General features: G+C 34.2%; 5 protein-coding genes across 10 annotated transcripts; 1 reads left to right on the plus strand and 4 right to left on the minus strand.

Moving 5' to 3' along the window:
- Nucleotides 1–6,195: 6,195 nt before the first annotated feature.
- On the minus strand, nucleotides 6,196–16,876 carry LOC102627732 (short integuments 2, mitochondrial). The gene is made up of 8 exons (XM_025093316.2): nucleotides 16,543–16,876; nucleotides 16,329–16,433; nucleotides 16,139–16,216; nucleotides 15,629–15,770; nucleotides 15,405–15,475; nucleotides 14,230–14,326; nucleotides 7,554–7,768; nucleotides 6,196–6,766 (listed from the first exon to the last, which is right to left on the minus strand). The coding sequence occupies exons 1-8, from the start codon at nucleotides 16,708–16,710 to the stop codon at nucleotides 6,515–6,517; spliced, it is 1,128 nt and encodes a 375-aa protein (XP_024949084.2). The 5' UTR covers nucleotides 16,711–16,876; the 3' UTR covers nucleotides 6,196–6,514.
- A 14,000-nt stretch (nucleotides 16,877–30,876) lies between these two features.
- On the minus strand, nucleotides 30,877–33,978 carry LOC102628022 (probable UMP-CMP kinase 2). Of its 3 annotated transcripts, none has more exons than XR_008051914.1 (3): nucleotides 33,739–33,978; nucleotides 31,786–32,148; nucleotides 30,877–31,381 (listed from the first exon to the last, which is right to left on the minus strand). XR_008051914.1 is itself a non-coding variant. In XM_052434260.1 (3 exons), the coding sequence occupies exons 1-3, from the start codon at nucleotides 33,805–33,807 to the stop codon at nucleotides 32,024–32,026; spliced, it is 249 nt and encodes an 82-aa protein (XP_052290220.1). In that variant the 5' UTR covers nucleotides 33,808–33,978; the 3' UTR covers nucleotides 31,630–32,023. The 3 variants fall into 3 exon arrangements, 1 of the variants encoding a protein (XP_052290220.1); XR_008051913.1 differs by having other exon boundaries at nucleotides 30,877–31,391; XM_052434260.1 differs by lacking the exon at nucleotides 30,877–31,381 and adding an exon at nucleotides 32,532–32,586 and having other exon boundaries at nucleotides 31,630–32,148.
- Nucleotides 33,979–39,929: 5,951 nt separating this feature from the next.
- On the plus strand, nucleotides 39,930–55,455 carry LOC102628206 (uncharacterized). 4 transcript variants are annotated; one of them, XR_008051548.1, is made up of 2 exons: nucleotides 39,930–40,254; nucleotides 55,064–55,455. XR_008051548.1 is itself a non-coding variant. In XM_052433139.1 (2 exons), the coding sequence occupies exon 1, from the start codon at nucleotides 53,710–53,712 to the stop codon at nucleotides 54,637–54,639; it is 930 nt and encodes a 309-aa protein (XP_052289099.1). In that variant the 5' UTR covers nucleotides 53,278–53,709; the 3' UTR covers nucleotides 54,640–54,797; nucleotides 55,064–55,455. The 4 variants fall into 4 exon arrangements, 1 of the variants encoding a protein (XP_052289099.1); XR_008051549.1 differs by lacking the exon at nucleotides 55,064–55,455 and adding an exon at nucleotides 40,786–40,811; XR_008051547.1 differs by lacking the exon at nucleotides 39,930–40,254 and adding an exon at nucleotides 53,231–53,268 and having other exon boundaries at nucleotides 55,064–55,342.
- Nucleotides 55,456–60,649: 5,194 nt separating this feature from the next.
- Nucleotides 60,650–61,955, minus strand: LOC102628311 (protein MIZU-KUSSEI 1). Its single transcript, XM_006492876.4, has one exon. The coding sequence runs from the start codon at nucleotides 61,750–61,752 to the stop codon at nucleotides 60,919–60,921; it is 834 nt and encodes a 277-aa protein (XP_006492939.2). The 5' UTR covers nucleotides 61,753–61,955; the 3' UTR covers nucleotides 60,650–60,918.
- Nucleotides 61,956–65,623: 3,668 nt separating this feature from the next.
- Nucleotides 65,624–68,723, minus strand: LOC102612844 (agamous-like MADS-box protein AGL18). Its single transcript, XM_025093304.2, has 8 exons — nucleotides 68,406–68,723; nucleotides 67,428–67,512; nucleotides 67,065–67,132; nucleotides 66,877–66,976; nucleotides 66,741–66,782; nucleotides 66,415–66,456; nucleotides 66,140–66,294; nucleotides 65,624–65,841 (listed from the first exon to the last, which is right to left on the minus strand). The coding sequence occupies exons 1-8, from the start codon at nucleotides 68,585–68,587 to the stop codon at nucleotides 65,754–65,756; spliced, it is 762 nt and encodes a 253-aa protein (XP_024949072.2). The 5' UTR covers nucleotides 68,588–68,723; the 3' UTR covers nucleotides 65,624–65,753.
- Nucleotides 68,724–71,668: the final 2,945 nt, after the last annotated feature.

Here is a 71,668-nt window from a genome sequence, read left to right on the forward strand (position 1 = left end):
AACTGCAGTCGAGTAAAGAATTCTTTACATAATTACTGTCGAGTAAAGAATTCATTACACAACTATAGTCGGGTAAAGAACTCTTTACACGACTACATTGGAGTCTAGAATTCATTACACAACCATAATCGAGTATACACAAAGTAAATGATTCTTTACCTTAGGAGAAAATGCAAAGTAATGAATTCTAGTTAAATTGTCACCATAACGAAAGCCATATCTTTCAAAAAAGTTCCAAGAGCTAGCACATAGTCTAAACTTATAATGTGTATCTAGATCATCAATTTCAGTTTGTAATAAAATAATACTTCAAATTTATTATCATTGCTATAATTTATTATCAATTGTCGAGATGATCACACAATATAGAAGCAACAGATATGAGAACTTTTTTGCAGCTTAAAAATGTTCTATATACAAGACAACATGGCTTTCTCATAACTAGCATCTATTGGATCAGCGTGATTCAAAATATTATTTAACAACAAAAACCAAACTAATAATACCAACTATCCATTACACGACAACAATCCAGTAAAGTATCCTTTACACAACTACAACCCAGTAAAGTATCCTTTACACAACTACAGTCCAGTAAAGTATCCTTTACACAACTACAGCCCAGTAAAGTATACATTACATGACTACAATCTAGTAAAGTATCTATCACACCACTACAGTCTAGTAGCGTATCCATTACAAGATTACAGTCGAGTAAAGTATCTATTACACGACTGTAATCGTGTACATTCATGTAAAATATCAATTACACGATCATAGTCGAGTATATGAACCATAAATGATTCGTGTAACTATACTAATTGTCTACCAATGTACAATTTGCTTTTCCATAGAACAATTATACTCATTCAAATTATTATAGTGAGCCAAGGAGTACTGCATAGAATAAAACTCTCATTATTACTCACCTCAGAATGAGTGAATTCAAAGTTGCATTGTGCTCAGTGATGATTGAATGCAGATCAAGGTGTAGGTATTCAAAGACAAAAAACACATCTGTCTACTATTCTGTCCAGCAATGTACATCCAAATTATCACAAAAATTCAGTTGCCAAAATAAAAACTGAAGAAAAAAATAATAGTTATAATGATAATAATAAAAACAAATCCACAGGTGGGCGGCAGTACAAACAAGTACAACAACATTGCTAGACTAAAAGGTTTTAGTATGTATAATGGTTCACTGGTTCAGTCAAAATGCATTTACTGCATACACGAGTTTGAGTAACTCATAGTGACATGAAGCCGCATACTAGATAATAATTTACAATTCTAGTTCCAAACAATAAACCACAGATTTCGACATTATTGCAGTTAAAACTGCTAGCCATTTTGTAACCAATCATTACTTTATTCAATTGACTCAATTATATAGCACTAAATCACATGTATTGAAAATTAAAAACAACAAAAACTTGTGTCAAATCAAAGTGCTGAATAAGAAAATCATAAAGACAAGAAATTTAAAATGCTTGCAGCAATCAAATGGCCTCACAATTCTACACAAACTCTCCATCTATCACTAATCCCCTTGCTTCTTGAGCAATTATTACTGCCATCCACTATTTCCACTTCTAAGTAAATATAATGTCGATAGTCCAAAACCAAATTATCTTGTACAAGTTTCCTAAATGACATCTTTTGGTCGTTGAAAATAAAAAAGGAAATATATGTACTGCATTTTTCATTAAAACTGTAACTCATATCCCCACATAAGCACAACTCCAATACTTGAGCTTTTGTACCAAATTTTCCAGGTCATTCAAGATAGATTCTAATGTTACTTGTTAGAATCACACAAATTATCAAAACACATATTCTGATAGTATCGTACTCAACAAGGTGTAGCAGTCAAGGTTTGAGTGGTAAATCACCTTTCATTCGGCCAATTTCAATTCAAGGCAGTAAATTTATGGTGCTGAAACAAACAGCAACAAAGGCGTGATGCAACAGCAGCACAGCATCATTGGCATTAGCCTCAAGAGCGCACCAGAGGGACTGCAATCAAGCCTGGTAAACAACTCTTCACTCTTTTTTGCTTGCTTTGAATGGTTCAATCTTGAGGAAGGTTTGTATTAAGCAAAAATATGGGTTGTGTACGCTAGTCGTGAGAGAAAATTGGGGGTTGTGTTACGCGATTGGTTGTGAGTGGTTTGGACGATTTAAGTTTTTAATTAGGGCAATTTCATAACTACACATTACAAAAGGCATATATGAGGAATTTTAGAGTATGGGAGTGTATTTAGATAAATAGTGTATTTTTGGGGTATGCCATGGACAAATCCCTGGATGAGTCATATCAAACATGCGACTATACAAGACTGACATTGGTGGAGAAGATTGGACATGGAACTTACTATCAAGTTAATCTTAAAAGCTTTTGCAAAATTTCCCGAGGCAAATTCAACAGTACCGTATACGGGAACAGTACCGTATACGTGAACAGTACCGCATCCCCCCAAGTATGAACCGTCAGCTCTAATACCACTTGATGTGCGCAGAATGCGGAATCAAGCGCACCAAATAATTACAGAAAAATAAAGGACACAAGGATTTAACGTGGTTCGGTAATTAAACTCACATCCACGGAGGCAAGAAAGAATAATTGTTTATTTAACAATTAATAGAGTATAAATATTTGAGTAACGAATCTCACTTCCCAGAAACCCAAATATACCAAGTATTCTCACACTTTGGAGGAAAAATAAATTTCCCAGGCACACTTCTCTCTCTTCTCTCAAAAGCTTAGAAACTTATAAGTTTAACAAATTTTTGGGATACTTAGAATGAAAGAAGTGCCATCTATTTATAGGGAAAACAATGGCACTATTACACCAACCCCTCTACTATTCCACCTAACCTAAGCAAATTGTCAATGGTGTCCATTTGGCAAATTTGTCAAATTTGCCAACTTTTCATTTTTTTCTTCAATTGTTTGGTAGCTCTTTAAAAATTTGCATGCTTTCTTGAATTTGAATTTGAATGACACGTGCATGATTTTTCAACAATAACTTGACTGGAAAACCGTATGACGTAGTCCATAAATGTAGAGATCAATACGATCTGAAAATTAATTGTGAAATTTTCGTCGTAGCAATCAAAATTCGATTGTGATGATGAAACTTCGATTCTTGCTATTCACGTGTGTGTATAAACCAATTTTTTTTTCGTGGGGTCTCTTTTGATTCTGCTATTGAGATATAGCCAATGATAATTCCTGAGAGCGATAAACCAATTATAAAGCTTCAAAATCTACTACAGCCGGAAGCAATGCAACAATTAAGTTTCAAAAGCAATTCAATCTTTCATCGTTTTCGGCGGGAAAATAGATGTTGAAACTTCAATAGAACAAAAGGATCCAACAAGCTTACGATTTTTACGTTAAGTTTCTAATTACTCAAAGTTATATAATAGCTTGATTTGTAAAAGGGCAATAGCAAGTTGTAGATTTAATTTCAATAAGTTGCTAAAGTAAAATCACAGATTGCTAGCATTTGCTTAACTAGATGGACAGCCGTCTTCTGCTTCTTTTTTCTTTTGTTGTTTTTTAAGAGGTAGCAGGTTGGCTAAACCTCATGATTCTTTTCTTTAATCGAAATTAAATGAGATCTAAAGCTTCCATAATAGTACAATACTAGTCCAGAGTCCAAGGACTTGGTTGAATGGTTTTTGATCATATGTCATATAAGTTCAAATCTTAAAGAATAAAATATTGAAATGCAACTCAAATTAGCTTTAAATATATGAGTTCTGTCTGAAAGACCAAACAAACTCTCATTTATAAAGTAATTCTCATCTTGGATTAGTCTCTGGAATTATGGTTAATTGGGTTTAAATTATTACTTCACCAGAGCTTGTTATTGGATTCCATTTGGTGATTTTGACGGGTCTAACTATTTTATCCCTTTGTTTGACGATTGCCAAAGTTTTCCAGTAGTGCTTTTGAAGAATATTTGAAACTTAGGGGTGCTTTTTGTTTGAAATTCAATTCTCAAAGAAAGAACCAAGATAGCTTTGTCATATGGGTCATGGATGAAATTGGTATTAATGTAAAATGGAAGAACTAGAGACCATTGAACCCAATTCAAGTCTTGAAAGGCAATTTTAGTGTTTTATCATGAAGTACAGCCTTTATCAAAGTTTAAATTGTTCCGTACTTTGCTCATCCCCCGTTTGTTCGTGCAAGGTTACTTATCTCATGCACTTCTCGAAAGTAAATGTATTTATCACTTACATATTTGTTCACGTCATGTGGGAAGAAGTTAAATGTCTTAAAATTGTATTATCCATCTCTTTGTCGACCGAGTATTGATATTAGGCTTATATTGTATTTACTAATTAGTAATCGGAATGAATTGGAATTAAAATAAAAAATGAGAATTAAAATAAATTATTTGCTTTCATTGTAGGAATCGGAATTAGAATAAACTGTATTATCACTGATATGTTTACTTTATATTGAAATCGAATTTGATAGTTGCAAGTTACTAAACTAACCTTAGTTTATTATTGTCAGTGTAATAATAATAATATTTGTTTATAATCATTATATTGATAATAGTAATTATTATTCTTATTATTACTATAATAAGGGAAATTATTATTGTACCACTTTTTTTTTGTCTTATATTCATCCAACCACCACAAATTTCTAACATGTTTTTCGCACCACCTTTCTATTTAAATTTGTATCAATCAGCCACTTTTTCACTAACACTGTTAAATAATTTAAACGAAATGATAATTTTACTCCTAAATAAATTTTAAAAAAATTCTTTTATAAAAACTTTAAAAATAAAAAATTATAATTATAGATATACCCCTCAATTTAATAAAGAAATAAATCTCAAAATTAGAATTTTTATTTTTAATAAAAATTTATAATTATAAAAGTAATTACAAAATTTTGGGATTTAATAAAAATCTCTAAATTATTAAAATTTTGGGATTTTTTAATAAATAAATTCAATTATTTTAATAAAATTTTGAAAAATTATAATTTTTTAATACATAAATTCAATTATTTTTATTAAAATTTTGCAAAATTATAAATTATTAATAAAAATAATTATTAAAATTGTACAAAATCCAAATTTAATAAAAATCAGCTGAGCACCTCTATTTCGAATTTATTTTTTATTAAATTTAGGGATATTTTATTAATTATAATTTTTTAATTTTCAAAACTTTTATAAGACAAAATGGTCTTTTTTAAGGATAAAATTATCATTTCGTTTAAATTATTTAACAACGTTAGTGCAAAAGTAGCTAACTGATACAAATTTAAAAAGAAAAGTAGTGCAGAGAACATGTTAGAAATTTGTAGTGATTGGATGAATATAAGGCAAAAGAAAAGTGATGCAATGATAATTCTCCTTCCTAATAATAATAATAAGTATTAATTATAATGATTAATAACTATAATTAATACTAACAATAACAATTTACTACTACTATTATTATTATGAAAAAATTATTGTTGATAATAATAATAATATGAATAATAATAAGAAATGATAAAATCAAAATTTCAAAATTTAAATGAGAGTAATATATAAGAGAATGTGATTCTCATTCTCACCTTCCTCATGGAAATGAAAACTTTAGTAATCATTTTTTATTTTAGATGGAACCCGCCACTTTATTCTCGTTCCACCTCTCATTTAAACAAATAAACATTATCATTTATTCTTATTCTTTAATTTCTATGTTCATTCCCAATAAGTAAACACACGATCAGAGTTTTTTGACACTTGAAACCTAATATGTATGACTTGAGACATACCAAGTAGATTGGAAGCCTTTCATATTAGACTAACTAAAGTTTGCAATGCTCCACCTTAAAGTGATTGATAAATACTAATTACTGTAATTTAAAAGTTAAGTTGATTTAATCTCATAATAATTTAATAAAAACTAATAATATCTTTATCATTTTTATCAAAATTATTATTTGAAATTATATTTACCATACGTGGTCAACTTTCATTTCATATATAATTATTGTTGTTTTTTCTCAACTATTGTTACTTGAAAACTACGTCACTTTGGTACCAAACAGAGCCTAACCTTTGTAAAGGATAAGAACATTCATGTATATTATGATTTTGATTGGTGCGAAGTACATTCGATAAAGCAAATGGGTTTCCGTACAATCATGCATATTAAAAGATGTTGGAGGATAATTAAGGTAATCAATTGTGTTAAGCTATCTACCTGAAGTATAGGTTGTAGAGATTCTTGCATATTTGCATGTAGACTCAGTTATGTGATCTAAATGCATACAAAAATCATAGTTTTGAATGAAGGGAAAACCCTAAATTGATAAATGCTAACCTAAATAAATAAATGTGAATGTGCTGCCTATATGCCTATGTTATGGGACATGACTAGTATACAAGGCTGGCATTTGATAGAGATTACGGAAGATTGGACTTGGAACCTAGCTATCAGGTTGATCTTAAAATCTTTAGCAAAGGTCCCCAAGACAAATTCAAAAGCCAGAGTTGGCATCAGGGACATCATCAAGAATGAAAGGACCGAGTTTACCAGTCCTAAATAAAGTAAGAAACTTTTTTGATACCATTAACCGAGCCTCTGATGCTTTGTGAGGTATCTTCAAGGCCCTCTGCAGCACTTCAAACTGCTGTTCAATTAAGCTTTCCAAGTCATTCTCATCTTCCACATTACCATCGAATTCGGACAGAGATACATGTAGTGCACGTTGGACTCCTGTCACAAGATCCTGGAAGTGAACAGGTGGTGGAAGGTCAGGAATAACCAAGGATATAAAAATAATTACAAAACAAAAAGAGTGCTCAGGACTACCACACAGCTAAAATTTACATTGTTCACAAATACCAATTCGAAACACAACCCTTCACACAAAATTCTTGAGGGTTCTCTTCATGGTAAATTTTACAATCTCTTTATTGAAGTTAGAGAGGTCTACTCTTCGAAATTAACACTAATCAATACATAAAAAAGAAATATTCAGAAATTGAAAGAAACATATTCTTTGAATTTTCATTCATTAAACATAATTGATAATAATTTTCTAAAATTTCTAAACTTGATTGATGACAGAGAAAGTTAAGATGAATTACAAACAATCTCCAATTTGATGAGTTTTGTTGAGTTTCATGCATTTTCTCTACGGTCATGATCACATATAACAGACCCGCCTGAAGCCTTACAATGGCTTCGCACGACTCTGCGGTGCTGGATTCCTAGCACAGTCCAATCTACAATCTCCAATGGATAAAATGGGACAATTTTATAAGGGTGATTTCTACAAACCTCGTGGTCTATAGTACCACGTTTCTCTTTATTAGATGGTGAAATACCTTGAGGATCACCTTTTTTATAGTAAAAGACTAATACAGATAATGGAAAAGTGAACAAAAATGACTTTTAGGAAATAAAGGCACAATTCTTACGGACCAAGAAAACATTAGGGAGGATAATTTTCAGCAAAAAACAGTTTGTGATGGCTTTGATCATCCCACATTATAGGAGCAGACCTTCATTACCTCAATGTACGTCACATCAGATGCATTAGGTGGTTTCCTCCTCTTTGGGCGAAGATCTTTAAGATTATACTCATGCTTGATCTCAGTTTCACTCTGACTCACTTCTGTTCTGTTATTCAGGTGCCTCCAGTGAAGGGGAGTGCCTCGGGTATTTAGAACTGCGAGCAAGTATTGAGCAATGCGCTCCTCACCCACAACTGAATCTTTAATAGAACCTGCAAATCCATTATAGTACACAAATTATTTTACAGGAAAAGCAAGATACAGACAACTAATATGATGTGGCTTGATGTGCGAGATTGTGCATGTGTGTGGTGACAAGATTCTCAGATGCCACCACACCAAATCATAACTAGAAACATAGTACGCAAATAAACTAATTTCCAAGAAAAGTTTTAGCAAAAATATGGTGGGTGTGTTTGGTATCGTTCTCAAAATAGTACTTTAAAAAAAAAATCACATAGGTTTGAATTTGGTTTATCTGAGATTGGAGAGCTTGTTTGATATGCTCTATAAAAATAGTTTTCTAAAACTAAAAACAATAGAAATATGTTTCAGTATTTTTATTAAAATGAGTACAACAGCTGTTCTCATGGAAAAGCTAAGTTTGTTTCCCAAAATATAAGTTATAATCCCAACTTTAACGTAAACTTGGAGTTCCCCCCCCCCCCCCCCCCCGCCCTTCCCCCAACAAGACGCATTTTTTGAAGTACATACCAAAATTGTTTTCTAAAGCCTTTATGATTTCAAAATATAAAAATAAAATTATGAAAATGAAGCCCAACAGCCACTAGACAGTTTATTCCAAGTTTAAGGAGACATCCACATGCTATTTTCACAATAGAAACACAACTCTATTCACAATCCATATAAATTGGTGAAAGTATGAGGGACAAATGCCTCAAGTTTTCATAAGATACTTATACAGAGATCATGAAGGTAGCACTTGCTTATGAGTACAAAACATTGGTAGGATAAGAGACCCCAATTGGTCAATCCTATAGATTAAGATATTTAATTATAACAAAATACACCTCGTTAACAGAATCCCAGCAAAAGAAAGTCATGGATCTGTTAGGCCACAAGTGCGTTTCACATATGCAAGGCGCAAGGGTAATTCTGGAAATACCCATCGTGGCTGACGTGGCATTAAGTAGTATAGAGAGAGGAGTTTGTTATGCATTTCTGTTAGTAATAAGTTGATGGTTTTCGGTTTTGATAATTTGTTAGAGTTTTTCTGTTATTCTATTTTGGCGTAGAAGTGAGGAGGTTATATGGGAGGAGCTAGTTTTTTGGGGGGGGGATCCAGAGAATTATTTTGTAGTGAGCTTGCTCATTTTGGGAGAGATACCAAGCCTCTCGAATGCTTGGGTGTTTTGGGTTTATTTCTGTTGATAAATACAAGTTTTCCTACTTCCAACAACACTCTGCTCTCTACTGGGTTGTTTATTTAACCATTTCAATTCTGGGCTTATCAAATTGGTATCAGAGCATTCACGTACCTTGAAAATGACTGGCAAAAATGTTGCTCAACGAATGGATTCCATGGAGGAGGCAATGGTTGCTGCGCAGGAGGAGTTTCAACGGGAAATGGGATCGTTGAAGGATGAAATACAGACGATGAACAAACGATTCGAACAGTTCATCAAACTTCAGGAGGATACGGGAGGTTCGAACTCGTATAAAGGGGAAAAGATGCTCAGTCCCAACTTCGGCGGTGGGTCGAGCTCAGGCGGAACTCGCCATGATTTCCGATTCCGGAAACTTGAAATGCCACTGTTCGATGGCTCAAATCCGGATGGCTGGATTCTGAAGGCTGAACGATATTTTTCCGTAAATCGATTATCCAATGAAGAAAAAACTTGAGGCGGCAATAATAGCTTTCGAGGGAGATGCTCTGTTGTGGTATCAATGGGAGAATAGGAAGAGATCCATAGCGGTTTGGGAAGAGATGAGGGTCCTAATCTTGAAACAATTCCGAGTAATCCAAGCGGGTTCCCTCTATGAACAATGGCTAGCCCTTACTCAAGGTAGCAGTGTGCGAGAATACCGCCGAAAATTCATCGAACTGTCGGCGCCGTTGGAGAACATTACAGACGAACTAGCTCTGGGAAATTTTATCAACGGATTGAAGCCTGAAATCCGGGTCGAGGTTCGGATCATGGAACCCAGTAATTTGGGCCGGGCCATGGACTTAGCCCAAAAGATTGAGGAGAAACTATGGGTGACCAAGACCCACAAAGCAGACAGTGGGTTTCATCGAGTAGGAGGGTCAACACAAGGTGTGAACCTCCATTCTGAAGCTTCGCGACCTTCGATTGGGGCAACTCACAACACGGCTCAATTTTCGGGAGAGATTAGGCGGTTGTCCGATTCAGAATTACAGAAGAAAAGAGAGAAGGGACTCTGTTATCGATGTGATGAAAAGTGGGCACCTGGGCATCGCTGCAAGAAGAAAGAATTGACTGTCCTTCTCACCTACGACATGGACGAAGCAGAGCAGGAAGAGGAAGAAGGTTCGGGTGAAGTCGATCCCGAACTGGAAACGGCCGAAATTAATCAAGTGGTAGAGGTCTCCCTTAACTCGGTGGTTGGTCTGACTACACCAAAGACGATGAAGCTTAAAGGGACTATCGGGGAGCAAGAGGTGGTGGTACTGATTGATTCAGGTGCAACCCACAATTTTATTTCTCTAGATTTGGTTAGTAAGATGCAGATACCCATTGTTAAAACTGGGGCTTATGGGGTGACCATGGGTACTGAAGCGGCTGTAAAGGGAGAAGGTTTATGTCGGGGAGTGACTATTCATCTACAGGGAATAGATATTGTAGAGGAATTCTTGCCGCTTGGGTTGGGGAGCTCGGATGTTATATTAGGAGTACAGTGGCTTGAAACTTTGGGGATGACACACACAAATTGGAAGACACAGGTGATGAAGTTCATGGTCGGAAATGAATCTGTTACTCTACGAGGGGATCTTTCCCTTGGCAAAAATTTGGTTTCATTGAAGGCAATGATGCGCACCATTAAACACGAGGGAGCTGGAATTCTGGTGGAATGTAATCAATTTGAAGGTTTGTGCGAAGTGAGCCCTGAGGTGCCAACGGATCTAAACCAAGTCCTAGCAGAATACGAATTGGTTTTTAACATGCTCATGGGCTTACCACCTACCAGGGGACATGAGCATTCCATTTTGCTCAAAGATGGCAGTCAACCTGTTAGTGTCCGACCATACCGCTATCCTCATGCCCAGAAAGATGAGATTGAAAGACTGATTCAGGAGATGTTAGATGCGGGAATAATCCAAGTCAGCAATAGTCCATTCTCGAGCCCAGTTTTGTTGGTTAAGAAGAAAGACGGATCGTGGCGTTTTTGTGTGGATTACAGGGCTCTCAACAAAGCGACGGTACCAGATAAGTATCCCATCCCTGTCATTGACGAACTCCTAGATGAGTTACATGGTGCCAGAATTTTTTCCAAGCTAGATTTAAAGTCGGGCTACCATCAAATCAGAGTCAGTAGTCAAGATGTCCATAAGACTGCTTTTCGAACGCATGATGGCCACTACGAGTTCCTCGTCATGCCTTTCGGACTAACGAATGCCCCGGCGACTTTCCAATCCTTGATGAATGATGTCTTCCGGCCTTATCTTCAGAAGTTTGTGCTAGTGTTCTTCGATGACATTCTAATTTACAGCCCTTCAATGGAATCCCATCAGCAGCACTTGGCTCTCGTCTTGGGAATATTGCAGGCCAACAGCCTTTATGCCAACCGAAAAAAATGTGAGTTTGGAAGGACTCAAGTGGCATACTTAGGCCATATCATCTCTGGACAAGGGGTGGCAGCGGATCCAAGTAAGATCCAGGCCATGAACTCGTGGCCGACGCCCACTAATCTGAAAGCATTAAGGGGATTTCTGGGATTGACGGGGTATTATAGAAAGTTTGTGGCTGGGTATGCTAGAATCGCATCGCCTTTGACTGATCAGCTCAAGAAAGATAGGTTTGGGTGGAGTTCAGAAGCTGCAGCGGCATTTGAAGAACTCAAACAAGCGATGTCTTCAATCCCTGTGTTGGCAATGCCTGATTTCACAAAGCCATTTATTGTTGAGACTGATGCATCTGGTTTTGGGTTAGGGGCTGTTCTACTACAGGGGCAACAACCAGTAGCTTACTACAGCCAAGTTTTGGGGCCCCGGGCTCGCCTTAAGTCCATATATGAGAAAGAACTAATGGCCATAGTGTTTGCAATCCTGAAATGGCAGCCGTACTTGCTGGGAAGGCGATTCATTGTGCGAACAGACCAACAAAGCTTAAAATTCCTTTTGGAGCAGAGGATTGTTGGAGTTGAATATCAAAAATGGATCACCAAAATCATGGGATATGATTTCGATATTCAATATTGTAGTGGGGCAAGTAATCGAGTAGCGGATGCACTCTCACGCTTAACAGAACCAGCAGAGTGTTCAGCCTTGGCGATTCCTCAGTGGCAACATTGGGATTCCTTAAAGGTTGAGTTGGCAGAGGATACATTTCTGAAGAAACTAAGGGAAGACATAACTTCGGGTACACAATCTCATGTGGGGTTCTCAGTTGAGCATGGAGTATTGTTCTACAAGAGTCGGCTGGTTATTTCTCAGACTTCTAAACTTCTTTCTGCTCTCATAGGAGAGTTTCACACCACTCCGATTGGGGGACATTCGGGAGAAACAAAAACTTACCTACGCTTAGCAGCAGAATTGTATTGGATAGGTATGCGCAAGGATGTCACCAGATTTGTACGGGAATGCACCACCTGCCAGCAGAATAAGTACTTGGCCACTACTCCCGCGGGGTTACTTCAACCTATTCCACTACCAGCCCAGGTTTGGGAGGAAGTCACACTTGATTTTATTGAGGGGCTGCCTCGTTCTGAAGGGTGGGATGCCATCTTAGTAGTGGTAGACAGGCTGAGTAAGTATGCTCACTTTATAGGATTGAAACATCCTTTTTCTGCTGTTTCGGTTGCTGGAGTCTTTGTTCGTGAAATTGTTAGGCTTCATGGAATACCACAGTCAATTATCTCTGACCGAGATAGGATATTCTTGAGCCATTTTTGGAGTGAATTGTTCAAGCTACAGGGAACTACTCTCAAAAGAAGCACTGCCTATCATCCACAATCTGATGGACAAACAGAAGTTGTCAATCGTTGTCTGGAAACATATCTACGCTGCTTTGCTTCTGGAAAACCTCGAAGTTGGGCTCGCTGGTTGGCATGGGCTGAGTATTGGTATAATACTTCCTTCCACTCTTCTACACGTTGTACTCCATTTCGTGCTCTCTATGGAAGGGATCCACCCCCTCTTATTCGGTTTGAGCAAGGAGCTGCTTCGGTATCTTTGGTGGAACAGTTAATGGAGGATCGTGATGCCATACTGGACGATCTGAGGATGCAGTTGCTTCGTGCCCAGCAGCGGATGAAGTTGCAAGCTGATCAAAAGCGCCATCATGTAGATTTCAATGCAGGTGATTTGGTATTTCTGAAACTAAGACCTTACTGGCAGCGCTCCCTCGCTCAACGTAAGTTTGAGAAATTAGCTGCACGTTACTACGGTCCATTTAAGGTTCTTCAGCGTATCGGGAAGGTGGCATACAAACTAGAACTGCCTCAAACAGCAAAACTCCACCCTGTCTTTCATGTTTCGCAATTGAGGGCAGCACTTGGTGTGTCATCCTTTTCCCCCACTATCCCCCCACAGTTGACTCCTGAGCTTGAACTCGTGGTGGAACCTGAAAAATTGTTGGGAGTTCGTCCTAAGATTAATGGTCAATCCAGTGAAGTGGAGGTGCTGCTCAAATGGAAATCCTTGCCTGAGTTTGAGGCAACTTGGGAGGATTTTCATCTGATCCAACAACAATTTCCCGATTTCCACCTTGAGGACAAGGTGAAAGTTTGGGCGGATGGTAATGTTAGGCCACAAGTGCGTTTCACATATGCAAGGCGCAAGGGTAATTCTAGAAATACCCATCGTGGCTGACGTGGCATTAAGTAGTATAGAGAGAGGAGTTTGTTATGCATTTCTGTTAGTAATAAGTTGATGGTTTTCGGTTTTGATAATTTGTTAGAGTTTTTCTGTTATTCTATTTTGGTGTAGAAGTGAGGAGGTTATATGGGAGGAGCTGGTTTTTTGGGGGGGGGGGGATCCAGAGAATTATTTTGTAGTGAGCTTGCTCATTTTGGGAGAGATACCAAGCCTCTCGAATGCTTGGGTGTTTTGGGTTTATTTCTGTTGATAAATACAAGTTTTCCTACTTCCAACAACACTCTGCTCTCAACTGGGTTGTTTATTTAACCATTTCAGTTCTGGGCTTATCAGGATCTAATTTGAAATGAAACACCCACGGAAAAACAAAGCCTCAACATACATGAATAAAAACATATCATTTCGTATATTTTCTGCAGCAACTTGCCAAATTATGTTCTCCATTGCAGGGAAAAAAAAAGGCATAAATAAAGTCAAAAGCATTTCAATAGTTGCTACAAGGTAGTGAAGTAATATTAATTTCAGCAGAATTGTTGAAAAACTAATACATGCTCTGATATTGATATATACGACAAGTAAACCAGATGGCATTAAAAAGAATATAATAATATGAAAAAAATTAAAGAAAAATGTGGTTTTGAAAGAGGTTTCAACCTGAAAGAGCCAGTTTCAACCCTGTTTCGATATCTGGGATACTTGGAACCAATACACCTGGCGTGTCTAGAACATATATGCTAGGCCGATGAGCAATCTGTATTAAATTGAATAAGACAACATTAATACACAAAAATGCAAGACATTGATCACCAGCATAAAGCCAGAGAGAAATTTTTATTTTTCCCCTTCTTGAAACTAACCAGATTTTTTATTGGCCTTATAATAAGATAGGAAGACTATGGAGAAAGATACATACCAGGAAGGGAAAATAGTTCAAATTCAAATCTAAGAAACAAAGAAAAGAAAATTGTAAGAACTTGCCCTTTTTTACAGCTACATCTATACCAGAAACATGTCTGACATAAGGAGTCCAGGAGCAACGATCTGAGAAAAGGTACACAACACTTCTTTTGCTGTTTTTTTTTAAATTAAAAAATATATTAAAAAAGAAAAGAAAAGAAAGAAAACACTCTTTAATTAAAGGCCACATGGAAAGATGTCTACACCAACTCACATAAAAAGCCTCAAAATCTAGCTGCTGATAATAATTATAATATGAAAAATGAAATAAAAATAAAAACGGGCCATATATACTAGCTTAAACGTTTGACCCAAGTGTTAACTTAACATGATATGAGAGGTAGTTCAAAACAAGTGGTCTAGTGTTTGAATCCATCTCCCTCAATACCACTCTCCCCAAACCCCCACACACCACCCCGTTTGGGCTGTGTTAGTCAGCAGGTATATAGGCATAAGACAACAAGCCGATTGAAAGTTCAGTTCTCATATACCGGATGCAGCCAGACTCCTGCCTAGTTTTGCCCTGGCGCCTCACCCCCAAAACACCAAAAAATTTAAATTGTGTTTCTGTGCCTCTAATTGATTGTTTTTCATTTAATCAGCATGCCTTGAACATGATGGAATGTGTCAGGGCTTAAGTTTTTGGTTCAAATTGTAATTCCACACCATGGGAAGATGAATGCTGTGACAAAGTTACTACTTCACCAAAGTTCCAGCTAGTTCAAAGAGAAATAGGCATGTGTTTGCACGCAAGCATGATAAGAGAAAGAGAGAGGAAAGAAGGAATGGAGAGTGGCAGGATGAGACGGTACAAATAACTTCATGGCATGATGCCCAAGAAACTCAAAACGAAAAAGAGAGGGAGACCAGACCTTGAATCCTGCAATATCTTGAGTGACACCAGGCAATGGTCCAACCGTAGCTCGCTTAGTTTTCTCCTGCACTATGTAAAACATTCCAAACTGTTATTGCTCAATAGGCATGACTTTCCGGACAAACATGCTTATTAACAAAATTGAATTCCAAACTCAGACCCATCACAATTCGCAGAACATAACATCATATTGAATTAACAGAAAACTTAATAACATCTTACCAGGAAAACGAGACAATGCAATTTGATGAATTGAGTTGATTAAAGCCGATTTCCCGACGTTAGGAACACCCACAACCATTACAAGGAGAGTGGGCTCCCTTGAAATCACTTCCTTTAGTTTCAACTCCACAAGTTCAAGAAGCTTCATTACATGAACCAGGAAGAAACATTATCAGCAGGCATGAAAGTGAACCAAATAAAGCCGAGAAGCATCGAGTATAAATGCTACCATACTGACTATCACATCTCCAACCTCTACCATGCTATATTTTTACTTATAAAGAAACTTTGCACCATTTAATTAGCATGTGTATAGTTAAATTGAAATAAAAAAGTTTAACCAAAAATCTCTCTATTCCACTCTCTCATAGTATAACGGTCCAAGTCGCTTTTAAAGCTTCAAGTAGCAAGTTATATGCTTTTTTCAATTTGGTAGCTTAAACTACCAATAATTTGTAAAGCATAATACTTTAAAATAAAGTGGAATCATACACTAAGATAGTAACTAACCTTTTGAACAGAACTCCTACTATGTGCGTTTATCGCTATACAATCTTGCTTGCACGAATCAAAATGACGAACCCATTTCTACAAGAATTAAAAAAAAAAAAGATCATATACACATAATCAAGATAATATTCATATTCAATGCAATTGAATCCAAAACATTAAACAAGAAGCAGCAAAGGAGGCTAACTACATTCAAAATGTTGGGATTGGCCAAATCTTTCTTGTTTAAAGCAATGACACGGCGTTTAGCGGAGAGCTGTGGCTGCAGGCCAGGGTGGGCAGAAGACAGAGGAATCTGTTTATGGGAAAAAAAAAAAAAAAAAACACAACAATGTAAAATAAGAGATTATAAAAAATAAATAAATAAAATACATATAAAGAATAAAAAGTTGATGGGCACGGACCCGAGAGTCACGGACTTCGATGACGAGGTCGGAGATCTTGAGGCGGTGTTTGATGGCGCGGGTGGCGGCAGCCATGTGGCCGGGGAACCAGTTGATGTTACCGCCACCTTTGGTGAATCCCATTTCTCCTAATCCCAAACCCTTCTTTATTATTCGCTTCAAACCCATCTCTCCTTTCTCACTAACACTAGCAAACAGAGATTACAGAAGCAAATATATGAACTCAACTCAACTCAACTCAACTCAAGAGCGGTGTTAGCATAGCCCAAAACCTTTGAGGGAGAGATAAAGAAATTAAAAATTTACCCCCAATTATGAACAATGAGTGCGTTTGCCCCGCACTGTATTTTTGGCACAGTGTGGATTATTTTATATAAAATAATATTATATTGTACTAATATTAAATTAAATTAGTAATACTTAAAATTTATTTAAATTTTAAAATAATTATTAAATAATTATTTTATATATTAATTTTTATAATATAAAAATGATTTAATAATATACTATTATAAAATAGTATAACATTATATTATTATATTGTTGTTATGATTTTATTATATTGCTTATTTTTATATATTAATTATTAAAATATAGTATAATTTAAAACTACATTGTAAGAATATAATATTATATAATTATATAATATAATATAATTATTTTTATTTATTAATAGTGAATATAATTGCTCAATTTAAGATTATATTTAAATGTACTATATCAGTAAATAATGAATTATTAAATAAAATGAAAATACTTTTTACATATTTAAAGTAAAATAATGTATTATCATTTACTTATTAAATATTTAAGTTTTTTTAATAATTTTATATTTATATTTAATTTTTATTTCAATAAAATATAAAATTAATATTTAATAAATTTAAATTTATTGTAATATATTGAATAATATAAGACAAAATATGAACAGTGTTTAATTGCAATAAGGTCTAAACAATATTTCTCGAGATCCTGCTATGTTAACACAGTGGTAACATACCACACTTTTTTATCCTTTTGGGTTAATTACACTACAATCCCTATTTTATTCTAAAATTAGAAAGCAATCAGATAATCATAAATTTTGACTCATTAATCCTACTTATTTTGAATTTTTTAAACTTAAATCAAAAGATGAGTGTATTTTTTAATTATTAATTCACACACCCATCATCAAAGTTTTAAAAAGAAAATTTACTCCATGCACTTACCTAAATGTTAAATATATCCTTGATAAAACTAATTTTTTATTTGTACTAAATAAATTAATTAAAATGATATAAAAAATTGATTGAACTCACTAGTTTCTGTTCTATATCTCTAGCAATTAGCAACTAAATTCTATCACTAACTCAAAATTATTGGACATGAGATGTGAAAAAGATTCTCAAATAAGGGTGGAGCATAAAATGGTTTTGCCTCCAAATTATTATTAAAAGCTTCTAAACTTATTCATCAAGCTCATAGATGTAAGAATAAATGATGAGCAAGTTGCCACCCCCTCTCACTTTTTGATACCTTCTTATTAAATAATAAAAAATTATTAATTAGTAAATTAATATGTGTTTATTGCATATTGAAATTATTTATTGTATATTGAATAAGTATTATGAAAAAATATGAACTACAAATTAGGAATAAGAGATCAAACTCATACTCATATTTATCATAAAATATGGTTTGTAATTAATACATTTACTATATATTAAATTAATTAATTAATTAATAAGAAAGATTATTAATTTAAATATATTAATTCAAATATAAGAATAAATCAATTTATCGATAAAATTAACTAGGTCATTTAACACAATATATTGTATTGCATTAGTTGCATTGTATTACAGTGTGTGTCATTAAGGTGTATTAAACTGTAATATAATATCATATTTGGTGCAATATGAATTGTAATATATGTAATAATATTTTATATCATTATTTAGATTACTATTAATTTTAAATTAATATGATTAAACTTTATTAATATATAAGTATTTATTATTTGTTATATTAAATATTTAAAAATAACTAATTTTTATATACTAATTATTATAATATAATTAAATAATATTATATTATATTATATTGTTATTTTTATATATTATTTAAGTATTTATTATTAGTTATATTAAATTTTTAAATAATAATCAATTTTATATATTAATTACTATAGTATAATTAAATAATGTAATATAATGTTTTAATTTTATTTTTATATAATATTTAAGCATTTATTATTAGTAATATTAGCTTATTAAATAATAATCAATTTTTACTTACTAAATGTTATAATATAATTAAGTAATACATTATTTAATTATATTTTTATTATAATTAAAATGTTTTAATATTATTGACTAATAAATTGTAAATTTATGGATTTATGTGTCAATATTTTAAACTTTGACACTTTTGTGATTTTGTAGCAAACATTAGGGAGTATAAGGTTAATAACCCAACAGAAACATCTTAGCCATTGCACTCATTTTGAGTTAAATCTAACGGTGGATTAGGAAAAGACAAAAGAATGTGGTATGTTACAACAGTGGTAACATAGCTGGACTCTATTTCTCGTAGGTTTATTTCATGTACCTTTCATTGATCAGACATCTTTTGAATGTAGTGCAGTGTAATGAAGCTTTTAGTTGCATTCGATATGTAAATTTTGTCTTTTGAGTGAATGCTAGTTTAGTTTTTATATTTTAATTTAAGTATTTATTTATTCCTTGTATTTTAAAAAATTGTATCAAGACACCGTATAGCTGATTATGTTACATTTTTGTGCTTCCTTTTCTTTACTTTTACAATAATGGCCTTGCAACAATATTTTTTATATTAATTAATCTATCTCTAAAAAAGTCAATTAGCAAATTAACTAAAAAAAATTCAGTATAGAAGAACTAGTATTTTTTGTATATGTGCAATAATCTTACTAACAATTATTTATAAATAAATTAATATTGACTAATTTAAAATAATGTTTAATATCTTGCAACAAAAACTTAATTTACCAAGTTAATTCCAAAAGTAATTTTTATAATATTTTTAAGGTTAATTTAATAAATTAATATTTTTTTCTTCTCATTAATATCTCAAAAAAATTGTTGAGGCCTATTTGAAAGCAATGGGTGTCTCGAGGCATTTTAGTAAATATTAAAACTGAACAAACAATTAACTAAAAATACAGACTAAACGATCATTTATCCTTATATTTTCACATTATTTAATGGACTTAATGTGAATCATGGGCAACCAAGATCCGCTTCTTCCAATAATCTAATGATTAATCACATTTGACCAAAGAGGAAAAGAATTGAACTAAGATTTTATTATTTGATGTTATAAACCTCCTTAGTAACGGATTTTAGGTTGCAAAACAGGTTTTTGGCTTACTATTATTGATAATAGCAAAGAACTGGAAATAGAAGAAGATTATTCTCACTGTATGCAGTTGCATTTGAGTTTTTTCAATAGACATGGCCGTTAGGCCTAATCATGATTCTGGGTTCTTTGAGTTCCGATGACAGTAAACACTGGGGAGAATACCTGATGTTCAAAACTGAAAAGAGGCTTACCCTTCAGTTTTTGGTATTTCTTATACGCATGATTCCTCCTAAGATCCATTGAATGGCAATGGATTGGTGCTATTCTTAGTGAAGCTATTTTATAAGATCCATGATCTATCTGTTACATGGGGTGCCTGCTCATGTGTCCTTGCCCTATTATTATTGAAACACGGAGTGTAAAGCAACCACACTTGCAAAGCCGCAGGTTTCAATGTCCGCGGACAATCATTTCATAACATTTTAAAACACTTCTAGCAAAGTAAGTTGAATAAGATCCTGATTGAATCAAAAGAAATTAGTTTCAGGATCTCAGTATTAGCTGATGTTACAAAACTCTCTTCTACTGATCGTTCGTTGCAGATGAAAGCATCAACACAAATTGCACACTAACTGACCGAAAACAGAATTACAAAAAACAAAAAAAAAAGATAATTGAAAATTCAATCATTGAGTGAATGATACAGCTCTTTTCCTTTTATTCACCAAGAGAAAAGAAAAGGCTGAACTAGAACAGTCACTGTTTATATTTTCTGAACAAAGTGCTTGAACAGAGTTAAAGAAATTGTTACCCTCTGGCATGGTAACTATGCCTCCACAGATTTGGTGCCAAGAATATCCAGTCCTTGCGAAAACTGTCGTTATCCAATTAATCCACGTCATCTTAACAGAAACATAAGCATGGAGATGAGTGAATAGATCTGGCCTAAAATATTGTGATATAATCAAGTAATAATAATGTACAAATATTATATAATCCGTTTCGTCACAAGAACGAAGCAGCTGATATTATTTAAAAGACGAAGCCAATTGTCAAAGAGCACAAAAAAGTAAAATTAAACACCAAGAAAATTATCTCAACTACAGCAAAAGCTGCACGAACTTGTTCAAAAATTTCATTAACTGTTCCCCACCGCATTGATCTGCAGACAAAACCTTCTGTTATTACGACTGAGTAACACTCAATCAATTTACCGTAAGACCAACTATAGTTGTAAATAAAAAGGAAAAAAAAAATCTCTATGAACTCGTTCATAAAGGGAAAAGAGAAGCACGGGAAAGGGGGTGGGCAGGAATTAATGCAAATAAGTGAACCCACATCCTTGAATGGAGTATCAAATTTCAGAGTCCGGTTAAATTCCTTTTAACAAATTTGGAAGTTGTGACATCCAACTTTGTAACAAAATATAGGAAGGAAACAGTAAACACTGCACTTTCGTATCTACTTTATTAATCAAATTACAGGATTATATATAGGCTTGAAGCTAACATAGACTAGGAGTCTTATCTTAGCAAAGTCCTTTATTCTAGGGATAAAAACAAAAAAATAAGTAGATAGAACATATCATGTAAAACAACCACCAGATAAGGATAACTCTATTTTTTTCAAATTCTGCCACACTCCCCCTCAAGCTGGACAAAAAACATTGAACATTCCCAGCTTGTCTACCAACTTTTCAAACACTGGTTTGACTAATCCTTTAGTAAGAAGATCTGCAGTTTGTTGAGATGTAGGCACATATGTCATAGAAATTACTCCTTCTTCTATCTTCTCCTTGATGAAATGCCGGTCAACCTCAACATGCTTAGTTCTATCATGATGTACTGGATTATGAGAAATATCTATGGCTGCCTTATTGTCACAATAAAGTTTCATAGGTTGAATATCTGCGATTTTTAGCTCCCCTAATAATAGTTTCAGCCATAACAACTCACAGATACCTTGAGCTACTGCTCTGAACTCTGCTTCAGCACTACTTCTTGCCACAACTGACTGTTTTTTACTTCTCCAAGTTACTAAGTTCCCCCATACAAATGTGCAATAGCCCGACGTAGATCTTCTATCCTTAATTGAACCAGCCCAATCAGCGTCTGTGAAGGCTTCAACACTTCTTGCCTCATTCTTTTTGAAGAGAAGACCTTTTCCTGGAGTTCCTTTAAGATATCTCAGGATTCGATAAACAGCTTCCATATGTTCCTCGCATGGAGCATGCATGAATTGACTTACAACACTAACCGCAAAAGCAATATCAGGTCTAGTGTGGGAAAGATAGATGAGTTTCCCAACAAGTCGCTGATATCTCCCTCTCTCAACAGGAATACTGTCCTTCAAGTCTCCTAATTTCAAATTTGCATCCATTGGTGTGTCTACAGGCTTACAACCTATCATTCCTGTTTCTTTCAAAAGGTCTATAACATATTTCCTTTGAGAAACAGATATGCCTGTGTTATTTCTTGCCACTTCCATGCCTAGAAAGTATCTTAGGGATCCAAGGTCCTTTATGTCAAATTCTATTGCAAGAATTTTCTTCAATCTCTTTATTTCAACAATATCATTCCCAGTCAATATTATATCATCAACATAAACAATAAGAACAGTAATCTTACCATCCTTATGTCTATAAAATAACGTGTGGTCTGTCTGAGCTTGTTTGTATTCTTGCTGTCGTATAGCCCTAGAGAATCTGTCAAACCAAGCTCTAGGTGACTGTTTCAGTCCATAGAGTGATTTTTTCAATCTACACACTAGTCCTCTTCCTTCCTTATCAAATCCAGGTGGCAACTCCATGTAAACCTCCTCTGCTAAGTCTCCGTTAAGAAAAGCATTCTTAACATCTAATTGTTGAAGTGGCCAATCCAAGTTTGCAGCCAAGGATAATAGAACTCGAATTGTATTTAATTTAGCGACTGGAGCAAATGTTTCCTGGTAATCAATCCCATATGTTTGAGTGAATCCCTTTGCTACTAGTCGTGCCTTATACCTCTCTATTGATCCATCAGACCTATACTTGACAGTAAAAACCCATTTACAACCCACTGGAACCTTTCCTTCTGGTTTTTGTACCAGCTCCCATGTTCCCATCTGTTCTAGAGCACTCATCTCCTCTATAACAGCCTGTCTCCACTTCGAGTCTTCTAACGCTTCTTGAATATTCTTTGGAATTTGTACACCTGAAAGATTAGTAACAAATGCTCGAAGAGAAGGTGACAGTCGGTCATAGGTCACATAATTAGAAATAGGATATTGAGCACAAGATCTAATCCCCTTTCTTAAGGCTATAGGAACATCAAGATCAGCAATTTCAGGTTTAAGAACAGTATTTTGAGGCTGTATACCTTCATTCAGTTCGGTCTCTTGACAGTGCTGTCGGTGAACAGATTCCTCAACTCTTTGCGGATTATTCCGTCGTGAATAAACACGTAGCTCTTGTTGTTGCTGTGTTTCTCCCCCTGTCTTGAAATTTTCATCATCAGTAGACTTCAATGGCTGAGATGAATTTTGAGTTGTTTCTGATGAAGACAAATCTGATTGAGACTGACACGGCTGAACAGCAGTGAGTTTAGGTGGAGATAACAATTCTGAAGACTGGGGAAAAATTGGAGATGGTAAGGACGCTTCCCAAAAATTCCCTTCATTAGAACTCTCCCCCTGAAGGGAATTCTGGGCATAGAAAGGGTGAGTTTAACATGATATGTTCTATCTACTTATTTTTTTGTTTTTATCCCTAGAATAAAGGACTTTGCTAAGATAAGACTCCTAGTCTATGTTAGCTTTAAGCCTATATATAATCCTGTAATTTGATTAATAAAGTAGATACGAAAGTGCAGTGTTTACTGTTTCCTTCATATATTTTGTTACATGGTATCAGAGCTAGGTATTAGTTGAAGGAAACCATGGTAAAAACAGCCATGACTGGCACAAGTAGGAGTATTGACTCTTCCGAATCTGCTGAAACATCTCAGATTCCTTCTCTGTCAACTCCTACAATTGTTCACACTGCAATTACTGAAAATACATCACTTCAAATTACATCCCACAAACTCAACGGAAAGAACTTTCTCCCATGGTCTCGTTCTGTTCAAATGGTAATTCGAGGGCGTGGAAAACTTGGCTATCTCCTTGGCCAAAAGCAAAGGCCAGATGAAAATGATCCTGCATTTCAAACATGGGATGCTGAAAATTCTATCGTTATGGCATGGCTGGTTAACTCAATGGAACCAAACATCGGGCAGACATATTTATTTTACCAAACAGCTGCTGAACTGTGGGAAGCTGTCAAAGAAACTTACTCGGATTTGGAAAATTCATCACAGCTGTTTGAATTGAGGAATATGGCTCGGAACTTGAAACAAGGTGATATGGATGTAACCCATTATTTTAACTCTCTGAAGAATCTTTGGCAGGAATTAGATCTATTCAATGAGTGTGAATGGAGTTGTATTGATGATGGTGCTCGATACAAAAAACTGGTGGATAAAGATCGAATTTATGACTTTTTGGCTGGTCTTAATAAGGAGCTTGATGATGTTCGTGGTCGTATACTTGGCACTAAACCATTACCTTCCATCCGAGAAATCTTTGCTGAAGTCAGACGAGAAGAGAGTCGTAAACGGGTCATGCTTAGGGAACCAAAATCACTTACAGCACCTGAAACGTCTGCTTTGGCTGTTCAGGGATCTAATAATTCCAACAAAGGTGGCCAGCTGTGGTGTGATCATTGCCACAAACCGAATCACACCAAAGAGCGTTGTTGGAGGCTACATGGTAAACCAACAAATTGGAAAGACAATAGAGGCAATAAGCGAAGTCCAAAAGGATTTCAATCTGCAACTGACACTGATCAAAGTGTTCCAAAGGAAGGTGTAAGCAGTGTGATTCCATCATTTACCAAAGAACAACTTGAACAGCTTCAAAAACTTTTAACTCCTATTCATTCGTCCTCTTTGCTGGCCCAAAAAGGTATTTTCCAGATCCCAACAGTTTTTCATGCTTCTGCCAAGGTTCCAGATCCCTGGATCATTGATTCTGGCGCCACAGATCACATGACAGGCTGCATTCATTTTTTCTCTTCTTATGCTCCTGGTCCAGATCATTTTAAAGTAAGGATAGCTGATGGTTCACTTTCAGTTGTTGCAGGGATGGGCACTATAAAGATTACTCCTAGCATAATTCTCAAATCAGTTCTCCATGTTCCTAAATGATCTTGCAATCTACTCTCTGTCAGCAAAATCACTAAAGATCTTAATTGTGTTGCTCATTTTTCGCACTCCTCTTGTGAATTTCAGGACCTAATTTCGGGGAGGAGGATTGGCAGTGCTAGGGAACATGGGGGACTTTACTATTTTGAGGATTTCAACGTGAATAAACAAGCTCATACTGCTGACTGTGGATCTCTTTCTATGTCTAGGGAACAACAAATAATGTTGTGGCATCGTAGGTTAGGTCATCCTAGTTTTCCATATTTAAGAAATTTGTTTCCTGAATTATTTCGTAATAAAGATTCTCTTATGATTCATTGTGAAGTATGTCAATTGGCTAAACATCAGCGTTCCTATTTTCCTTCTCAATCATACAAACCTTCCAGACCTTTTGCAATGATTCATAGTGACATATGGGGACCTTCTCGTGTCTCAAACCTTACGGGTATAAAATGGTTTCTTACTTTTATTGATGATCACACACGAATCTGTTGGGTGTATCTATTAAAGGATAAATCTGACGCAGCACAAACCTTTAAAAATTTTCACTCCATGATCCAAACACAATTCCAAGCCAAAATCCAGATTTTACGTACTGATAATGGTAGAGAATTTTTTAACACTTCTCTTAGTCAATTTCTTTCACACCATGGGATTATACACCAAAGTTCTTGTGTTTATACTCCACAACAAAACGGTGTCTCCGAAAGAAAAAATCGTCATCTACTTGAAGTAGCACGGTCTCTTATGTTCACTACCAATGTACCTAAACAATTCTGGGGAGATGCTATTCTTACGGCATCGTACTTAATTAATCGCATGCCTTCTAAGGTTCTTAATTACCAAACTCCACTTAACATGTTTCTCCAATATTATCCACACACTCGAGTATGTACGGATCTGCCACTTAAAGTCTTTGGTTGTACTTCCTTTGTCCATATCCATAGTTTGGCTCAAACAAAGCTAGATCCTAGAGCTCATAAGTGTATTTTTTTAGGTTACTCAGCCACTCAAAAAGGTTATCGGTGTTATCCTCCTGAACAGCACAAATATTTCATTTCTATGGATGTTACCTTTTTTGAAACTCACCCTTTCTATGCCCAGAATTCCCTTCAGGGGGAGAGTTCTAATGAAGGGAATTTTTGGGAAGCGTCCTTACCATCTCCAATTTTTCCCCAGTCTTCAGAATTGTTATCTCCACCTAAACTCACTGCTGTTCAGCCGTGTCAGTCTCAATCAGATTTGTCTTCATCAGAAACAACTCAAAATTCATCTCAGCCAATGAAGTCTACTGATGATGAAAATTTCAAGACAGGGGGAGAAACACAGCAACAACAAGAGCTACGTGTTTATTCACGACGGAATAATCCGCAAAGAGTTGAGGAATCTGTTCACCGACAGCACTGTCAAGAGACCGAACTGAATGAAGGTATACAGCCTCAAAATACTGTTCTTAAACCTGAAATTGCTGATCTTGATGTTCCTATAGCCTTAAGAAAGGGGATTAGATCTTGTGCTCAATATCCTATTTCTAATTATGTGACCTATGACCGACTGTCACCTTCTCTTCGAGCATTTGTTACTAATCTTTCAGGTGTACAAATTCCAAAGAATATTCAAGAAGCGTTAGAAGACTCGAAGTGGAGACAGGCTGTTATAGAGGAGATGAGTGCTCTAGAACAGATGGGAACATGGGAGCTGGTACAAAAACCAGAAGGAAAGGTTCCAGTGGGTTGTAAATGGGTTTTTACTGTCAAGTATAGGTCTGATGGATCAATAGAGAGGTATAAGGCACGACTAGTAGCAAAGGGATTCACTCAAACATATGGGATTGATTACCAGGAAACATTTGCTCCAGTCGCTAAATTAAATACAATTCGAGTTCTATTATCCTTGGCTGCAAACTTGGATTGGCCACTTCAACAATTAGATGTTAAGAATGCTTTTCTTAACGGAGACTTAGCAGAGGAGGTTTACATGGAGTTGCCACCTGGATTTGATAAGGAAGGAAGAGGACTAGTGTGTAGATTGAAAAAATCACTCTATGGACTGAAACAGTCACCTAGAGCTTGGTTTGACAGATTCTCTAGGGCTATACGACAGCAAGAATACAAACAAGCTCAGACAGACCACACGTTATTTTATAGACATAAGGATGGTAAGATTACTGTTCTTATTGTTTATGTTGATGATATAATATTGACTGGGAATGATATTGTTGAAATAAAGAGATTGAAGAAAATTCTTGCAATAGAATTTGACATAAAGGACCTTGGATCCCTAAGATACTTTCTAGGCATGGAAGTGGCAAGAAATAACACAGGCATATCTGTTTCTCAAAGGAAATATGTTATAGACCTTTTGAAAGAAACAGGAATGATAGGTTGTAAGCCTGTAGACACACCAATGGATGCAAATTTGAAATTAGGAGACTTGAAGGACAGTATTCCTGTTGAGAGAGGGAGATATCAGCGACTTGTTGGGAAACTCATCTATCTTTCCCACACTAGACCTGATATTGCTTTTGCGGTTAGTGTTGTAAGTCAATTCATGCATGCTCCATGCGAGGAACATATGGAAGCTGTTTATCGAATCCTGAGATATCTTAAAGGAACTCCAGGAAAAGGTCTTCTCTTCAAAAAGAATGAGGCAAGAAGTGTTGAAGCCTTCACAGACGCTGATTGGGCTGGTTCAATTAAGGATAGAAGATCTACGTCGGGCTATTGCACATTTGTATGGGGGAACTTAGTAACTTGGAGAAGTAAAAAACAGTCAGTTGTGGCAAGAAGTAGTGCTGAAGCAGAGTTCAGAGCAGTAGCTCAAGGTATCTGTGAGTTGTTATGGCTGAAACTATTATTAGGGGAGCTAAAAATCGCAGATATTCAACCTATGAAACTTTATTGTGACAATAAGGCAGCCATAAATATTTCTCATAATCCAGTACATCATGATAGAACTAAGCATGTTGAGGTTGACCGGCATTTCATCAAGGAGAAGATAGAAGAAGGAGTAATTTCTATGACATATGTGCCTACATCTCAACAAACTGCAGATCTTCTTACTAAAGGATTAGTCAAACCAGTGTTTGAAAAGTTGGTAGACAAGCTGGGAATGTTCAATGTTTTTTGTCCAGCTTGAGGGGGAGTGTGGCAGAATTTGAAAAAAATAGAGTTATCCTTATCTGGTGGTTGTTTTACATGATATGTTCTATCTACTTATTTTATTGTTTTTATCCCTAGAATAAAGGACTTTGCTAAGATAAGACTCCTAGTCTATGTTAGCTTCAAGCCTATATATAATCCTGTAATTTGATTAATAAAGTAGATACGAAAGTGCAGTGTTTACTGTTTCCTGAGTTTCAAAAAAGGTAACATCCATAGAAATGAAATATTTGTGCTGTTCAGGAGGATAACACCGATAACCTTTTTGAGTGGCTGAGTAACCTAAAAAAATACACTTATGAGCTCTAGGATCTAGCTTTGTTTGAGCCAAACTATGGATATGGACAAAGGAAGTACAACCAAAGACTTTAAGTGGCAGATCCGTACATACTCGAGTGTGTGGATAATATTGGAGAAACATGTTAAGTGGAGTTTGGTAATTAAGAACCTTAGAAGGCATGCGATTAATTAAGTACGATGCCGTAAGAATAGCATCTCCCCAGAATTGTTTAGGTACATTGGTAGTGAACATAAGAGACCGTGCTACTTCAAGTAGATGACGATTTTTTCTTTCGGAGACACCGTTTTGTTGTGGAGTATAAACACAAGAACTTTGGTGTATAATCCCATGGTGTGAAAGAAATTGACTAAGAGAAGTGTTAAAAAATTCTCTACCATTATCAGTACGTAAAATCTGGATTTTGGCTTGGAATTGTGTTTGGATCATGGAGTGAAAATTTTTAAAGGTTTGTGCTGCGTCAGATTTATCCTTTAATAGATACACCCAACAGATTCGTGTGTGATCATCAATAAAAGTAAGAAACCATTTTATACCCGTAAGGTTTGAGACACGAGAAGGTCCCCATATGTCACTATGAATCATTGCAAAAGGTCTGGAAGGTTTGTATGATTGAGAAGGAAAATAGGAACGCTGATGTTTAGCCAATTGACATACTTCACAATGAATCATAAGAGAATCTTTATTACGAAATAATTCAGGAAACAAATTTCTTAAATATGGAAAACTAGGATGACCTAACCTACGATGCCACAACATTATTTGTTGTTCCCTAGACATAGAAAGAGATCCACAGTCAGCAGTATGAGCTTGTTTATTCACGTTGAAATCCTCAAAATAGTAAAGTCCCCCATGTTCCCTAGCACTGCCAATCCTCCTCCCCGAAATTAGGTCCTGAAATTCACAAGAGGAGTGCGAAAAATGAGCAACACAATTAAGATCTTTAGTGATTTTGCTGACAGAGAGTAGATTGCAAGATCATTTAGGAACATGGAGAACTGATTTGAGAATTATGCTAGGAGTAATCTTTATAGTGCCCATCCCTGCAACAACTGAAAGTGAACCATCAGCTATCCTTACTTTAAAATGATCTGGACCAGGAGCATAAGAAGAGAAAAAATGAATGCAGCCTGTCATGTGATCTGTGGCGCCAGAATCAATGATCCAGGGATCTGGAACCTTGGCAGAAGCATGAAAAACTGTTGGGATCTGGAAAATACCTTTTTGGGCCAGCAAAGAGGACGAATGAATAGGAGTTAAAAGTTTTTGAAGCTGTTCAAGTTGTTCTTTGGTAAATGATGGAATCACACTGCTTACACCTTCCTTTGGAACACTTTGATCAGTGTCAGTTGCAGATTGAAATCCTTTTGGACTTCGCTTATTGCCTCTATTGTCTTTCCAATTTGTTGGTTTACCATGTAGCCTCCAACAACGCTCTTTGGTGTGATTCGGTTTGTGGCAATGATCACACCACAGCTGGCCACCTTTGTTGGAATTATTAGATCCCTGAACAGCCAAAGCAGACGTTTCAGGTGCTGTAAGTGATTTTGGTTCCCTAAGCATGACCCGTTTACGACTCTCTTCTCGTCTGACTTCAGCAAAGATTTCTCGGATGGAAGGTAATGGTTTAGTGCCAAGTATACGACCACGAACATCATCAAGCTCCTTATTAAGACCAGCCAAAAAGTCATAAATTCGATCTTTATCCACCAGTTTTTTGTATCGAGCACCATCATCAATACAACTCCATTCACACTCATTGAATAGATCTAATTCCTGCCAAAGATTCTTCAGAGAGTTAAAATAATGGGTTACATCCATATCACCTTGTTTCAAGTTCCGAGCCATATTCCTCAATTCAAACAGCTGTGATGAATTTTCCAAATCCGAGTAAGTTTCTTTGACAGCTTCCCACAGTTCAGCAGCTGTTTGGTAAAATAAATATGTCTGCCCGATGTTTGGTTCCATTGAGTTAACCAGCCATGCCATAACGATAGAATTTTCAGCATCCCATGTTTGAAATGCAGGATCATTTTCATCTGGCCTTTGCTTTTGGCCAAGGAGATAGCCAAGTTTTCCACGCCCTCGAATTACCATTTGAACAGAACGAGACCATGGGAGAAAGTTCTTTCCGTTGAGTTTGTGGGATGTAATTTGAAGTGATGTATTTTCAGTAATTGCAGTGTGAACAATTGTAGGAGTTGACAGAGAAGGAATCTGAGATGTTTCAGCAGATTCGGAAGAGTCAATACTCCTACTTGTGCCAGTCATGGCTGTTTTTACCATGGTTTCCTTCAACTAATACCTAGCTCTGATACCATGTAACAAAATATAGGAAGGAAACAGTAAACACTGCACTTTCGTATCTACTTTATTAATCAAATTACAGGATTATATATAGGCTTGAAGCTAACATAGACTAGGAGTCTTATCTTAGCAAAGTCCTTTATTCTAGGGATAAAAACAAAAAAATAAGTAGATAGAACATATCATGTAAAACAACCACCAGATAAGGATAACTCTATTTTTTTCAAATTCTGCCACAAACTTCAATATATTGTAATGTAATAAAATTACCATATGAAGCTTCCCCTGCCTTGAATAGTAATTGATCACAGGAAGATTTAATGCTTTAAACACTTTGAGACGTTTCCTGACTGTGTCTATGTTATAATCAACTGGGCCCTGGAATTATACTGTCATCACTTTTTAATAATGGTTCCAACGCGATTTGACTATATTGATGAGTAAAATAGAAAACCATGCCTTATTGTGGTTCAGCACTCTATTCACCATCTCTTCTTCAGGACCAGCAAAGGAAAGAACAATATCTGGTTCTGCTCCAATCTAGGTTAGGAACAAGTTATTTTCATTTCATGCTATTGGTATCTTGGAAGGGAATAAAAATCAAGTGGTCCAATAATGGATTATCAACTGTTTTATTATTATTATTGGACAAGATTTAATAAGCACCATTGTCCCTGTCAGGATTTACTGCTTTCTCTGTCATGTTTTCTCCCTTTCAAGGAATTTGCCTACTTTTAGTTATGAACAAATCTCATGGTTTTACTATGACACTCATTGCTCTTGAAAGATCGAGCGATATTTAATTACCTTGAATTCATACGCAAGATAAGGACTAGTCAAACTTTTTGGAAAATCACTTAAAACAAATATCTGAAAGAAAATTGCACAAATTTATTTAACCATTTTCATAAACGAGGTATAGAGAAAAAGTCACGATCCGTTCAAATGCTGCGCGATTCTCCTCACCTCATGGGAAACCATTGGTTAGAAATTTATGGTTATCACTTGATTCGATCTCTTTTCGGATGAGGCTGATTGTTACTTCTGAAGGGACAATTTTTCCTTGATAGTGTTGAGAATCATGGTGCTGAAATCACAGTTCCCATCATCAAAGGATGCAATAGTTTTGCAGGTATGTGCCGTTCAACAATTTCAATGTTGAGCATAAGACATTAGTAACCATATTCACTGTTAGAAGCTATTTCTCTTCTTAATAAGTCGCCGGCACTTAGATGCGTCAATCCAAAATTCTTAACAATTTTTGTACATCGCGTACCCTTTCCACTGCCAGGACCACCTGAGAGCATGAGAAACAAATTCTATCATGCATAAGCTATCGGAAATTCAACATAAAATTGCATCAGAAGTTCTATCTTTTTTTTTTCAGGTGACAACACATGATTAATATTCTTCAAAACTGGCAAGTCGCCAAAACTGATTATTACGATTTTGAAGATGCAAAGAAGCTCAGGGACAAGAAACCAGGGAACATGTTAACCACAATGATACATCCTTGAAGATAATCCCTAGAAGATCTACTTGAGATCAAGGAAAGAGAATTTCATAACTATGTTTGATTATATGGTATCTTAAGAACATCATAATAATTTTGCACGTCAGCAAGTGTACAAGCATTTATACAGATCCGTTAATGTGTCAGTACTAGTACACAGTTACTAACTAAGACAAAACTTAGGAACAGAACTTTGCCTTTGGGAAATAATCCACCTTTTGCCTGCATCAAAGTATCAGAAAAGATTATCACAATCAAGTTCAACAACTGAGGTTCCTTTAAATACCTTAGCATGCAGGAGCATAGTACTGACCGCATCTATGAATGAGAATATAATATGGTAAGATGACCAAATAAACCATTGAAATTACTATCCTGAGGGTTAAAACTGAAGTTTTAAACATTTATCCTGGTTGGAAACCGTATCCACTGTTTGAGACATCCTGAAGAATGCAAAAGAATAAAGACTACAACTCCTACAAACAAATGAGCACAGTTAGGAATAGCGGATTCATCATAAGATAGAGCCCAGCACACACACACGTTGTGATGCCATGTTGTTGCTTCATCCATATGCATTATACTCGGACCCAAGAAAGACACAAACAATTTAGATGTCAAAAATCTGAGCATAGACCAAGGTGCCTATAATTCCAAGAAGCAACAGGCTTACATGAGGTTCTATGATGCGAAAAATTTCATACCAGCATAAATAATTTTGGACTCATGGAAACCCACATTTTGTCGCTTGCCCCATAAGCTATGCAGCTTAAGGCTGCCAGTAGCAAGCAAAGCTTAATGGTCTATCATGTAGCCAAAGAATTTTCATCTGAAGTACAAATTTAAGAAATTTCAAGCAATTACTATGGACATTAGATACATCTATGTGCAGTTACAGATTCTATGAATTTACTAAGAAATAGCAAAATAAAGGGGACAATTTTTTGATTCAGATACTTCAATAAATTTAACATCAGCTAAACCTTGACCAGACATCTTCACATCTAAAATTTTCCCAAATAATTCAATGACAATGATTTCCAATTCTTGAGGCTACAAGCAGTCTGCAGTTGAGTAATACAAACAGAATTTCGATTTTGGATAACAAAATAAAGGCAAAAAATTGTAGCAATACAAGAATTAACAAGCCATAACAATTTGCTGCTCCAATCTAGAAATCACAAACAACTTCATGAATCAAATAACAAGCAACTAAATAAGAAGCTGCAGCCAAATTGATCGACTAAGTAAGCAGTCTTGACCAACCATGTTTCAATTTTCATATATGGAATTTTTAATGAGACCTAGAGAAGGTTCAACAACTATGCACAAAGAACGATTGTGAATTGGTATGAGGGAGTTTGGTAAATGTACCTGGTTAAGAGTGGATGATCTTGAGGAAGAGATCAAAGGAGAAAGATGTAAAGCCAGCCGCCTCCACATCTTAATCGTTTCCCTCGAGTCGCTCTCTTTGACACTGACTCAGTTTTTTTACGTTGTTTCCGGTTTCTTTTTTCAGTGATATATTTCATCAAAAATATATCGTTCCATGTATTGTAACGAGCTAATCCTACTGCAAGACACATTGAACTTTTAAATAGGTATTGTTTCTGGGTTCCGCTTTTGAAATTTTTTGGGTGTTTGAAAAGAGTGAATATATATACCGCCGTTATGGAGATATTGCGCTATGCCACGTGTCATTCTATGCCATGGGTATCTTACTTACTTTCAAGTTTTGGATCCCTCATGTTTTAGTAAATTAGTTATTTCCCCTTCATGTTTCAAAACTTATCAAAAATCTCCTGCTACTTGGTAAAAATTGTTCGTTTACCTTTAACAATTTTTTTTTTAACCACTTTAACCTTTTCTATCCTTGGAGGTCGACTAATGTCATGACCTTTTACAAGTAGGCCATGATTAATGGAAAGTCATACTGCTTGTTTTAAAGGAGAAAATATAGGAAAAGACAAGAAAAAATTGATGGAATAGATCTTTTATTTAGGGAAAGTTGCGTGAGAGAGAGAGGGAAAGAAGTGAGAGTAAAAAAAATTATTAATGAAAAGTCATTCATGAGTAGGTATTTAGTGATTTTAGAGGGCCTTCGGTACCCTCATTACATAGGATTGTATTTGGAGCACCAAACTGCTACATTAGGGTGCAATATTACCATAATGCAGTAATTGGACGCGGGTTTAGCTTTAGTTTTTTTTTTTAATAATAATAATAAATGAATATAATTTTTTAATAATATTATTATATTATATAATATAATATTTTTATTTTTACATTATAATTTTGATATAAATTAATAAATTTATTATTTATTATTTAATAATATTATATTATATTTTAATTTTTATTATTTTAAATATATAACTAAATAATGTATTATTTAATTGTATTATATTGATTAATATATAAAATCATATTAATTAATCTTTAATAAGTTAATATAACTAGTAATAAATACTTAAATAATATAATATTAAATTATTAATTATATTACAATAATTAAATTAGTTATTTTTAAATAATTTAATATAAATAATAATAAATATTTAAATTTGAATAATATTAATTGAAATTTAATAATATAAATAATTACTGGATTATTTAGCTCAATTTATTTTCTTAGTGAATATGTCATAACAATTGTATCACTTTATTATTCTATAATTATCTTATAATATGTATAAGCTTTTATTCTATCATCCTAAGATGATTTTTGAAATAATCTTTAAGATTTTAACTATTTATTTATGTTGTTAAATTATTTAGAGGTTATTTGATTAAATTATTTACTTCAATCTTTATTTCACAAGTTATATATTTGGAAAATACTAAAAAATACACTTCAAAAAATTTAAGACTATAAGCTTCGGAAGAATTATGACATTTTAATATATTTTTTTAATAAAAATATTAAATTTCTAAAATTTAAGAATTTTGTATTTATTATTTTTTAAGTACTAATAAATATTATTTTCTAAATATATAATTTAAATTAATTACAAAAAAATTAATTAAAAACTAAAAACTAATTTTTAATTAAAAATTAATATAGTACAATACTAAGTATAATATAATTAAAAATTAATACAGTACAGTGTAACGCCAAATATTATACAATATTATTATAATACAATACTAATGTAATACAACATAATACAATACACCTGCATTCAGATTATGCAATACAATATAAACGCACCCTTAAAGCATTGCTCTTTATCTAGTAATTACTATTTGTCATATTTATATGCATTAGGGATGATAAAATGTCGAGCTGGGGTTCTGACTCTCAAGTCAGGCCAAAGCATTCCTTTTCTTAGGCTTGGATTTACTTGATTCGGGTAAGATATTTTTTTGGAACTGAGCCTAAAAGCCTGAATTTTATGTTTTACATTTTTTTGATTCATTATATTCCAAATTTACAGTTTATAAATTTTTATTTTTAATAAATTGAGTTTTAAAATTTGGGCTTAAAGTACTTTAAGCTTTAAATATAAGTTATGAATGGGTTAAATAAACATTAAAATATGTATTTTACTTAAAATAAAATAATATTTTATTTTTAATGTATTTATTAGGCTTTTGGGTTGGGCTCAAGCATTTTGGGTGAAGCTTGAGGAAGCAAGCCCGAGCTCGCCCCAAGTGTTAAGAAAATATGCCTAGATCAGGCCAAGTCCCAGCCTAAACACTTGGACTCAGGTTGAGCCGAGCATTTTTGCCATCCCCCAGTATGCTTATTGTTATAAGTCATTGAAGCACACACATGGTAAAGAGTTAATTGGAAAGGACCAGTGCTCCGGAAGTACCCACAAATTTTTCTATGTATTTTGTATAAGGCTAAAGGGGGCATGATCTCTGCCGAGTTTAAAAAAAAAATTTACAGCTTCTAAATAAAATATGAAAAATTATGTGTAAATAGACTAATTTAGCCCTGCAATCTTCATGTATAACTTTTATGTATAGGATAAAAATGTAGTTTTAGCTTTTCCACAATTATTAATGTGAATAAAGTCGAAGTATTAAACTGTTAATAAATAACCAAAAAAAATAAAAATAGAAAAGCAAACAGCCAAGGTGTTAATAAAGCCTGGGGCCTGACTGTTCGTTTTTATAGTTTGTTTCTTTTTTTTTCTTTTTTTTTTGTAAATTTATCGACACTTGCAACAACCTCATTTATGCAATTAAGCCTCAATTTTTCGCCTACCACATTATCTCTTGATTATACCATCGACATAATTAAAGCATACTGCACTGTTGAATGATCGATTTATATCCTGAAAATTTACTCCGTGCTCCGTCGCTGGACATTGTTGGGGGGACTTAGCATAAGATTTCTAGGTATCCAACCCAAAAGACTAGCTTTTTAGGTGGAGTAACCTACCACCTTATAAACTCAAGCATCTCCCCTTTACTAGCCAATGTGGGACACAACTCAACAATCCCCCCCTCGGATGAAACCACCGCCGGACTCCGGTTCTTTCATCCAACACACCTGAGTTGTTCCACCACCACATTCCGGCTACTAGGGTCTAGCTCTGATACCAATTTGTTAAAGCTTGATCGAACTTAATCAACCAAGATTCCCCAAGACTGCTCTAAACACTCTGATGTTTGACTAAGAAACACTTTAAGAAACAAATAAAAGATACACAGAAAGAAGCCAAAGAACAACAATCAACCAAAAGAAAACAGTTTAAGTGGTTCAGCCTGGAGATGGCTTACATCCACTGAAGAACAAAGCAGTAATCTTTATTCAATCACCAGAAACAAGATACAAGATACAAGATTATAGATGAAGTTACAGGAATCCCTCATTATGATTTCTTATCTCTTAAGGCTATTTATACACACTTAAAAGAGCACAGAAATCTCTGCCAACAGTCAGCTATCCTCTGTAATCCGATAACCCAGATTTTTCCCGCTCTTGTAACAGAACATAACAACCTTCTGAGACACGTGTTTGATTCACGTTAGCCAAGGCTCCAAAACGGCACTCAGCAACCAAGATTCCCCAAGACTGCTCTAAACACTCTGATGTTTGACTAAGAAACACTTTAAGAAACAAATAAAAGATACACAGAAAGAAGCCAAAGAACAGCAATCAACCAAAAGAAAACAGTTTAAGTGGTTCAGCCTGGAGATAGCTTACATCCACTGAAGAACAGAGCAGTAATCTTTATTCAATCACCAGAAACAAGATACAAGATTATAGATGAAGTTACAGGAATCCCTCATCATGATTTCTTATCTCTTAAGGCTATTTATACACACTTAAAAGAGCACAGAAATCTCTCCCAACAGTCAGCTATCCTCTGTAATCCGATAACCCAGATTTTTCCCGCTCTTGTAACAGAACATAACAACCTTCTGAGACACGTGTTTGATTCACGTTAGCCAAGGCTCCAAAACGACACTCAGCAAAGACGTATTGGTTAAGCGGAAGCACGTGACCATCACGTGTTTCATTTATTCACACATGGATGATCAAACAGTTTTGTCATACGGTTTTGCATGACTTTAACCGACCAGTCGTATTCTGTTCCAATCACGAACTGACATGTCGTATTAATTTCTGGAAACCAGTTTCAGAGCTCACACTTCAACAGACATGTTATCATCTGATCATCTCTCTTTAATCCTATCCACTAAAATAATTTTTTTTTAATGGTATCCTTCTAAAATCTCATTTTTGTAATTATGGTTCTATTGGTAGAGAAAAATTAGATAAAAGAACAAATATGAATTTAATTATATTAAAATGTCTCTGCAAATCATTGCCTGGCAGTTGATCTTTTTGCACTTGATCACTTCTTCCATGACCATTTTGATCTCCTTTCGAGCCAACCTTCCCCTGTATCTCAGCTTTTGATTCCTCCATCTCTTTTTTGATACTCGAGACATCTGAGTTAAGATATTTCTCGAGAACAAAACTTAAAGGGGATTCAAGGCCAGGAAGAATCCCCTTATTATACTTCAGTTGATGCTCGTTATTTAGCTGATTAATTATCTCTCTCTAATTAGCTGTAGTTTTATCTTTCTCCAAGAGTATGTTCTCAAAAAGTGAAATCTGTTTCCTTAACTCTTCAACCCTACACAAATCGCTCTCTAGCTCTTTTGACCTTTTTCTTAAGCTTCCTTTCTCGGCCAAGTCCAGCTCTGCTCTTCGTTCAGGGTCTCCATTTCCTTTTGGAACATATTTCACATGTAAATAATTGGCCTAATAGGTGCACGAATTAATATTGCAACTTCTAATGTCAAACAAGTCATACATTATTTTACCTCTTACTGCTGCTTTGTTCCCAGGCATCTATAGAGCTCCTCAGCCTTCTCCTTATTCACATAGGCTTCAGCATAATGCACTACATGCCGAGTATGCTCAAATCTTTATCTTTTTTCCCTTCTCTCTGCTTCCACAATAGTTTGGCTAGGCTTTATAGTTGCTTCACTGGGAATTGATGAAGTCTGAAAAGCAGTTGCTGTTACATTTAAACAAACAACCATAAGAGATTTCTGCATTGATGATCCTCAGGCTGGTAAAGCTATAACCGGTTCTTCTTATTTGGAACTCCTTCTGATTGTTCTTTCCTTTAACTTTTCAATCGCGCAAGAATTCCTGATGACATTTTTTCTGCTCCATAAAATCAAATAATGATATGATCTTTTAAAACCAAAAACCTACACTAACAAAATTTATACCTTTCTTTTTTCTCTGAATGACTTGTTTCTGCCTGCCTCGTGCAAAGGAACAAGTCTACACACCTGCAAACTTTCTAATCTCAGCAGGTCTGTGTATGACTGATGATGTTGCCAAGCTCCTCTGATATGAGATCGATACCGAGCTGTTGTTTTTGGCTGGTCTTCCCACAAAGTTGTATCAGCATATCATAAGTTATTTTCTAAAACTAACTCTCAAAATAAAGAAAAAGACCTTTTATAAGAGTCAAACCCGGTTCCCTAAAAATCTATGATACCCCATACTTCAAATTCTATTAATAATGACCCCATTTTCCACAAACTTAGAACTACCAATCTTTGAAATCTTATTTATGGTCGGTAAATCTAGTTTCAACAGGCTATACTGACAAATAATACCAACCATCGTGCTTCTTCGAATTACTTTTCATTTTGAAGCATCTATCTAACTCTTAAAAAGTGGGCTTGGGTAAACCAGCTCTTACCCACAATACATACATGCCACCTAAGATTCTCCGCCCATTTAAAGCTAATTGACAAGGGGCTAGACTTAATGAACACAATATTTTTCTAAAACAAGGTTGTATAGGCAACCTCATCCCACAATAAAAAAAATATTGTGCACATAGCCACTATGCCCTCGAGTGTGTTACTTGGTCTCTCTCCTCTTTTGGGTAAATATGATCCGTACCTCATTTGAGATATTCTATTTTTCTCTCAAGGCCTCAAGGTCGTCCTCTCCAAGAATTGACTCTATCATGTCCATATACACTACAAGAAAAAACAGAATATTTGACATTTTTTAAGAAATATCAAATATATATGACATTTTGTGAAAATTTGAGTAATTGTGATATAAATGACAATTTATTTAAACCTCAAATACTTATGACGTTTGACCAAATAAGTGGCAAATATATTATATATTTATTGAATAATTACTATTTACTTTTCCCTTTTATGGACTTAAGAAAAAAAAAAGCACTAGACTGCCTTTGTTTCGTTCTTAGAACATATTTGTTTCTTTTAAGAAAATTCAAACTCATTCCCCTTACTTTCTTTTCAATAATCACCTCGCATTTTTTATCAATCACTCAATTTCAAATTTCATCTCCATCCTCTCTCGAAGAAGAACGCACAAAGAATTTCAGCTTGCTTTAGCCTCATTTGCTTCTGGAATTTCAGGTATTGTTTCCTTTAATTTTGATAATTTTTTTCTACTTCTCTCTTTCTGGTTTGATAATTTTAGGGTTATAGTTGAATTATTTGTATTTTAAAACAATCTAGGGTTGATTTAATTGATTCCAAGTGTTGTATCTGTTATGCTATTTGAATGCACATTACTTGTTTGATGAAATGTCTCTTTAAAAGATTATTTTTGTTTTTAACAAGCATCTTATTGAGATATTTCTTGTAATAATATTAACATAATGCACTTAGCTTCAATTTGGTCTGTTTAATACATTTTAACAAAGGAAAATTACAGAACTGTAACAATTCTCAAATTTCTTGCAGATTAGAAGTAATGTTATTGATTTTTATTAATTAATGAGATTTTATTTACTGAGTCTGTAAACTCACTCTAAGAAGTGAAGTGATTATTGTTTCAATTTGGTCTGTTTCATACATTTTCATTCTCATTATATATGACAGTCACCTCTCATTTTTTCATCAATCACTTAATTTTAAATTTCATCTCCCTTCTCTCTTTTCAAGAACCCACGAAGAAGTTCAGCTTGCGTTGTTGTGCAAATTTTAATGTACTCGCAAGCGCACGAATCTATTGTAGTATAGATTAATGGTGACGAGTGTCGATCCCACGAGGAGGTGGATTTTAATTATATGTAGAATTAATTTTGTAAATGAGTGGTTGGATTTATGGTGGAAATGATTTGGAATATGCTAAGACTTAAATTAAAATGGCGAGAATAAATTCTAAAATTGGAATTGCAATAGAGAGAATAAATTGAAGAGAAAATCTATTAAATTGACGTACTTGGGTATCTGGATCCGTATCAACATGCATCATGGGCTAAATAATCCGTATTAATGCCAATTAAATCATGAGGGGGGAATCCACACCTCATGAACCACGCTCTAATCAATATGGTGCTAAGGGCTTATCGTGCCAAATAATAATAACCTTATACTAGAGAGCCGGTGTAACCAAGGCGGTATCTAGACAAGATTATTATTATTTGTCGACGAGAAGTCAAAACATCCACAAAAACTAGAGGGGAAGAGAAAATAAATTTACCAAATTAAGCCCATGACACATGTTGAGACTTCACCTTCAACCCAAGCTTGAAAGAAAATTAGCCACTCATAATTGAACTAGGGGCGAAATGGGAATTTATTAAAATACGAAGAAAATACAAGATGGAGAAGGAATTACAGAAAATGGATCCCAAAAATGGATTCAGAGATATAAAATTAGGGGGGAGAGGCCCCCTTTTTATAGATACATGGAGTAAATCATGGCCATCGGATTCAAAACAGTTTGGACGCTCAGGATTGCGCCACGTCATCAGTCAACAGTCCACAGTTTGACCACGCGGATGAACAGTAACACGGTTTGACCCGACTTTGAACAGTAACGCGGTTTGGTTGAAAATAATCCTGTGTGATGCATGCACCGTACGCGAGATTTTTCGTCCACTGATATGCTGCCACGTCACCATCAACAGTACATAAGAATTTTAGTCCAACAGGATCGTGACACCTCATCAGTCAATGCCACGTCATCGGTCCGTCTATGTGAACAGTGTCGTGAACAGTAACGTATACAGTACCGTACACGTGAATAGTACCGTACATGTGAACAGTGCCATTTTTCCTTTTATGCTCCTCCTAAAGTTTTCGACCGTCCTGAGTTCAAAAGTGATGTCCGTTTTGCCATCTGATTTCTCGTTTATTGTGAAATGACTATGATGCCCCTAAAATACATAAAATACTTAATTAAAATAAAACACATGTAATTAAATCACAAGAAGGTTAAATACATAAAAGTAAGGGTTGTTAGTCAGACTTGAAATGTAAAATGATGGTTTTCTCCTTTATAAATATACATTTTCTAACACTCAACACACCCCCCAACCAGCTTATTGCTAGTCCCTAGCAAATAAAGCGAAAACAAAATTCAAATTCAAAATGATTTTTTTTAGAAACACACGTGTTTATTCAATCAGATTAATGATAGCAATCAAATAAAAGTATAAGCATTATCTCCAGTCTAAAGCAACATCACACCCACATCAACCATCCACATGAATTAGCCCAGTAGACTTTGTTATCGCTACTTTCAAGAATGACATGTCAAACCCCAAAATCTCACTGGAAGTAGTGACACTCTCACAAATAAATTAAACCCAATAAAAATAGTCACTCCAATGAATGGTAATTGAGAGAGAAAATAATAAAGAAGTGATATCATATGCTCTCACCAAGATGAAATAAATATGCCCTCAGCTTAGAAATAATACGATCTCAAGTCAAATAAAATGTAAGTCAACCCACTTTATTTATCTTTTTTTTTATTTAATTATGCATCACTACATTTTTTAGCCCATACAACTAGCTTCTACTTCGAATTATAGTTTCCTAAAATCAAGAAGGACTTTTATTAGGATGTAACGTAGGCTAGGGACATGGTTAACAAAGAAGGGAAATAAGGAAAACAAAGTGTATGTTTGAGAAAAATGCAGAGAATTTTTTTTTTTTTTTTGGAAGTTGCAAGGTGGATTTCACCTATTATTTTTATTTTTATTCTTTTGAAACAACAACTTTTGTTTTTGTTTTTGTTTTTTTTTTGTTTTTTTTTGCATAACTTCACTGAACAAAATAATTATTTATATTTTTCTCAAACATAAATAGGTGATGGAACTTATAAAATATCGGGTAATACTCCAAATCGGAGTGGGTCAAGATGATAAGTTGACAAAGAAAAGGTTTTTTTTTTTTTTTAAAGGCTCAAAGGGGGTAACTATGGATATTTAATAAAAGGGATGGCTAGAAAGGCTCAAACAGATCAAAGATGGCATTTCCATCGTCTTTTAGGGCTCTAAATAATTATCCATGTCTACTAGTTAGATGGGCCTCCTAATGTAGCAACACATTTTTTTTTCTCTTTTTTTTTTATTTTACAATTTTTTTTTTTAGGGTTAACTCAAAAGAAATTTAGAGATCGTGTATAAAATAATAAACTGCTAAGCTGTATAGAGAATGGGCAAAAGGGTTACTCTCCAAGAAAAATGATAGGCTCAAAAACTCACTTGGTACTTATTATGACATGTTCATTCCTTCAAGCAACTCATATATGTCTCCGACATCAACATGTAGAGTAGCAAACATAATGTAACATCACTTAAGACCAAAGATAATACAAATACTAAAATTTAAAATTAATCATGTCACCCAATGTTAAAACAAATCACACAAATTTTTTTTTTTAAACAACATTCTACCCCCCAACCTATTCTAAACATGAAAGGAAAATATGCATGCAGAAATGTGAAAATGATGCATAAAAACTAATTAGAAAAGTTACACGTAAAATGATAGAAAACGAAAATAATTTTTATTTTTATTTTAAAGAAGATGCGTTTCTAGAGGAACTACACTCCATATTCAGCCATCTTCGACTCAAAAGTTGGAAAATGTATATTGATAGAGGAGAAATTAAAAAGAAGAAAAATAAACATAAACATAAACATATAATAAAGAAAAAGAAAATGTCTGAAATTTTTTTTTTAGTTTTTTACTTTTTTTTTTTACGATGAAGATGCGTTTCTAGAGTCACTACACTCCATATTCAGCCATCTTCGACACAAAAAGTTAGCAACAGTTAGTTTCTACAACAAAAATTAGTAAAAACTTAACCAAAATTCCACAATTGTCGACTATTCCCTCCCCCCAACCAGAACGAAACATTGTCCTCAATGTTTGAAAGGAAAGAAGTAGAGTTTAGAAAACATCACCTGGGTGGTGCAACACAGAAAATAATATTTACAAGCGGAGAGTTAAATCTAATTTGTACTTCTTACTGCGGCTACTGTTACCATCATTATTTGGGCGCTCCAACACAAAGGTCCAGGGGTCTGGCTCCGGTTTATAAGCTTGTAACAGATCAAGTAGCTCATTAGCAGTGTGAGCACAAATAAAGAGTTTTTTCACATTAGCGGGAATGAAATAGTTTTTTATTGCATGGTTAAGAAATGCGATAAAGCCATCATAAAAGTTGTTGACATTTAACAAACCGATGGGTTTTTGGTGGATGTGCAGATGGGCTCAAGATGCTAGCGTGATAAGTGCCTCTAGTGTTGCAAGATCTCCTGGAAGGAAAATAAAAGCATCAGCATGATTAAGCATTTCAGTTATTCTTTCTTGCATACCTCAGACGACTAACTCTTCTCCAGTTGATGAGTCAGACGAACTGCCCAATGGTTTTAGAACTCTTGGGATGATGCCTAACACTTGACTTCCTCTGATAAAAGCTGCTTCTGAGACCATTTTTGATAATCCTCGGTTACCTCCTCCATACACCAAGTGTAATTTTCTCGCTGCTATGGTTCGACCAAGATCTATAGCTGCCTCAACGAACTCTTTATGTTTGCCATAGGTAAATCCAGAAAGCACACAAATGTTCTTGAATTGTCTATTGGGAGTAGCTGCCATTGTGATACTTCTCGAAAACAATTTGTGAGTGCTTGACAAAAAGGAAATCACATTTAAGAGTCTTGGTGACAGTGGGTCACAGTTGTGTATGAGGTAACATGTCAGTGTCAAATAACGGGTAAAGCACGTGGCTCGCGAGTCAAAAAAGAAACAGTAAAAAGGAAAAAGCAAACAGTAATAAAATGATTAAAGACAATAATGCAAACAATAAGACAATAGTGAAATAAAATAACAATAAAGTAAAAGGATATTTACAGGTAGTTGCGACTGTGGCTCACATCTTCCTCTGGTTTTACGTCCAGAAACGGCTTGAACGCCCTCTATGGGTCGAGGATAGGCTTCCTATCCAGTTCTCTTATAAACTGGCAAACAGGGTCGTTTATAGTCAGATTCCCGAGACTATATCGTGCATGCTCTTTCTGGAATAATGGCCATAACTGGAGAATCGCTCCTTGCACATATCCACTGGGATGCGTTTCAAGAGACAAAAGGATATCATCCAATGACTCCTTATTCAAGCCATCCCTAATGAATTGAATCTTATCTTCTCTGTTATCAGACATCATTCCTAAAGAACATGGGTTTTTATTGCAACTCATTCTGGCACACTTATGACAAGCAACAGAAATTCTTCGAGCTCGTCGTTTTCTTGCATAATTTCCTTTACCACAACCAGGCATGAATGCAATAAATTTTGGAGGTAACTCACCTGCCGATCGTACTTTAGCCTCGATTAACCAACGGATGTCAGCAGGTATGTTATTCCTCATGAGTAATCGCATGCGTTCGGACCGAGCTTTATAGATCGTAAGGAGGGCATTCTGAGGAAGTGAAGGGAATCGCTTGTGAAGCTTCGCTAGAATCTCGTTTCTGTCCATACCTTCGCCTCAGAATATCAGTTATTATGGGAAACTGAAGTAACCGACTTGATTGTCACGGAGTACCGTTATCCGCCACTTCACCGAGGTAACAAACTAAAGCACACAAATAGAAAAACAAATTAAAACACACAAAGAAAATTAAAATCGTCCTCTTATTGAATTTACCTCAAGCTCCAACTGGATGTCGTAAACACTTCTCTCAATGTCTCGGAGTTGGCGTTCTAAACCCTCAACATAGGCTACTAACTCTGGTGGTTGTAGAGCCCAAATGCGTTGTGTTTTACAAAATCGAATCTGCCTTTTGAGATGAGTTTTGACACGTTGAAGTGGTTTAAGAATGTTCAGGAGGAATGGTCTAAGTATGAGACTCATGATTAAAAATGATAAGAGAAAACTTAATAGTTAAACAAACACACTTATGCAAAAATAATTTCAATTAGCAAAAGAATAAAATAAAGAAAGAAAAAAAAATCAAATCACTGAAAAAAAAATCAATTCAAATTTGGTGGGTCACTCAAATTTATTTCGATGTCTTTTCCATGTGGTTGGTATTCTAGATATGGCTTTAATCTTTGACCATTAACTTTAAACGTGACACCGTTCTTTGGGTCCTTAATTTCAATTGCCCCATGTGAAAAAACAGTATGAACAATAAATGGGCCAGACCAACGAGAGCGTAACTTACCTGGGAATAGGTGCAAGCGAGAATTGAATAAAAGCACTTTCTGACCTGGAGTGAACGATTTTCTCATAATTTGCTTATCATGGAAAACTTTCATTCGTTGCTTGTAAATCTTGGCATTTTCGTATGCATCATTGCGAATTTCTTCAAGTTCTGCCAGCTGTAATCTTCTTTCTGAGCTGGCTTGCTGCATGTCAAAATTGAATTTCTTGATGGCCTAATACGCACGATGCTCGAGTTCCACAGGTAGGTGGCAAGCTTTTCCATACACTAGCCTGTAGGGTGACATCCCAATCGGGATCTTGAAAGCCGTTCTATATGCCCATAATGCATCATCAAGTCTTAATGACCAATCTTTCCTGTCTGGCCTCACCGTTTTTTCTAATATGTGCTTTATTTCTCGATTGGATATCTCAACTTGGCCACTGGTTTGCGGATGATACGGAGTTGCCACTTTGTGTGTGATTGAATACTTTGTCAAAAGAGCTTTGAATGCTTTGTTACAAAAGTGGGCACCACCATCACTGATTATTGCTCGAGGGAATCCAAAGCGCGAGACAATGTTGCTTTTCAAAAATCCTATCACCACCTTGTGATCATTAGTTCTGCATGGAATTGCTTCTACCCATTTTGATACGTAGTCAACAGCAACCAATATGTATTGATGGCCAAAAGATGGGGGAAAGGGTCCCATGAAGTCGATACCCCATACGTCAAAAATCTCAACCACTAAAATTGGATTTAGTGGCATCATGTTCCTTTGTGTAATGCTCCCCATTCGTTGACACCTATCACATGAAGAACAGAAAGTGTAAGCGTCTCGAAATATAGATGGCCAATTGAAACCACATTGTAAAACTTTAGTCGCTGTTTTCTTAGCACTGAAATGGCCTCCACAAGCTTGTTCATGGCAGAATGAAAGAATATTCTGAATTTCATTTTCTGGGACACATCGTCTAACAATTTGATCAGCACAATACTTGAACAAATACGGGTCATCCCAAAAGAAATTCTTTATCTCTGCAAAGAATTTAGCCTTATCTTGCTTGGTCCAATGCTCTGGAAGTTGACCTGTAACAAGATAATTCACGATGTCAGCATACCACGGTAATACTTCCACATTCATCAATTGTTCATCAGGGAATGACTCATTTAATGGTAATGGCTCTGTAGTTGTGTCAAAATGGAGACGAGAGAGGTGGTCCGCCACAACATTTTCTGTCCCTTTCTTATCTTTGAATTCCAAGTCAAATTCCTGTAAAAGTAACACCCAACGAATTAGTCTAGCTTTTGCATCTTTCTTTGTGAGAAGATATTTAAGAGCAGCATGATCCGTGAATATAATTATTTTACAACCAATGAGATAAGATTGAAATTTCTCTAATGCAAACACTACTGCTAGCATTTCTTTTTCAGTAGTTGAATAGTTCAATTGTGCATCATTCAATGTCATACTAGTATAGTAAATAACGTGGGGAATTCGATCAACTCTTTGTCATAATACTGCTCCTACTGCATAATCAGATGCATCACACATGAGCTCAAATGGTAAGCTCCAGTTTGGGGCCTGAATGATGGGTGATGATGTCAACAACTGTTTTAATTTTTCAAACGCCATAAGACATGAATCATCAAAGACAAAAGGTACATCCTTAGCAAGTAAATTGCATAAGGGTCTAGAAACTTTGCTAAAATCTTTAATAAGACGTCTATAGAAACCAGCATGCCCAAGGAAAGATCTTACTTCTCTGACTGTTTTAGGTGGAGAAAGATTAGAAATGAGATCCACCTTGGCTTTGTCAACCTCAATACCTTTGCTCGAAATGATGTGACCGAGAACAATACCTTGTTTTACCATAAAATGGCACTTCTCCCAATTCAAGACTAAGTTCTTCTCGATACATCTCTGCAGAACTAGTGTTAGATGATGTAAGCATTGATCAAATGAATTACCAAAGACAGAAAAGTCATCCATAAAGACTTCAAGGAATCATTCAACCATATCAGAAAAAATGCTTAACATGCATCGTTGAAATGTAGCAGGTGCATTACATAATCCAAATGGCATTCTCCTATATGCAAATGTGCCAAAAGGGCAAGTGAAAGTAGTTTTCTCTTGATCTTTTGGTGCTATGGGAATCTGATTATATCCTGAGTAGCCATCTAGAAAGCAATAAAATTCATGGCCTGCTAATCTATCAAGCATTTGATCAATAAATGGTAAAGGAAAATGGTCTTTACGTGTGATAGAATTCAACTTCCTATAATCAATGCATACACGCCATCCTGTAGTCACTCTAGTGGGTATCAATTCATTATCAGCATTCGTAACTACTGTGACTCCTGACTTTTTGGGGACAACTTGCACAGGACTGACCCATGAACTATCAGAAATTGGATAAATGATACCTGCATCTAATAGCTTAAGGACTTCAGTTCTAACAACTTCTTTCATGTTAGGATTTAACCGACGTTGCATCTCCCTAGTAGTTTTAGCATTTTCATCAAGGTGAATGTAATGCATGCAATCTACTGGGTTTATACCTTTAATGTCTGCTATGGTCCATCCTAATGCCCCTTTGTGCTCTTTTAAAACATCCAACAACTTACCTTTTTGTTCGTCATTTAGGGATGATGAGATGATTACCGGTAGAGTACTTTCTTCTCCCAAAAACGCATATTCCAAAGTGTTGGGTAATGGTTTGAGCTCGAGTTTCGGTGGTGATTCTGATGATGGGATGAGTTTCTTCTCTGATGGTGCTAGTTGTTCAACTCTTGACTTCCATTTATTAGTGTCCATAGATGGTGCGAAGTCAAGTAGGGCGTTGACCTCATCGACTGATCTGTCAATATCAAAATCCAAACCAAAGTGAGTTAAACATATTTGTAAAGGATCATCACTAAGGTTTGAAATAAAAGTATCATCAACTAATGCTTCAATTAAATCCACATCAACAATTCCATCATCTGCACTGTGAGGTTGTTTGGCAATGTTGAAGATGTTCAGCTCCATAGTCATGTTGCCGAAGGACAACTGCATATTTCCGGTCCTGCATTAAATGTGAGCATCCGCAGTTGCCAAGAAAGGTCGGCCTAGAATAATGGGGATGTGCTTCCTTGAATCATGTATTGGTTGAGTGTCAATTACAATGAAATCAACAGGAAAATAAAACTTGTCTACCTGGATAAGCACGTCCTCCACAATACCACGAGGTATTTTCGTGGACCGATCTGCAAGCTATAACACCACTGGAGTTGGGTGTAATTCTCCCAATCCAAGTTTCACAAATACTGAATAAGGCAACAAATTTACACTAGCTCCTAAATCCAACAAAGCATTCTCAATTGTGTGGTTCCCTATACTACATGAGATAGTTGGGGAGCCTGGGTCTTTGCATTTTAAAGGAATTTTATGTTGGAGTATAGAACTAACGTTTTCTGTTAAAAATGCCTTCTTTTGAACATGCATATTCCTCTTTTTAGTACAAAGGTCTTTAAGAAACTTGGCATAAGATGGAACTTGCTTTATAGCATCAAGTAAAGGGATGTTAACACTTACCTGTTTAAAGATTTCAAGAATCTCACCTGTGGATTTTCCCTTTTTTCCTTTAGCTAACCTCTGAGGAAATGGAGCTTTGGGAACGTATTCTCGTGGGTTGCTTTCTTCTTTCTCCTCCGGTGATGATTCCTCAACATTCACAGGTACAATTTGATTTTCTTTTGTCACCGGCATCTCCACTTTGTTGTCGACTTCTTTTCCTTTTCGCAAGGTCATGACAGCTTTGACCTCTCCATGCTGCTGTGGTGAACTAGTACTTGCTTCATGTACTCCTTTAGGGTTAGGCACTGGTTGACTTGGAAATTTACCTTTCTCAACAGTCATTGCCAAAGTCTGAACTGAAGAAGCAAGTTGTCCCACCATCTTCTCAAGGCTTGAAACTGATTGGGCTTGTGAATTGAAGCCTGCTCTCAACTCATTTCGTAGTCCATCAATGGTGCGGTTCTGTTGCTCAATCGTGGAGTGAGTAACATTCTTGAAATTCTGGAATGCATCCTCCCATTGTCTGGGCTGAGTGTAGTTCTGGTTCTGATTGTATGGTCTAAATAGTGGCTGAGAGGCTTGAGGATTTTATGGAATTGGTGGAGCTGGAGCTGCTGGTCCGTTCTGTTGGAATCCTTGAGACCATGAAAAATTGGGGTGGTCTCTCCATCCAGGGTTATATGTGTTGGAGTATGGGTTGTAATTCGATGGTTTTCTCATTACACCTATGGCATTGGCTTGATCTGAGTATGAGTCATGGTCATGTGGCTCTGTTGATTTAGCAGTCGATAACGATGCTATTTGTCGAGAGAGACCTTCAATTATCGCTTTGACTTCTTTAATTTCTGAACTTGACTCGCTAATGTGAACCTCATTTACTCCTTTAATTCTTCTAGTATTCCTGAGTGATCGACTCCGTTGTTGGGAATTATCCGCTTGCCGCTGGAAGAATTCCCAAATCTCTGATGCACTTTTTGACATTAGCTCTCCTCCACTTGTTGCCATTAGCCATTCTTGCACATTCGGTAGTAATCCCTCCCAAAAGTATTGACATTGGTGCCATTTCTCGTACCCATGATGTGGACACTTCAAGAGTAGCCCATTGAATCGCTCCCACGTTTCGAAAAATTGCTCGTCCTCTCTCTGGGTAAACTCTGAGATTTCCCTGCGAATAGCATTGGTTTTATGCACTGGGAAATATTTATTCAAAAATTTCGTTACCATTTGTTCCCATGATGCAATGCTATTAGCAGGCAATGTATTAAGCCATGAACGAGCTCTATCCTTTAAAGAAAATGGGAATAATATGAGTTTAACATCATCGTCTGAAAAATTTTCATATTTAAAAGTTTGACAAATGGCATGAAAATCATTCAGATGATTATATGGATCCTCATTTTCTAGGCCATAAAATGTGGGGAGACAATTTAGCACACTAGGTTTTAGTTCAAAGCTCCTAGCAGTTACATTAGGGTATCTTATGCATGATGTGCTCAAATTAGCTAAAGGACTGAAGTAGTCCTTAAATGGCCTCTCCTGTGGTTGCAAATCCATTTTATTTTTAATATGTTTGTGTGTGCGAAGTGTTTTCTCAAGTTCAAGGTCTATAGGTTCAAGATTGGGTAATAATGACCTACGACCATGCATGCAAAACAAATAAAATAAAAATAAAGATGGGAACAAAACAAATAAAAATAAAGAAGAGGGAGAAATTACGATACTAACCTTATTGCGCTATTACAACCTTTCTATAAAAATACACAAAAATAAATACGTGAAAGAAATTAACTAAAATTAAATTAATTAAAATAAAATAAAATAAATTACAAAGAAAAATAAATTGAAAATTAAATTACAGAATTTTAAAGAAGAGAAAGAGAAAAGAACTTCCTAACCTCTAAATGCGGATTCGCTTTTTTTTTAAATAAAAAATACAATAAAATAAATAAAAGAAATTATTCACAAAAATTAATTCTATGAATTAAAATTACTTACCTCCCCGGCAACGGTGCCAAAAACTTGTTGTGCAAATTTTAATGTACTCGCAAGCGCACGAATCTATTGTAGTATAGATTAATGGTGACGAGTGTCGATCCCACGAGGAGGTGGATTTTAATTATATGTAGAATTAATTTTGTAAATGAGTGGTTGGATTTATGGTGGAAATGATTTGGAATATGCTAAGACTTAAATTAAAATGGCGAGAATAAATTCTAAAATTGGAATTGCAATAGAGAGAATAAATTGAAGAGAAAATCTATTAAATTGACGTACTTGGGTATCTGGATCCGTATCAACATGCATCATGGGCTAAATAATCCGTATTAATGCCAATTAAATCATGAGGGGGGAATCCACACCTCATGAACCACGCTCTAATCAATATGGTGCTAAGGGCTTATCGTGTCAAATAATAATAACCTCATACTAGAGAGCCGGTGTAACCAAGGCGGTATCTAGACAAGATTATTATTATTTGTCGACGAGAAGTCAAAACATCCACAAAAACTAGAGGGGAAGAGAAAATAAATTTATCAAATTAAGCCCATGACACATGTTGAGACTTCACCTTCAACCCAAGCTTGAAAGAAAATTAGCCACTCATAATTGAACTAGGGGCGAAATGGGAATTTATTAAAATACGAAAAAAATACAAGATGGAGAAGAAATTACAGAAAATGGATCCCAAAAATGGATTCAGAGATATAAAATTAGGAGGGAGAGGCCCCCTTTTTATAGATACATGGAGTAAATCATGGCCATCGGATTCAAAACAGTTTGGACGCTCAGGATTGCGCCACGTCATCAGTCAACAGTCCACGGTTTGACCACGCGGATGAACAGTAACACGGTTTGACCCGACTTTGAACAGTAACGCGGTTTGACCCGGATGAACAGTAACGCGGTTTGGTTGAAACTAATCCTGTGTGATGCATGCACCGTACGCGAGATTTTTCGTCCACTGATATGCTGCCACGTCACCATCAACAGTATATAAGAATTTTAGTCCAACAGGATCGTGACACCTCATCAGTCAATGCCACGTCATCGGTCCGTCTATGTGAACAATGTCGTGAACAGTAACGTATACAGTACCGTACACGTGAATAGTACCGTACATGTGAACAGTGCCATTTTTCCTTTTATGCTCCTCCTAAGGTTTTCGACCGTCCTGAGTTCAAAAGTGATGTCCGTTTTGCCATCTGATTTCTCGTTTATTGTGAAATGACTATGATGCCCCTAAAATACATAAAATACTTAATTAAAATAAAACACATGTAATTAAATCACAAGAAGGTTAAATACATAAAAGTAAGGGTTGTTAGTAAGACTTGAAATGTAAAATGACGGTTTTCTCCTTTATAAATATACATTTTCTAACACTCAACATGCGTCAGCTTCATTTGCTTCTTGAATTTCAGGTATTTTTTCTTTTAATTTTGATAAATTTTTTTAATTCTCTCTTTCTAGTTTGATAATTTGAGTGTTATACTCAATTAATTGGATTTTTAATTGATACTAAGTCTTATATCTTTTCTCTTTCAACAAACAAAGAACGCACAAATAATTTTCACTTTCATTCTCAATTTTGAAAGAATCAATTTATTTTATTCATAACATCTGTTAGATTCTTGACAAACAATCACAGAGATACTGTAGTAGAAACTATATTAGACACACTCTAGTTGCTTAATTAGTAAAATTGTGATCTCATTGCCTTATTTTTTGGGGTTAATTCTATAATTTTATCAGTTGTTTTTGTGGTTGCAAACAATATCATTTTTTAATATTAATAAAACTAAATGAATATTATGTGATGCATTTGCAGGAAAGTTAATAATTTAAATATGGATAAATCTTAGATGTTGATGGATAGAAGATCTATAGAATATGAAAATGGGGTAAATGATTTTCTCAAGTTTGCAATACTTCATGCTAGTAATCCTGAACTTTTAAGATGCTCATGCCAAGCATGTGGTAATTTGGTCTTTCATGTACCTGTTGAGATAAGGAATCATCTTTATTGGAAAGGTATTGACCAAAACTATCAAACATGGACTTGGCATGGAGAAGGAGCTTCTAGTAGACGACCATCAAATGTAAAAGCTTCATTTGATGGCAGTCAACAAGATGATGAAGCTGGTGATACAGTAGAAATGGTTAATGAGACATTTGACACTTGTAATGGTGACCTTAAGTCTTTTGAAACTCTACTTAAAGATGCTGAAAAACCTTTGTTTCCTGGCTGTGTGAAATTCACTAAGTTATCTGCCTTAACAAGGCTTTACAACATAAAAGGAAGAAATGGATGGTCAGACAAAAGTTTTTCAGATTTACTAAGTTGTTTATCAGATATGCTTCCTGATAAAAATGAAATACCTTTATCCGTATATAAAGCAAAGAAGATTATGGTTGCATTAGGCTTAGAATATGAAAAAATACATGCATGTCCCACTTGTGGAATGTCAAGATGGAAGAGTCCCAAGAAAAGTAAGGGAATTCCTGCTAAAATCTTATGGTATTTTCCTCTTATACCAAGGTTTAAGAGGATGTTTCAATCTCCTCGAACCGTAAAAGACTTAACTTGGCATGCCAATGAAAGGGTGATTGATGGCAAACTGCATCACCCAGCTAACTCACCGTCATGGAGGCTAGTGGATAAAAAATGGCCAGATTTCCCTGCAGAAAAAAGAAATCTTCGGCTGGCTATTTCTGCAAATGGGATAAATTCCCATAAAAACTTATTGCAGATTTTACAGGGAAATGTGGTTAAAATGAAGTCTATAAATTGAAGGAGTGACAAATAAACATAGTTTTTTGTCTTTTGATGTCAATTTAATGAAAAAGATACTTATAATGAAGATGAGATCAACGAAATTCGCTCTGATTGGACCACTTATGTTAGTTACTTGATTTGAAAAAAAAAATACAAAAGAGACAAGTAATGCAGGTAAATAGCATATGATTCAATTGAAGTACATTAGTTTATTGTTAATATTTTTCATGCATAGATTTTTCCTTCTCTTTGTGCATAGATATCTTATACTTTCATTGCATAAGTCAACTATATCATCTAGTTGGATTCATAATAGAAGCTCTCAGTTAATTCAATCAAAATTTGTCAATGCCTTACTGGTAACCATGACTTACTTTTTTTGCCTTTCCTTAAACAGTAACAGTAGTATATGGCAGTAATTTTGGTTTCTTGACGTGTAGGGCTATGCCGCGGAGTTATATAGATCTCAAGACCAAGACACATTTACAATCAAAGAGGATATAAGGGCTATAAAATATGAGATCTATTGGGTTAATGGAAATTTATTTAAAAGCTTTTCCTTTTGTATGTACAACGCTGCCATGGAAAACTTTTGGACCGATCGTGGAATGCTAACTGTAGGCTCAATGTATAGTTTTAGAAACATCTTATTTTAGATTTATACTTAAGAAATTTGATACATTTATATGTTAATATGAATTCAGGTTTCCTATGCTTTATTATGGTGTTTGAAGTTAGTTGAAATTTTTTGAATTTTATCAGGTTTCAATGTTATAATATATATAATGTGCAGCCCAAGACAAGGAATTTCACTATTGTAATTTTCTTTTTTTTTTTAAATTATAATATTTGATATTTTTATCAAGTCATTTGCATTTGAGCATTTTGAATAATGTCACATGCATACGACTATTATTAAGTGTCATACACATTTGACAATCTTATATTGTGAAAAATACTTGATTATTATTAATTGACAAAAATAAATGACAATTTTGCTAAATGTCAAATAAGCATATTTGACACAGGAATATTTGGCACTTTTTAATTGTCAAATATTCCTTTATTTGACAGTTTTTAAATATCAATTATTCTCTTTTTTGTTATAGTGATATATATATCATATTCTATGGGGCTTAGTCCTAACAACAGGTTTAGGAGTTGGTTTCATTTGTCTTTTTTTCTTCATTCTCCTCTTATTGTTATCACTAGGTTCTTCATCCTTCTCGATCGTGGTATCACTAATCTCATCTATGTTAAACCTAAACAAGTCAAACTATTTAAATATAGGTCCTTCTCAGTTCTCTCAGAATCTACTTCTGTTTTACTTTATACTATTTCCACACTAGATTCTCTGTCATCGTCATCTCTAAAAGCCCGACCCGAGGACTATTAAGGCAACACATTATGCAGAGCATGAGAAAACAGAGCTTGGGTCAACTCAAGTCAAACTATCAGAAGCTATTAAGCAATGCAACAGTCCAAACTACCAACTCAGCACAATTAGTTAAAGTTTGTTATGACTCACACAATGTGTACTGAACAAATGATTAGCTGGATTTAATTCTTAGTTAGTTATTGATTAGTGAGTATAAATATATGTGATGTAATCATCTTTGTTATGGAATGAAAGTTTTGGAAATCAAAAAATTATTTTCTCTGAGATTTTCTCTCAAGCCAAACACTACTACTGGAGATCTGTAGTTGGGAAAACCATAATCATAAAGTCTTTGATAAAGACTTGTATTTGTAGCTTTTAAACGAACATCATTAAAAAATAATATTTTCAAGCTCCATCTAGAAGTGTTGCGCTACGACAAACGCAAAATTGAAGCAAACGATCCCCTTTTTTTTTTACCCCCTCCAAGCTTACTTAGCTGTCATAACACATTACTACTAAACAAAGACTCCAATCATCTTTTATCTCACAATGTAAGCTTTTTTATTTATCGCATGTAACTATGGCTTAAAGATAACACCGCTTTAATACCAAACAGATCCGGGTTACTTATTTTCCTAAGTACGGGCACACTGTTAAGCCGTGTAAATTAAAAGAGTTATTTTTTAATACATTATAAAGCCACGTAGTTTAATAGTATTAAAATCTAACTCTATTCAATCTCATAAAAAGCGTGTCCGCATAAAAAAAAAATAAGAATGCCCACATTAGAGAAGAACTCTATAATATAATATGTTTTCTAGAGTTAGATGAAACCTAACATGCACATAATCCTAACAGTCTCAATAATTATTAATATAATTATAAAAGAAAGGGAAAAAAAAAAAAGGCTTATGTGGTTGTACTGCCTTGCACTTTTCAGCATAAATCTTGCTAAAAAAATCGAAATACCGCAGTTACCTAAATATCTAAAAATATCTTCTACTTCTTCAAATTTTGTTTAATGGATTAAATATCTTCTTCCCTGAATGAAATCTGATCAAATAATAAAATCACGAACAATCTTGCGTAGCTAGTAGCTTCCTCATCCACATTCGACATATACAAATTAATTAAGTGTCCCAATAAATGACTAATTAGGCTTAATTAGTTGCACTGCGTTGCACTTTTCAGCGCAACTCCAGCTCTTGATTATTATTATTATTATTATTATTATTATTATTATTTATGCATGCACATAATTAAAATTGTTTTTTAATGGCTGTGGCATGTGGGCTTGATCTGCCATGCAGGCTAGCTTTAGCCCGCCTATTCTATTATAATTTTCATAAACATATTTTGAATGGTAATCTAATTACCAATGTGCATGCATTTTTTTTTTAAAGCTTTACATTTAAGCACAAAATAAGTTACTACAAATACAAATCAATCTTAATGGATAAACTTAATCAAAATTTTTTTTTTCAAGTGCAGAAAATTGTTCGGGGATTTTGTGGAGTAAACACGTAAATATGTGTCATATTGTAGGTAAGAAGGAACATGAACAATTATTGAGGAATTGTCAGAGCTTAAGGAAAAATTAGGAAAAGAAAGTTGAAAGAATAGGAAGTAAATCAAAACTATAAATTTTGACTAGGATGGCAATGGGGGAGGGGAGGGGAGGGGAGGGGAGGGGAGGGAACCAATCTCCCCGTACCCATCCCCGATATTTTGCGTATGTCCCCGTCCCCTCCTCGTCCTCATCAGAATTACTTGAGAGAATCCTCATTCCCTCTCCGAATAATAACATGGGATCCCCGAGGGTCCCCGATCTCCGAATAACTAATACATTTTTTTTCGATTTTGAGTTAATCATATTAAAATAAAAAATTCAAATAAAAGTAAAGTTCGAAATATATCTTACATTAATATCCATTACAAAAGTTACATACATTAAATTAGTAAGTAACGCAGCATGCAAGGGATACAAACTTATTTTACAAACTATCATGAACAAATTAATAGTCTAATACAAAATTGTTACAAATAAAATCGAATTTATATTCAAAATTAACTTTTTCAATGGTGGCGTGGGCACTTTATAAATATGGACTATTCCCTTTACAACACAATAGTTAAATTAAAGCAAATCAAGAGCAAATATTATATTAGATTAGACTAGATATTAAAATTGTGATTCATTGTGGGCAATTATAACATCTAAAAATAAATAAAAAATAGATTTAAGTTTAAAATATTTAAAGAATATTAAAATTAAAAAAAATTTGGGCTAATAGAATATACTCGGTCTTTTTAATGTCCTAAATAAAAATTTAGGACTTTAATTAGTTAATTAGGCCTACAAGTTTAATAATATAAATATTTTGATATTTTTTATTTTTACCAATATTTATAATTTTATAATTTAAATTTTATAATTTATTTACTAGTAATTTTAAAAAATTAAAATAAAATTAAAAATTAAAATGGGGAAATGGGTAGGGGATGGGGATTCCACCTCATCCCCGTCCCCTCCCTGAATAAGAAATTGGGTAAAAAAATTTCTCCGTCCCTTCCCCAAATAAAAAAGTGGGTATGAAATTATGTTCATACCCTCCCCGAATGAAAAAAAATCCCCAAAGATACCTGTCCCCATAGGGATTTTTGCCATCCCTAATTTTGACTTATTCTCCGTTTCTTTGAATTGAACCTCAATGGGGACGCAATGTGTATTATCCCTCATAATCCATGAACTTGAATAAATAGGAAAGCCCAAGCAATAAGTTAGACTCGATAGAAATACAAAAACATCATGAAAAACGATAACAAGGGACCACTCCACCATTTACATACTTGACATTTTATAAATATTTAGAGGCACATGTAGAGAATTTTAAAATCTGATGGGGTAGGGATATTTTCCCCTACATTTTGTGTTTTCATGCACCCCATTAATGTTCAAAAAAGTGATTGTAGTTTTCAAAGATTCAAATAAATTAATAATTCTCACAATTTATCAATTATAAGGTTCTTCATAATTTCTTTTTCTCATCACTTGGCTCCTTTTACTTGTTCAAACTATTTATTTTTATATCATAAAATGATTATATTAGCTCCAACAAAATGTGTAGTGTCATGCCGTTATGTATTTAGTGTACGACTTATATAAAAATGTAAATTTTCTCAAAGCAATTTAATAATTTTCAATAATTTATTCCATGACATATCACCATCACACCATGTATATTTATAATTCAATTAAAGATTTGTAATTAGAAAGATAACTTTGTTTACTTGATGGTTTTTTTGGGTGTTCTTGTGGTAGTTAATATAGTGGGACTTTATAAAATGTTATGGACACCTAAAATAATTATAAATAAATAAAAAGAAATATCATTTCTTTTGAAACAAAAGTACATAAAATATTTAACTCATCAAAAATTTTGCAAAAATAGTCACACCAAAACACTGATAGATGAAATTGAATTCAACAATCATATTATGATGAAAAAGAACATCAACAAAGTGAATAAATCATAAATATATTTTTTTTAGTTTTACTTTCACAATATAGATTTACACTTCGCTTTATAGAAAAAAGGAGGAGATGTTATCCAACTCAACTAAGAAATTATTGGTAACAAATCATAAACATTTATTATTTTATAAAACTATAAGAATTTGTGAAAATAAAAATAATTTTCTCATTAATTATTATCCTTTTATGATGTAAGGATAAAAATAATTAAATTGATCTTTTATTAAGACAACGTCAGTGTTTAAGATGATCAAGAGAACTAAAAAGCAAGAAAGAAAAATAACGATGACTTCATGCTTAATTGTGAAATTTTTAGCCTAATAAAAATTTAAAACAACAGACTCTTTATGCAAAATAGTACATTGAACGAAACACAAAATCACATGGAACATGTGATACTTTTATCCAACTAATGTCAAATTAATTTATTCACAAAGTTTGTTGTTCTAAAATTACATGACTCAAAACATTAGAATCAATCACCCTTTTTAAAGCATGTTTTCTTAAAAAAAGAAAAAAGAAAAACAATTCATATGGTATTTACAAGTAAATCATTGTCAAAAGTATGATCAATAACAACTAAAAAGTGTTTCTTCAATGAATGGGTCTTCAAATCTTGATCTAAAATCACCTTAAGTGCATGATCTTACAACTTATGATCAATATTATATATATATAGTTAACTAATGTTTGATCAATATTTCATTCTTTTTAACTAGTATTAATCACATATCTTTTTTTTTTGTTTTTTAATCTGACTAGTAATAAGAACTCATATTAATTGATTATTCTTTTGGAATGGCAGCGTAATGGAGTCCGAGAAAAAAAAACAAAAATTGAAACACAGTGAGTATCCAAAGGAGTCACATTGTCACTTTCATTCATTTCAACAGTTAGAATATTTTAGGGTCTCTTCGGTTTTCAAAATCCCCACATCAAAATCAAAATCCATGATACATACTTTTTGTGGTAAGACAAAATATACAGGCGTGCTGCTAACTTTTTTTTCTATTACATTAAAGCTACGCACGCACGCTGGTGCACATACACAGAGACATGCATCGATCATCTTAAATCTTTGATAATATTGTGACGTGAAGTTTGTCTAATACATAAAGGAGGTAGCCAAAAAAAAAAAAGAGAAAGGTACAAGATACAAAAGCAACCTGTTCATACATCATTCACTTTATCTTTTTTTTTTTTTTTTGGGTTTTGTTTTGTTTATTTAAAAATTACAAAAAAACAAGTACAACAATCAAATACCTAAAACATTCAACTCCTCCAACTTCAAATGACCTAATCAAAACTATTAATTAAACATCTAAAAAGATTAATTAATTAGATCACAATACAACAATAATTTGATGAATTTTAATTCATCATATTCTAAGCAGAAAAATGCTGAGCTCAGGCCCGCCGTTATTATCCGGATTCAACATGTAAAATGCCTCCGAGTCACGGCTGCCCACAACTCGCTCAAACCTAGCCCTCATGTACAGCAGCTCCCCCTCCGACGCGCCGGCCTTCCGCCCGTCCTCCACCACCGGAATCACGCCGGCACCCACCGACACGCTCTGCACGGTGGTCAGCACGTGCCAATCCAACCCCCCGCACGCCCGGGAAGTTGCGTAGCCACACTTCCTCCCATTGCAATACATAGTCCACATGGGCTCGTGGAACAACCTCCCGGCCCGGCCCTTTCCGGTCTGAACCGGTCCGGCTTTCTCACACTCGAGCGCGATCCGGACCAAACCGGATGCCATCTCCTTGACGAGGGTGGCCGTTGACATGGCGAGCTCTAACAGCAAAACCGGTTCGGACCGGGGATCGTCCTGGACGGCGAAGCTGACATGACCACGGCGGTTTCCGAATAGGGTTCCGGTGACTTTACGACCTAGAGAGGGGGTTACGGAGAGCTGGGTGGGCATGCTTAGCCATTTGCACGTGGGAAGAATTATATTGGGGAAAGCTATTATGTTGAGAAGTGAACGGACGAGCGAAGTGAATCTTGAATGAACTCTGTTGAAACGCTGTACAGAGACCGGTGAGTGCGAGCCTCTTGTTATTAGAAGCTTGCCTGAACATTCTTCGTTTTCGGGTATCGACGACGAAACTGAAGTTGATCTGTTGAAGTTTGAAGATGGTGTGATTCTCTTCGAGCTTCTGCTGGTGCAGGTGCTAGTGGTTCGTTGTAGAGCAACCTCTTGTCTCATCGTTTCAAAAGAGATTTGATGATGGAGATGAAGAGAAGCGTGTGCTTGGGTTTGTGTATTGTGTGTAATATTATTGCTTGAAGCTTTTGCAAGAAACACGAGAGACAGAGAGAGAGAGACAGAGAAGAGAGATGAAAGGTAATAGCGGCCGACAAAGGTGATGATAGTGTTTGAAGGTGGCCAATATAAAGGGAGACTATGGAGGTTTGTGGTGATGATGATCTTTTTTCTCTGTCACTATGCATGCTTATATATACTCTTTTTCCAAACTTTTTTTTTCTTTAAAAAAAAAAGAAGAAAAAAAATTGTTGGTTTCTGGCCTAGTTTGGTGAGTCTATTTTGGAAATGATCAAATTAACTAGTGAAAGAAAGAGAAAATATACGAAAAGATTTGAACCCTAAATCTCAATAGAGTGATGATACAGTAATAAATTTTTATATAAATTTATCTTATGATGTGATATTAATTCACTGATTGAATAAAAATATAAAATAATATAAATAAATCATATGGGTCAAAAGATATTCAATTCAACCAATGAATTAACGTCACATCAATTTATACAAAATAAATTTATACAAGAATTTGTAACTATATCATTACTCATCTCAATAATAAGGTGATATTAGGATTGTTTATTATGCTTTTTGTATTTATAAAGTCACGCCAAAATTTTCTCATGATCTAAACTCTTTTTTAACAAAATTCATGTAGATAATTCGTGATTAAAAAAAAAACAAATAAGTAAATTTACGTAGATCTTATTATTGATGCAGCGAAACTAGTTGATCAACACCGTTTATCAAATGGGTCCATTTAATTATTTGTGATAGTATCATGATCAAAATGTGTAAACTACAACAATTGGTAACTTAATAAAAGAGAGATATTTGAATATTGCTGTGATGATCTGTTGCTGGTCCAATTCTCCAGGTTAAGATTGCTTGGACATAATATATTTGATGAGTTCATGTTGACCGTTGGATTAGAATCCCAAAGTTATTAAATAAATATTCTGTTGGGTCCAAAGCTCGATTGCCTTTCAATTTTGTTGAATATTTCCACTAAACTAGTATTAATTTTCTCTTCAGTAACGCATGTTATACCACTTGTTTTTCCCTCATCAATTTGGCTGTGTAATAGCTCAAAAGCCATGCACATGCAAGCTCAACATGAACGTTACATTTCACTGATTAAGCTTCTACCTCATGATTCATAGTTACTATACTCTTGTAAGTTAGAGTATTTGCCTTCTGCGTGTCTGCCCTCTTTAAAAGGTCAAAAGTATATTATTCTTAAAATTAATAATTCTTTAAATAAATATATTTTTGTTGTTATTCAAAGTTACTTTCCCACACATACAAAGAAATTGAAGAAATCTTATTTAGATTTAAATTTATAATATTTAGAAATATTTAATTAATTTTTCTTTTAGTTTAATGTAGTTGTCTATTTAGAGTTGTATTGTGTCGGTATTTGTTATTTGAGTTGTCTTTCCTAACTTAGAGATAAGTCTTATTAAAATAAGTTTTTAAGTCAAATTATGATAAGTTATAATTAGTATAAATAAATGTCTTTTCTGGCCTTTATGAGTAGGTCTTGATTATTTCTTATTAATTATTTCTTGGAGCAAATTCCTAATTTCAGTTCTATTCTTATTATTTCTCGATATTATGTGAAATTAATAAATTTTAACACTTTAGATTCGTCGGTATTTTTAGAATTAATATAAAATTAATTTTTTTTAATTATGTGATTCTTAAAAATCAATAGAGTATTGAAAATATCTATATCTATCTACCTCCCCACACTTTTAATATAGAATGTTCTTTTATAAAATTACTTTTCATCTCTTTCTCTCAGTGAAATTTTTTACTCAATCCCCTGATTACATTTATAAGCATGATAGTATTATTTTAATTTATTTACCGGTAGAACTTGCTTTTGGAACTAACCTGCTTTTTGTCTTTTAACTACTTCTGTCTTTAACATTTGGTTATTTATGTGATTATGTAAATATTTTCAAAGTTTGAAAGAAGATCAACTCTTTGTAAGCTTTGACTTCAGCGAGTGCACCACACGCAAGGAGGCGCGTGAGCCGGCCCTCCAATTCTCCCGATGAAATAGAAATTAATACTTAATTGATAATATTATATAAATAATTTGTATTTAGAAAGGTGACACGATGGTGAGAGGCATGATGATGAAGGGTCAATCCAAAATTATGTTCGTGAGTGGCCACTTTGTCCCCATCAATTTGGAAAGAGCACCCCCCAAAACATTCAACACTTTATACATAAATTAAAATTTTTATTTACTTATAAGACTTTTAAACTTTGTAGTATACCCATAATAATATTAAATATTAATTGCTTTATACAATTAACCATCATTGGAATCATATATTATAATTAATATAACAATTTGGGCGGTTCCAAACCGAGCATGCTCTAGGGCATGACCAATCAAATTGGTGGCCTAACAATTTTTTAACCCCTAAATTTCATGATAATATTTGCCACGTGGGCTATCCAAGTACCACTACTAGACATTTATTTTTTTTTAAATTCTTTTTCTCTATGTATGTATAAATATATGTCGTCTTCAATTTGCATCAGCATCGGCATTATTGATGACTCCAGACAATTAAAAAATTTCATATCTTACTCGGGAAAAAAAATAATTGAAATTATTTAGCCACCAAACAACATTTTGAGATTATTGAATAAATAAGTTGGTCTTATGATAATAGGACCCATGTTTTGATGTGAACTTTATTCGAAACCGACGGGCGATGGCCATTAGATGCATTACGGGCTCACAAGTCACAATTTGGATATTTATATTATGCACTATATTTTATTTTTAAATCAAAAAATAAAGGAAGAAGAAAGATAGAATTATGATTTTGATGATAACGTTTCCAAAGCGGCAATAATAATAATAATAATAATAATCTTCTAGAAAACAAGAAAACATTGTGAATTATCTAGCATTTGGATTTAGAACTCAAGATTTGGATAACAAAATGTATCATCTAATAGTTTTAAATTTGATTTAAAAAATTATTTATTGGAAAATGTTATGGACCAATTTAGTAATGTGGTAACTTTAAAATAATTACCAGCAATTATATTATATAAATAATCACCTGTGAAGAAAATTTGGTAAACGTTTAGTAAAAAAATTTTGCTTTGTTATCTCAAAATAATTGGTAATAATAATAATCTCTTTGATAAGGATTATTTTAAATTTTTATAATATATATGTGAGGATATATATGAAATTGTATTAATTATAAGATTGATTTTCAAAATTAGATTTTGAAAAGTTATCATTTCAAAAGCTACTCTAGGATGAGTGATTTTGATTGATTTTCAAAATTAGATTTTGACAGGTTATCATTTCAAAATCTACTTATAGGATGAGTGATTTTCTCAAAATTAGTTCTTAACTTTTCAAAATTACTTTTAAATATTTCAAAAGTAATTTCAAACAGACCATACTCTTGAAAGATTTTGGTTAGAAATTCAGCATTGATAATATTTCATGAGGATATTTATTGACGTGGCAGTGGGATGATCCTAACAACCCTTATTATGTTTTTTTCTTGTTTAGCTAGGCTATAAAAAATTAAGTGTAACAAAGTCATTCAAAACTTGGAACGAATGTTTTTATTACGATTATTGTGTGTTGAGTTATTAGTCTCACTTTTCAAATTAATCTATATCTCAAAAAGATTATCTCATAGGTTTGACCTCTCTTGCAATGCCAGCAATAAGTTAAAAGATCGATTCCCTGATCACACCAACCTAAAATCAAAGGTGTAATTGTTTTTGAGTTAAACAAGATGGGTGTGCAAAATGTATATCAAAAGAAGAACATCTATGCACGTCTATTGTTTGCCATCTCATGAATTCAAAGAAACTGAAACTGCATAAAACTTTTTTCATCTAATCTTTAAAAGCAAAACAAATATAAAATCACCATGTATATAATTTCAATCTGAGGCCACTTGGCTCCCAGAATCATTGCCTGTGGACTCTATCTTTGGTGCTTTTCTTTTGCGGCGAACCTCTGATGATAGCCTGTCTCTCACACACACACGCATGCACACAAAAAGATTTCTATTAAGATTTATTGTATCAGCAAATCATTCTAATAAAATTCAAATATAAACCAATTTCGTATATATTAACCCTAAAGTTTTCCAAGAAGACTTAAGGGTTATTTACTGTACTTGACAGCGACTGTATTGTGAGAATATTGTTATTCGTAGCTAAAAAAAAAATTATAATTAGATTATTACCTATCAATTTAAACTTCAAGAATTGATATATGATGGGATACATATATAAAAAGAACGTGAATATTAAAGTTAATTACCCCAAGTGTAAGGAAGTATCCGAATGATCATCTTCATTTTCATTCGAAGTGCAACCGCAATGATCAGCTTTCAATTTTGTGAAGGAAAATCTCCTTTCGAGAGGATCAAATTCAACCAATGGTGACCTTGACGACGACCTTCGAAGCTCCTCCATCTATATATTATTTTTATCCACATGCATTTTGAAGAAAATTTTAAAATAAAAAATGAGTATTTTCAAACTAAAAAATGAATATTTTTATTTGCTAAAAACGTCAAGCATATTTTGGCTCACCTGTTTTCTTAAAGTCTCATTCTCTAGCATGGCTTTTTGCTCCTGCATATTAAAAATTCTCAAAAATAAATACAAAAAATTCATCATTTTATTTCAACAATAAAAAAAAGGGGTATTGGAGGAGCATTGGAAACGTTTAAAAGTGCTTTTTTTTTTTTTAACTTTTTTTTGGGGCAGCCGATAAGCACTTTATGTTAGGTGGACTGTGTAGCTAATCACGGATGATTATATGTGCCACATGTCTAATTTTTATTGCCCAAACGAATCCAAAATCCAAAATTATCCCAAAAAAAAAAAAGAAGAAAAAATAATCCCCAGTACTTTACCATTAATCTAGATCTCCGAATTTGCTCCAACAAAACTTGTTCCTGCAGCATTAAAGATTCAATTCAATTAGGCCTACACAGCAAAACCTAATTACAGTGTCAAGAGATGATTAAAATTCTAGTCAAACCAAATTACCTTCATGTCTTTGACAGATAACATGCCTTCACTCAATTGATGTTCCAATTGTTGTAGCTCTTTGAAGCTCAAGCCATCTAGCTCCTGTCCATTCATCCGCCTGTAATGTGATGTACTAATTTGTGTTAGAATAATCAATTGGTTCAGGTCATAATAATAATAATAATAATGGAAATGGCATTACTCACATGTATGCCAAACGTAGCCTTGCATACTCATCTTTCAAAGCATTCAATTCTGCTGATTTTGGTGGAAGCTGCTTATTCATTGAAAATTGAAATAAGGATCATAAATTTTAAGACCACTGGTAAATCATAAACGAACAATGTGCTGATAGAAATACAACACAGGCAAAAAAAAACGTCGTTTTCTTCCCACCTCTCTGTCTTTAAAGAGATAAAACAACGTCGTTTTGCTTGTGTTTCTATCAAGCGTATATTGTTCCTTTTAACATTTTTCGAATTTTTAATTGAGTGCAAATATGAAATATGTGTACGTACACCACATTTTAATTTCTGTATAAATACATATGAATGTGCAGTGATTGATACCTCTGGGACTCCATGCTCTTCATTACGATTTGTTTGGCATTCCAAATCAATGCCTTTGCTGTATCTTGAAAGAATGTGTTCCATGCTACAATACATACGGTAAATTATACAGTCAATAAATAAATATAAAATTTTTTAAACTAATGACTAATTATTTCCTACTATAACTGTCAAAATAAAAAATTCCTACTGTAAATAATAATATCATCAAAGGGATAAACTGGACCCACTATGGGTTTAGCCCGTTTTGTTTGTTGAGGGTTTAGTAAGCCCGTCATATGGGTCAAGCCCGCCTAGTTTTTGAGCTCCAGAAAGCTTTGATTGAGAATTAACCAAATATATATATAAATATAAGGGAGTAGTGCACTCTCTCTATTATCAGAATTGTAATTAGAGTTACCCAAAAAAAACACAAAAAAGTGGGACTTTTTCAGGATAAACTGGGCCTAAAGTTAGGTCCATGTAGGGTTTTGCATGGATTTGGGGCCCGGCCCAACACACCATTTGCACTATTTCCTTGTTAGGCAAGTTCTTTACCTTTTTTCTCTCTTTGCCCAATGATCTTTTACCCCTTTTTTTTTTCTTCCTCAATATAAGATTTTCTTACTTAAATTAGTTATTTACTGTTAGTACCAATTTTCCCTTCAAAAAAGAATTAAAACTTTTAATTTATTACATCATTACTCTGTTCTTCTTCTTCTACATATTTTCAAACTCTATATGAACTTTTCTTTTTTTCTTTTAGCAATTAAACAAACTTTTTTTTTTTTTGGTTTTTCGGTTAAAGGGTTTATCACAATTCAACAACACTAATCTAAAGGCGCTATGAAATAGAGCCATGCATACATAGACCAAACCAACCAACCAACCAACCAAAAAATTGGAAAAAAAAAGTCTAATTTTATCAAAGATAAAGATTTAGAGATCTCTCAAAAATGGCTTTTAGAAAGAAGAAAAAAGAAAAGAAAAAAAAAGAACCTTGAACTTGAAAACTCATAAAGCTTGCCGGTGCTGGAGAAGACAATGACACCAACATCTGCATCACACAAAACTGACAACTCCTTAGCCTTTTTCAGCAACCCATTACGCCGCTTTGAGAAGGTCACCTGCCGGCTGTTCAAGTTCTCAATTTTCTTGATCTCAATTTTGCCTCTCCCCATTTTGTTGTTGCTGCTTCCTTTTAACAACACACAGAGAGATTATAAGAAGAAGAGGAAGAGAGAGAGAGAGCAGGAAGCAAATGAAATGAGATGAAATGAAAGGAAAATTAGTGTCTAATGTGTAGAAAAGAAGACTAAATATAAGGAAAAAAAACTTCGAAATGACAGGGGGACTAATGAAGGAAAGTGTGACCAAACTTAGAATGTAACATGGAAAGGTGACAGATGGGATACTATATGTAGCAAATTCTCCGAATATGGGCATATTTCTATTTACTTGACGACTAGTCTTTCCCACTTTTGGAACTTCTCCTTAGGCTTTGTTTGGTATTACGTTCAATTGTTTCGAGATTTTGTTTTTGGTAATTAATCCATTTTTGTCCTTAGTTTTGATATACTACCATAAGTGCTCTTGGTGTTGGATATGAAAATATGCTATTTTCTCCCTAATTTTTCCTTCTTTTTCTTTGGAATTTACCATTTACTCCTTACATAGTTTGTAACACCCCTTGCAAGGGTCTGATCGGGTGCGCAACTGTATCAAACTTCCATTGGGAAAGTCGTGAGTCCCACAACTTGCCACGCATGCAGTCACGCACCTAATCAAACTTTTTATAATATCCCTTATATATTCTCTTGTTACTAAACTTTTAACTAAAAAGTTTGAGAAAAACATCACAACCCTTAATGTTTGCTTACATTTACACATTGAGTTACTTAATTTTATAAATGGTCACATACTGTACTTTTTTTTAGTAGCATAACCTACTTTTTAATAAATCTTGAGAGTTTGGATGACGATTTTTAAACAAAAAAAAAAAATTATGTGTGACCATTTAAAAAAGTAAAGAGTACTCGTATATTAAGTATATTTGGCAATATAATGGGTTTTTCCTTAAAAAAAAAAGTAAAGATAAATAAGAGTAGGGTTGGCAATGGGATGAGATGGGATGGGATGAGATTTACCAATTCCAATCTCGCCCCATATATGCAAATGAAATGAAAAAATGTCTCACTCTCGTCTCTATATTTTTTTTGGGACAAAAATATATCTCGATTCCGTCCCAAAAGATATGGGATCCTGCGAGATCACATCACAATTGGAAAAATTCTCATTCTTAGTCGGTAATCAAATGGGATGGGATGAAATTTGCCAATCTCACTTCCGTCCCATATATGCAAGTGGGATAAAAAAAAGGTCATATTTCTGTTCCTAAATTTTTTTATGGGACAAAAATATGTCTCAATTCCATCCCAAATGGGATGAGATCCCGCAGGATCCCATCCCATCGGGAAAAATTGTCATCCCTAAATAAGAGCTACTATTTCAAGATAAGGAACAATTGGTTAAAGAAATATATTGGCATAAATAATTAAATATACTACAAGTGCTTTCATAGAAACCTATTTTATTCAAAGTGTTTTGCACATAGCATTCCAAAACAAACCCTAAGAAACGTATTCACAACATTTAAATTTTCATTGAGGTTCCAATTAAAATGAAACCCTTTATTACCGTAAATATAAAATTGAATCCATCATGCTTTCTGAAATTTCCATAGAAGATTTGATGTTATATTCTCTCCTCTAATAGCATGAAAAATTGGATATTAACAAAAGTAAATAATGGAAAGTTCAATACTTTGATTCCAAACACATCCTTACCATACTTGGTCAATTAAACGTGGGGCCGCCTATTAATAGTAAGTCTAAAGTGGGAACGTTTTCAATGAATATTTGAGTAGATACAGAAGCAATTATTACATAAACTTAGAAGTAATGATACCCCACTTAATGGAATTACTTGCAAATTAGTCATTGTGTACAAGTCCTTCAACCACAAACTAAGGTACAAGTAGAAGAAACACAAATTTTCAGAAAGTCTTTTGCTTGTATGTCATAATTAAGATATTCACGTGAACCTTGTCCAGTTGGCTCTTGGACTACTAATTATGCTTATTACTTCAAAATTCTTAGCTATACTACTGACATTACCCAAATCATCACTGCAGATTCGGTATCAAAATCAATGAGTTTGGGAAAGACGTCGCTTTGTTACGTCTAAGGAAAAGTCTTTTTTACCCTTTACTCACAGGATAGGCTAGAATGATCATTTATCTTATATTTAAGGAAAAATTATCAATTGTCCACCTTAAGCTTACCTAATTATTAGAAATATTGTAAAAGTTTGAATTTATTCAATTTTGAATCCAATGTATGCAATTTGTATCAACCATCCACTAAAAAGACATAATTATCCTTATAAAATGATAAAACAAAAACAAACACAAATTATAGTAATAGTTATTTTACAAGGGTAATTTCAAAATAATGGGTGGAAAATAGAATAAATTTAAAATATTATAGTATTTTTTATAATAGGTTAGTTTTCGAGTGAATCGCTGATAATTTCCCTATATTTAAAGAAAATTGACATTATCATAATGCTTTATCACCTCTTCATCTTTGAGTTTCTTATAGTGTTGTGGCTCACATTTTCTTCTCATTTGAGAATACTACTCTCCTTCTTTGGATTTTAAACAGGCTTTAAATAGACTATATCAAGGAAGGCTTTAAATGGACCATATCAAGGTAGATTATCGACATACTTCTGATTTTTGGGTTGAGTTTCAAATGGATAATATAAAGATTTGAACTATTGGCACCCTTCTAAAGTCTTTATAAAATCCCTCACCTATTACAATTACATTAAGGAACAAAATAAAATTTGATTACTCATATATTTCTCTTATCTATAAGTTTCTCTTTCTAACTTTTTATACCAACACAGCTACACCAAAGTTTTTTACATTTTTTGTTTTCTCACAAGCGCTTTGCATTCTAAACTTTTTCATTCATTTAAAAAATTACATAATAGCTATTTGATTATGCTTGTAATTCCATTTAATTCATACATATAGATGATTTTTTTTTCAATTAAATAGATATGCTTTAATCATTCAAAAAAATTTATTAAAAAAATTGTAATTGAAATTTTGTCGAAGAGACTGAAAATTTCTTTTTAATAAGAAAGAAACTGAAAAATTAGAAAATGACATTTTGTAAATTAAAGTGGGTTCT

The sequence above is a fragment of the Citrus sinensis genome, chromosome 9 (genome assembly GCF_022201045.2).
Source record: "Citrus sinensis cultivar Valencia sweet orange chromosome 9, DVS_A1.0, whole genome shotgun sequence".
In the NCBI taxonomy this organism is placed as follows: domain Eukaryota; kingdom Viridiplantae; phylum Streptophyta; class Magnoliopsida; order Sapindales; family Rutaceae; genus Citrus; species Citrus sinensis.

What these genes read in the sequence shown, in the direction of transcription:
- LOC102628206 (XM_052433139.1), top strand. Translation starts at nt 53,710, where the DNA reads ATGTTGATGGATAGAAGATCTATAGAATATGAAAATGGGGTAAATGAT.
- LOC102612844 (XM_025093304.2), bottom strand. Translation starts at nt 68,587, where the DNA reads ATGGGGAGAGGCAAAATTGAGATCAAGAAAATTGAGAACTTGAACAGC. An exon ending in TATCTGTCAAAGACATGAAG is followed by an intron (nt 66,783 to 66,876) that starts GTAATTTGGTTT and finishes TTAATGCTGCAG; the next exon opens with GAACAAGTTTTGTTGGAGCA. An exon ending in GATACTTCCTTACACTTGGG is followed by an intron (nt 65,842 to 66,139) that starts GTAATTAACTTT and finishes TGTGAGAGACAG; the next exon opens with GCTATCATCAGAGGTTCGCC.
- LOC102628022 (XM_052434260.1), bottom strand. Translation starts at nt 33,807, where the DNA reads ATGTGGAGGCGGCTGGCTTTACATCTTTCTCCTTTGATCTCTTCCTCA. An exon ending in GATCATCCACTCTTAACCAG is followed by an intron (nt 32,587 to 33,738) that starts GTACATTTACCA and finishes ACTTTGATGCAG; the next exon opens with GCAAAAGGTGGATTATTTCC. An exon ending in GTTCCTAAGTTTTGTCTTAG is followed by an intron (nt 32,149 to 32,531) that starts TTAGTAACTGTG and finishes TCATGCTCTCAG; the next exon opens with GTGGTCCTGGCAGTGGAAAG.
- LOC102628311 (XM_006492876.4), bottom strand. Translation starts at nt 61,752, where the DNA reads ATGAGACAAGAGGTTGCTCTACAACGAACCACTAGCACCTGCACCAGC.
- LOC102627732 (XM_025093316.2), bottom strand. Translation starts at nt 16,710, where the DNA reads ATGGGTTTGAAGCGAATAATAAAGAAGGGTTTGGGATTAGGAGAAATG. An exon ending in CCAATCCCAACATTTTGAAT is followed by an intron (nt 16,217 to 16,328) that starts GTAGTTAGCCTC and finishes TAATTCTTGTAG; the next exon opens with AAATGGGTTCGTCATTTTGA. An exon ending in TGCATTGTCTCGTTTTCCTG is followed by an intron (nt 15,476 to 15,628) that starts GTAAGATGTTAT and finishes TGTTTTACATAG; the next exon opens with TGCAGGAGAAAACTAAGCGA.